The 60,948-nt window shown below is 35.8% G+C and overlaps 1 protein-coding gene across 1 annotated transcript; it reads right to left on the reverse strand.

Annotated features, from left to right (window-relative positions):
- Positions 1-20,732: 20,732 nt before the first annotated feature.
- On the reverse strand, positions 20,733-59,746 carry LOC106141057 (rho GTPase-activating protein 100F). Its single transcript, XM_060945190.1, has 23 exons — positions 59,578-59,746; positions 35,204-35,323; positions 34,323-34,406; positions 33,735-33,833; positions 31,818-31,909; positions 31,448-31,632; positions 30,824-30,953; positions 30,089-30,253; positions 29,662-29,802; positions 29,247-29,377; positions 28,640-29,099; positions 28,456-28,541; positions 28,198-28,349; positions 27,766-28,009; positions 27,175-27,434; positions 26,662-26,847; positions 26,151-26,373; positions 25,534-25,734; positions 24,868-25,149; positions 23,715-23,795; positions 22,310-22,422; positions 21,054-21,351; positions 20,733-20,963 (listed from the first exon to the last, which is right to left on the reverse strand). Exons 1-23 carry the CDS (start codon positions 59,662-59,664, stop codon positions 20,797-20,799), a joined length of 3,987 nt encoding a protein of 1,328 aa, XP_060801173.1. The 5' UTR covers positions 59,665-59,746; the 3' UTR covers positions 20,733-20,796.
- Positions 59,747-60,948: the final 1,202 nt, after the last annotated feature.

Consider the following 60,948-nt stretch of genomic DNA (forward strand, 5'->3'; position numbering starts at 1 on the left):
GTAATTTGTCCCGTATATATTTATATTTTTTAATGATTTCCTGATCCTTCGTTGGTTAAGTTGTGGAGACCTAGTTCCCAGTCTGTAACCTGCCATTATCACCCACTGCCCTCCCTTATGATCACGTATCCTACCAAAATCACGGGAACTTGTTATGAATAATGTATTTAGGACGCATTTGCGCAGGTGATAGCACTCAAGAACAGAATTAAAAGTAGTTCATTAGACTGCTAGAAATACTAAACTTTTTAGTGCCACGAACTACTTTACGGTAAGGAAATGAATAGTTAAACTTTAACTAGGAACTAGGTTTTGCTTAAGTACTTCGAGCACTTAAAAAATAACTATAGATGATATCAAAGCCGCTTGAACATTTGATAAATGCGTAATTTTAACTAACTCTAATAATACAACTTTCAAAAAATGCAAAGCAATATTCTTCTTTTTTTTGGCTTAAAAACGTATTTGATTTTATATATCTACCTACTTATAGACAATACCATTTTTAGGGTTCCGTATCTAAAAGGTATAAACGGGAGCCTATTACTAACCCTCCGCTGTCTGTCTGTTACCAGACTGTATCTGTATCTCATAACCCGTGATAGCTAGAAAGCTGAGATATTTACAAATGATGTATTTCCGTTGCCGCTATAACAACAAATACCGAAAATAAAACAAAACAAAATATTAAACATTTAACTGAATATTACGTAGTATTTCCTTTCAAAATAAATAATATAATAAAATTGAAGATTTTTTTTGTATCAGTTGCTAGACTGTGCCGAGTGGTTCCCGGTATTAATAGAAAAAAAAATAAGACCACTCCATCTCTTTCAGCGGCTTATAAACTGGGTTTTCTCCTTTTAGGCGACGGGCTAGCAACCTGACACTATAACCTAACTATAACTAATCTGACACTGACATATTTGAAATAAGCAGGTAGTCCACACTCCACACTAATAATAAAGAGGAAAGATTTGTATTTTCGTATGTTTGTGTGGAATAAACTCAAAAACAACTGGTCCGATTTTGATAAAATTTGGCACAGATATAGAATAGACCTTCAAAAGTGACATAGGCATAAATTTGTTTTGAAATAAATTTATTTCAAAATATAAAACACAAAAATATGTCCACCCGTGCGAAGCCGGGGCAGGCCGCTAGTCTTTAATAAAGAGGTTTTACAACGATCGTGATAGGTGATGATATCCTTTATTCGCGAATCCAACTCGCTCTTGGCCAGTTCTTTTTTTCACTTCGAGTTTCCACACAATTTCACATTCCAAGTTTTAAGTAACTTCACTCCTTTGGGAGTTTCATAAGAATTACTTTCTTAGCGTTGTAACGGAATTTCAATTGCATTTTTGTTTTCTCCCGTACTCAAATGTTTGAAAAAAGAACAAAGAATATAATAATCTATACGCAATAAATACATACATACAATCATGCTTCTTTCCCTGCTGAGTAGGCAGACACATTTCCACTAGCCACGATCCCTGCATACATATTTTCACTTTATCCACATTCGGATGACCTGACCTTTCGCCAGGACGTCTCCGATTTCATCAAGGTAGAAGTATATAAATAATAATAAGTAATATAACTGTCATAGTTTTCAAAGTTAGCTTTATAATGTAGTACATATATAATATGAGTCATGTCTCGTATCTCTCACAAGTATTATGATTGGTACTAGTTACCAGATATAAACAATTAATTGGTTCGTCGTCTTCAAATCCGTTACATATTATATAACGTATATTTAAAAAACTATATAATTTATCTTATCGTTATCTATTGCTTCCATTGGTCTGGTAGTAAAAAAAATAAAGTATATATACTTTCCACACTGATTGTGAAACACAATCAGTAAATAGGCCTAGTTTAGCTGTTACTGGGTTTGGTAGATTTATGATCGAACTGAGAGTCAAAAATAGTGGAAGGTTGCAAAAAATAGTAATCCCATTATCCATAAGCCCTCCCTTTCACCTGCCCTTGTATGATTTGGCATATAACTATCTCTAAATCTCGGCTTCGAATCATATGACTGTTGGCTTTGTCTACCCTGTAAGGATAAATACGTTGGAAACTATTTACAAGGGTGATCCATCCAATGCGGGAAAGCAAATATTGAACCGAATGCAATTGTTTAATTAATGTGAGTTGTAACGTTATGCAGTGAAAGTTTTTATAGTTTTATATCTACAAAATTTTATAATAAAATATTACAGAGATCGGCCAGATAAAAATGCAGTGTTGATAAGGGATATGAGCAAATTCTATAAAAATGGGTATTTTGATTACCCAAGTGAAAAAAAAAAAAGATATATTTATCAATACAGGCTTCCATTATGGTATTGCAGTGAACAAAAACATAATAGATACGTGTAAGCAGCTTCTCTTTCCATACTAGATACGAAAAGCCAATCAAGGCAAAGGCTTAAAATAGTATCTAAATGTCACTTATATTAGTGACATTGAAATACTTTTTTTATTTTTCGTCAACCATATAGCATTTTCTTTATGAACATCTAGAAGATTCATGAAGAATATTTGAACCTTTATTCTGTTAACTTGCCATCACACCATTTTCCGAAAGGTAGGCAGGGACTACATATACATCATACATATTTTATTTATTACTTCTGTTAGCTCTCTTATATAAAAGCAGAACATGAATAAAACATATATTTCCTGAAAATATTACAGATTTTTTCTGTCGACATTATGCATTTTCCCACCTCTAACGGGTGTAGTGGCGTGTCAGAGCATAACGTCATACTCCACGTGAATTTTCAAACATGCATTATTCATTAGAAGCGACCTGCGGGATGGGTTGAATATGTTGGAAGTTTAAAAATGTAATTATTAAGGAAGTATGCCTGAACCGTGTGTGGAGAGTTGTGGTCTCTGCATAACCGTTCGAGAAAGAGGTGTGATAACATGTATTTCACACAACGTACAGCGTTTTGTAATTTGCATTGTAAAATGTGAATAAAGTACAGATATTTTTTTTACTTATATAGATGTCGTTAAAAAAAACGACAAAGGAAAAGGCTAATAAACTTGGGATTTTTCTTTTAGGCCTTGGCCTAATAACATGTCACTATTTATATATCAATTCCATCATTTAGCCATAAAGTTGAACGTAGCTGTTCAGTTTCTTCAAGACGGCTCTATCTACCCCACAAGGGATATTGACGTGACTATATATATAATTATTTATTTATTTGTGTGTTTACTCATCAAGCAGAAACTACAAGCAATTTTAATAATATCAAGGGCGGCGCGACATCTCTACGCCTCAAGTCACAACAGCCAGGCTTGACACTTAGGCTGGCGGAAGATCTTCCCTTCGGTGGCGATCGAGCCAAATCATCGCTCTCGCTACACAAGTATGTTATTGTTTGATTTTATTTGTTTATATATATCATTGAATAAAACTCGAAAATACTCCACACGTTTCAGTTTCCATGTAGTCATCTTTTCTAGTACATGAGAAGTCCGTTGCTACTTCTACATGATTCATTAACCAATACAAATTATTCGGATTAAAAAAAAATCGTTACAATCATTCCTCCCACCGGAATTACAATACTAAATGGGCCACAAGGTCGCTGAAAACTTGACGTAAAGTGAATTATCACACGCTGATTGCGAGGCGGAACCGTGACGGTGCCGTGACGATCATGAATTCCATGAATTATTCATATCTCATAGATCAAACTTCACACGGGCCAAATTGAATTTTGATCAATGAGTTTGCGTCGTGAACTCGCCCCGTTTTAACGCTCCCTTTTTCGCCGATTTTCCAATAGATTGCTTGTTTTCAAGTGATATTTATTAGGATGCATTTTATTTTTTTGACATATATTTTTTTTATGTTAGCAAAGCAAATATATATTTCGGCTAAACCTTCATTTATCTTCTGGAACTGCAGACGAAAAATATTATTATGTTGCAGAGGAATTGACACTGTGAGTCCATTTCTTTGGGTACTGAAATAAAGGTATTCATACTTTTACGTCTTTCATTGAAAACTACAAAATGTATGGTTACTTACCTACATTTCAATACCTAATCAGTACAAAAATAATGTTGGAGTATTAAGTGTAGGTACTTTTAATCTCAGGTTTTTTGACAGTCAAAAACCAGTGATAAGTACAAACATTAAAAATGAGCAGATTATCATACTAATAACTTTTTAGAGGCACTTTGCTTTGAGTATAAAGCGTTAAGTTTAAATTTTAGTTTATAGCATGGATTGTTACCTTGCTACGAGAACTCGTAGCATGCATACAGCATTGCTACGTAATTTTCGTAGCAGATTAGAGAAACATTTCAGTGGGCCCAAAATGTTTCCTACCAAAAATAATTCTATCTATAATTGTATTACGATTTATCAATATATGTTAAGCTCTTAGGGTACTAAGTGACTGACTGACAGAAAACGTTCAGTTCAAAACGACCAAGCGTAGTAATTGAAATTTGTCATGTAAGTTCTTCGGGAATAGTAGTAGGTGAGCACTACGAGAGATTTTCCCACAATTCCTGATATTATATAAGTTTCTTTTTCAATAAATAAACATAATTTACATTTATTCACATAACAGGTATAAATGAGAATGGACACGTCATTCAAAGTAAATTGTGAGAGACTGTGTTTTTCATTTCGTTCTTAATCTAATAGCGCCGTAATAATTCTGTCCAACCGTCATTTTTATTCCCTGCACCCAATGAGCGGTCCCTTAAAAAAAGTTAATTAAAATTTCTTGCAATTTGTTCTAAAATATTAGGTATCGTACAATACAAAAGTATAATAATTCAAATATTTTACAGTCATATTTTTACCTACTCGGACCTATCTACCAGTTTACCTTCAAATGTAAATAAACATTTGAAACATCATTTCGTATCATGAAAAATGTATGAACGTATTAAGAGAAAATATTGAATTTCGATGAGTAAGATTTTACACAGCCGTGAGGGTTGTGGAGCGGAAAATCCGATTTCTATACAGTGTGCATTTCCTCGCGTGCTATGACAATTTTAGAATCGAGAAAAACGGATTTTTACATACCTCAAATATAGTACACTAGATGCCGTGTGGTATAGGTAGGATCATTCCGTCTCTTTCCCTGGACTCCTCAGAGGTGATAATGTAACCTGGTTTTTGCCGTGATGAAGAAGATATAGTACTGCACCTTTACTTCTTAGCTATTTCAGGACCGTGATTATAATCAAATGTTGCCCAAAGCTTATCTCAAAGACAATGAGCACGTGACCTGGCTGAAGTGATGATGAAGTTTAAGACTACATTCCTATTAAGGATTTGTGAAACTTTCTGGTGAAAACAAGAAACTTTTTCAAGAGTTTAAGAAGGAATATCTTTTTTTTGGTTAAAGTTTAAGTAATTTACAATTCGAATGTAAATAGGAACTTTGAAAGACTTTTGAATACAAATCCAAGTAAATACAATCATGAACAGATTAATAGAAGATGCGGATAAAGCAAAATAAATTTGCAGGGGATAATGCTATTTCAATAATGTAGTCTCTGCCGATCCCTTGCAGGAAGGAGTCGTGATCATATGTATAAATGGAAAATTCCTGCTTTTGCAATTTTATGATTAATCTATAGACGTTAAGTTGTCACGATTAATAATATCCAAGCCGACTCTGCGCCTAAAATATTTTCGACCATATTTCGGGATCATGGCCCTTATTTATTCTAGTCAGGATTTGGCGACCCGACTGCTATTACGACAGGTTGACTCCATTGATTAATTTCTAGTCGTTATAAATAAATTGTTAAGGTCGGCAATAACACTTCGGAAAGGCAATATTATATTTTAGTTCACATAAATAATAACGAAATAAATAAATAATAGAGATTTCGATTTTGTTTTAGTTAGAAAGATTAGGAATTACCTAGATAAAGCTATTTCTGATAGCTTTTTACTATGTCCAATCTAATTTAAATTTATAATGTTTATAACCTTGTCACTATATGTTTAAATCTCAATTGCTATTCAGCCCAAAGTAGTTTGCGAGGCTTGGGACAATTGGCTCTGTCTACCCCATTAAAGATGAATACGAGTTATATCTATGTAACTTTCATCATATCTCATAATTATGAGACTCAAAGTTGTTCATCCGTGGCGATTATCACGTCTGAGGATTTACAAAGCACTTTCATACGAAGGAGAAATATGTTTCAAAGAGAAAGTGCGAAGTGTGCAATTTTTTTTATTTAAGTATATCAGTTTATATTAAAAATTCACAGTAAACCAAAAAAATATCGAAATATTTTACAGCATGTATCAGTTACATGCTCAGCAATAGAGTACAATCCGTAACGCATAATTTTGAGAGGGATCTTTTAAATTATCTCCTAAAGCGGCTTGAATTTATCTCAATTACTTTTTTATTTGGAAGTTTAACAAATCCACATAATCCTATCAAAAGAAATAGTTCCTAAAGACAAATTCAATCATTTTATCTGAATGGTTATTTTCACCGTATTAAATAGGGTTATACAGCAATCCTTTTATGCTCGGACTTAAATAATTCATGTTATACCTACAACCTCCAGGCGAAAAAGAAATTTAAAAAATGGTCCCCGGGTGAGCCTCGAAAATTGTGTGACACGGTGAGAGAGCAAAACGAATTGAGTTAATTAACCCACGACGCAAAAGTAGGCATTATAAATTGAATATTACAAATTCCATTATAAGAGGCTATCACAATTTTTACTTATTTACTTACATTATATAAAGTACCTGGGTGACCGAGCGGTGCTAGGTGGACGTCAGAAAAACCATAATCGATCGGATCGAACTGAGACACTTTCACTTGAAAACCGATCGCACGCCAACTGAGCCGCCGCTTCAAGGGATCATTGCGCCAAAATTATCGATCTCTATCGACTATTCTATATGAGAAAAGGTTTTTGGTGAAAATATGGGAAAAGCGAGTTTTCCTGGAAGTGAGACCCCGCTAGATCGTTTTTTACCTACATGTACACCTTTGTATGAAATTTCAACGAAATCGTAAGAGCCGTATACATATGTACAAATATTGCTCGTTTAATAATAAAAGATAAGCAGTATCTTCATTTCTTGTTTAAGCCATTCTCGGTCTCGAACTTCCCTCATTCAGCAATTTGGCTACATCGTCAGTCACAGCTTATCGTTTCAGCGGCGGAATTTCTACAATCCTACTACTATTATAAAGGCGAAAGTTTGCATGGTTGTTTGTTACTCTTTCACGCAAAAACTACTGAACCGATTACCATGAAATTTGGTATGTAGGTAGCTGAAGACCCAGAATAACACATAGGCTACTTTTTATCCCAGAGTTCCCGCGGGATTGATAGGGTTTCCATGCGGACGAAGTCGCGGGCGGCCTCTAGTATGTGTATAAGTTTGAAATTTGGAAGCTAGGTGTATTTAAGGAGGAGAAAAAAGAAACTGTATTTGAAGGAGAAAAAAGAAACTGTATTTGAAACTGATACAAAAAATCACGATTTTTTCTGCCACGAGCAATTTTCACTTCCATACATTGAGAGCCTATGCATCAGCAGACAGGCCTTTCTAGAAAATCTTTTATTTTTATCAGCTACCAATAACCTACTTAGAAGCTTTTCCTAAAAACTGATATAGCCTCAATTCAATAACGGAATCGGCATAATTTCGGATATACTGATTTTTTTTCTTAATAAGAACCGCAAATGAAAGGGGAGAAGCAGGACAAAAGGAACGATAAGAAAATTATTTGAAATTCTTTTATTTTTTAATCAAAGGCCGGCCAGTACGAAATGAAAATTGATTTCTTAAAAATCTGGTAAGGTACAAATTTAGTCTGAATGATTAGGGTGAGTTGAAATAAGAATGAAAATTGGTACTTATTTGAATTTTTCAGGAAATTCTTTCTGAATACTTGATAAATGTTTCGTTTGTGTAGCTGTGCATCCGCTAATTGCTGATGAATAGCATACGTTGAAACTTTGTCAAATCTTTTCATTAGGTAAGTTTATTATATAAGTACCTAACTGTTCTAAGATTTTCGTAAAAAGTTAACGTCTAGGGCAATGTTTCTATACAAATTAGCTAAATTTAAAAAAGATAATTGAGACGAACACGAGTAAATCCTGGTAGGGTTCTCCCATGTCCCCGATCTCCCCATCTGTCGATACCAACGGGGTATCTATTTCAATTTCCGACCGGCAATAACTCTGATGAAGCCGGTGGCGAATATTCGCGTTATTATTAAGGTAGACTTGTCATATAAAATATAATATATAGGTACACAAAATTATTATCTTTTACGATATAAGTCTAACATAATCGGTAGGTGTAATAAAAATATTGGTTTGAAAAATGAAGAGAAAATGATAGAGTGTAAGATTTTATGGTAAGGTAGCACGTAGATGTATAATACTCGTATTTTAGAATACAACTACCTAGATATTACATAATGTTTTCTTACATTCCTTTTTCGCAACTTGCAGTTATTTTTTACTCACAAAACGTCTTTAACAAACCATCAAACGAGTACCTTCAACAAAATCGTATACATTCCAATCACGCCAAAAACACGACATTCCCATACAATATAGTCGTCAATCACTGCGTAACGGGGAGCACTCAATAAAGCAAATTGGAAATTCAGTAGCAAAATAATATACAGTGATAAGAAAAACATTTCTACGACACGAAGGCTGGGACAAAGGGCTGGGGATAAAATTGAGCGGGGTTGCCCCGGGGCGATAGGGATAAAGCGGCGGGGCAATTCAGTGCGGTTTCTCGCCCCGTTATTTGCGGGTCCTGAAGGTATGTTCACCTTTACGTATTTAATTGGAATATAAAATGGAAGGTGAAATGCGTTTTAATATTGAGATGGGTTGTTTACGAAAGGTGGTGTTTATATGTTTGGATGAAGATTTTTTTTTCTTTATTACAAACATACATATAGTTTCATCTATATCCCTTTCAGGGTAGACAAAGCCCACAGTATTGAAAAAACCACTTTCAGTTGTTTTGCTTAATGATAGAGTTGAGATTCATAGTGTAAGGCTGCTTACCCGTCGCCTAAAAGAAGAATCTCAAGTTTCACCTCTTTTCTTTGTTAACTTACGAGTATTATGATAGGTGCACATATAGTTTAAATGTTTAAACACGTATTTATATAATTGAATGTAAAATTGAGTTCATAATTGTATTGCAAACTAAAAGAAATACTTTATCTCACTTACCATAGAGCCTGAATAAAGTTTATTAACACAAACAAGGTAGCATACTGCTTTTTACAGAACAGCTATCTTTACTCTGTTACCCAAAAAAAAAAAAAACAAAGCTTCGATTTGAACTTTCAATAAAAGAAAATTTATCATTTCTAAAAAAGAAAAAGAAGAATTCTGTGTGGTTCCCGGCACCAACACAAAAAAGAATAGGACCACTCCATCTCTTTCCCATGGACGTCGTAAAAGGCGACTAAGGGATAGGCTTACAAACTTGGGATTCTTTTTAGGCGATGGGCTAGCAACCTGTCACTATTTGAATCTCAATTCTATCATTAAGCCAAATAGCTTGACGGCCTCTGTGGCTCAGCGGTAGTACGCTTGTCTGTGACACCGCAGGTCCCGGGTTCGAATCCCGGCCAGGGCATGATGAGAAAATAATTTTTTCTGATTGTCCTGGGTCTTGGATGTTTATCTATGTAAGTATTTATTATCAAATATAGTATCGTTGAGTTAGTATCTCGTAACACAAGTTTCGAACTTACTGCGAGGCTAACTCAATCAGTGTAATTTGTCCCGTATATATTTATATATTTATTTATTTATAGCTGAACGTGGCCATTCAGTCCTTTCAAGACTATTGGCTCTGTCTACCCCGCAAGGGATATAGACGTGAACATATTTATGTATGTATGTAAAAAAGAATACTTGAATCTCAACAGCTGAACGAGGCCTTTTTGTCTTTTCGGGACTGTCGGCTCTATCTACCTCGCAAGGGATAAAGACGTATTTATATATATGTATGTAAATGTATTTACCAATACTTAACAAAAAGGGTAATTTCATTTAGATATAGACAAAAAAAATGTTCAAAAACATACAAACATGATAATAAAAAGATCGTTAGTTCTCAAACTCATACCGCCGACATGTCACAAGCAGATGTTACGTTATATTTAGAGACTTGCCGCCCTGTTAAATTGATCGAAAAATATCATAAACCGGCCTTCAATAGTTTGAACTATTGAACCGTTTCTCATGAAAAAGGGAAATATATTTATTAGATACAAATTCATAGATTATTCAGACATACAATATTGGGACATATTTTGGGAATAACTTTCCAATGTTTTCATATATTATCTGCATAAGCTAAACCTTGATTTCTCATTTTTAGGTTCAGGTGTTTCTTTATGATTTATATTGCACAAAAATATAAACTATAGACATTCGGCGTGAATTGACGGCCTCTGTGGCGCAGCGGTAGTGCGCGACACCGGAGGTCCCGGGTTCGAATCCCGGTCATGGCACGATGAGAAACGAACTTTCTCTGATTGGCCTGGGTCTTGGATGTTTATCTATATAAGTATTTATTATAAAATATAGTATCGTTGAGTTGGTATCTCGTAACACAAGTTTCGAATTTACTTCGAGGCTAACTCGATCTGTGTAATTTGTCCCGTATGTTTTATATTATATTATGTATTATATTATATTTAGAACTCAGGAACCAGCGGTTCGAAAGTTATAGCGTTACAAACATACATACGTAAATGTATTTGCGCCAAGTTAATTGGTAGACCTCCAGCCAATTAAAATCATGTATTGATTCTGTCTGGTATTTTCTTACCAGAATTTCGTTATTTCCTCTTTCAAGGTCAATTCTAATAAACCACCCATAAAATGATTGATTAAATGAATAGACTCGGTATTAAAATACCTTTGGAACTGTAATCATGGCTTCTACAGTTGCTGTAAAATAACGAGATGGAAAGATAAAGTCTTGTTTTTGTTTATACATGATAGCTAAGTCTGACAGCCAATAGCCAAAAGTGGTAGTAAATATATAACTTCCATTTAAGGAAAAATGCAAAGAAGAGAAACTATTATAAATTTCGTCTTTCAAATAAATGTTCTATCAGGATAGGTATACTGGTCATACAAACCAAAAATAAAAAAAAGAGTCAAGTTTCTCTGCAGGCTCTGTAGGTAAATACCTCTTTTCAGTTATCGTCCTTTATCATCAAAAATATCGTGAGGACACCTGCACTGCACATTCAGGCAACTGACATCCAGTAACCATGAATGAATTCCTATTTTGGTTCCCCAGTAAAGGGTTGCGAGGGTCAGATGGGACTCGCTTCGTTTAAATTCCTGCCCCATGGTCAAGGGCGTTCCCCGAGCATCTCTCCAGAGTGGTGGAGTGGTGACCATCACTAGGAGAAGTATGATCTGATACTCCTTGCGTCCTGTTTCAGTTCTCGCTTCTCTGCAGAAAATCTCCGAGCCCACTTAAATTTATTATTTAAATCTATTTTTAATTTATATATATTTTTAATATAACTCGTACATAAATTAATAACCAATACACTCTTTAGTTATGATCTAATAATACCTTTCAAATTAATATTCAAAACTGCAAACTTGCTAACTTTATTTCTGTACTGATAATGTTTTATCTTCGTGATGAATGATCAGTTTGCGACCTGAATACCTTCATTCCACGCCATTTGCTTGACTTTCTATTATATTAGTTAATTAATTCTGCGAGACATAACGACACTGGCTACCATTTACAGAATTCCTTTATAAATTACGTTCTTAATCATTATATTTCAAGTGTAAACTTGGTATTACTGTAGAATATTTTATACTTATAATTAGATATAAATGTAAAAATAAACATATAAAATTACATATATATATCATTTTATCCATTGCGGGGTAGACAGAGCCAACAGTCAGTCTTAAAAATATTGAAAAACCAAGTTCAGCTGTATTGCTTTACGATGGCCCATCTTCTACAAGAGGAATCATAAGTTTATAAGCCTATCACTTAGTCGCCTTTTACAGCATCTATGGAATACATAGTTATATTCTAAAGTGTCGAAAACTACACGAAACACACATATACATACAGATACCTACATACATTCATTCCTTGCAGGCTTTACACAGCCAATAGTTACGAGTATCGTAATAAAGGTTATTTCATTTTATGACAAACGAGGTGGATAACGTAATCAGAAAGGTATTCGATATGAAAATTGATGGATATAAGAAAGCAGGAAGGCCCAAGGAAAGGCAGATGTAATATCGACGATATTGATTTTCGGATTCTTTCAGAAGTAATATATGGAAAAGGTATATCTCTTAGTGCCTTAATAAGTATTTAGCTATAAGCTTATAGCTAAAAAGGCAACTCAAAACAATATTAAACATTTATTATTGACTAGCCTTTGCCCGCGGTTGAGCCCGCATACATTGAAGTTTTTCTCAAATCCAACAGAACTTTTAAATATACATACATATACTCACGTCTATATCCTCAGCGGGCTAGACAGAGCCAACAGTCCCGAAAAGACTGACAGGCCACGTTCAGCTTTTTGACTCGATGATAGAATTGAGATTCAAATAGTGTCAGGTTGCTAGCCTATCGCCTAAAAGAAGAATCCCAAGTTTATAAGCCTATCCCTCAGTCGCCTTTTACGATATCCATGGGAATGAGATGGAGTGGTCCTATTCTTTTTTTAATATTGGTGCCGGGAACCACACAGCACTTCGTATCAAAATTAACACTTTTTACCCACGAGTAGCATGACTGAAATGAAATACGGAAAAAACACGTTTATTGTTATATAGGAACCCTAAAATGGTAAAATAAATTCCAATATACAATACTTACACAATTTCAACTTGATTTTAAATTTGTTTCATGAAATAGTAGTCAAACTTTGAGTTTTCAGTTCATGATATCTCTTTACAATTTTTTACAGAGCCCTGATTAAAACTCTGTATACAAATGGCTCAGCGAGTGACGTGACCCAAATCGTGGATAAAAAAGTCGACGGAATAATAACTTAAGACACTGATTTCCTCGCGCTATTGCAAAAAGATTTGTGATTTATGAAAAGAGATATATCTTTTTTCAATCTATATCCTCGTTATTAGGAGCAAAGGTAAAGGTAAGATAAAAGTGGCGCTAAATTCGTAGCTTTTCGCAGGTGGCGCAAAATTCACGCGGGCGAAGCTGCGGGTAAAATGTAGATTGGAATAAAACTTTTATTCTGATGAATGTACATAAAAAGTGGGTAAATACATCGAAGAAGAACTAGACAAATAATAAGGATAATTTTTTGTAGTTTTAAATAAATAAGTTCTAACTACACCGATTCAGTAAGACTCCGGAAATCATAAACAATCAAACCTAAGCAAGTTGGCATCGCATTGGAACTCGGAAACTTCTCGAACTCAAAGTAAAAAACTTTAATACTTCTAACGGAATGAATCTGTATTGCAAACCAATGAAATACTTAATATCGAGTTTTCTATTGAATGTTCTCTTCACTGTTAGTTACGGATTTTATATTATTATCTAAATATTTTTCTATGCTACATACATATACGTATACATAACGTCTGTTTCCTATCTAAAAGATAAATTGGGACCCTATTAATAAACCTCCGCTGTCTGTCCGTCTGTCACATGATAGCTAGAAAAAAGAAATTTTCAGGAATTATGTATGGAAATAAAAATATTAGTGTCCGTATGGAGAACTGGCAAAAAACACATTTATTGTATAATACACGTGTTTTTTTGTTCAATTTATTAACGATAACACGCAAACGTTTAAAATTTGTACGAAGTACTTTACAAAGGGTCTTACATAAATACAACAAACGCAATTTTATTAAAAATAATGCTACGGAACCCTTCCTACTCGAATCTGACGCCTCTGGCCGGCTTTTTATCTTTTTAATACTAGCCTTGGAGTATAGATATAATACACTTTATATATCAAATAAGGTTCTCCATCAATTCTACCTGTCATCCCTTCATGCACACCTTGAAATGGGTCTCTGCTCTGAAAGAACTCTATTTGTACATTTATGATTCCTCATTCCTATCACAAAAGACCTATTCAAATATTGGTGTTACGAAAAAGGTGATATCATATTGGCTGGTATTCATCGTTTGTATTTCATTACATATATATAAACTATTCTTTCTTTATTCTTACGAGGTAGACAGAACCAGTGGTCAATCTCAGCGTGCCAATGATCTGAAAACTGAAGACGCCGCAACCCGGACAAAGGGGAAATATAAATGTAGGAAAGCGGACCCCGGGCCCCGAAGCACTGTGGTGGAGGGTGCAACTGGGAATGCGCATAGGTGAGAAAAAGGATAGATAGAGCCACTAGTTGCTAAAGTAATATTTTGCTGGATGACTTAAAAGGATTAGCTTAACATCGGGCAGATTGAGGTCAAACGCACTTAAATTCCCAATAAAATAGATTGAAAGTCAGACATAAGGCTTTTAAGCTTATTCTGGGTACCAAACGAGCATAGAGTTAGTTATTCTCCATTGCATGCGGGGACCGGTAAAGACAGGATGTAAATAATAATTAACATGAAATATTAGGCCAAATATTGACAGTCACCTCCTATTATATCTACACCTACTACTAAACATTGGTTTGTTTTGTATTTTAACTAAATTTCGTATCAGTTTCATTTCTTTTTTTTTTCAATATAATAAATAACTAAAGTGCAACCTTTCCATTATAGAGAATTTTTATTAGATTTGGCCAGATGACCTTTTAAAAATTAACTTTTTAAGTACATATAGATATGTAAATTATACTTGAATAAATAGATAAATTTAAAGATATCCAGATTAGAGCAATTTCGTACGTGCGCGTATTTTTCAATTACCTGCCTTTCGTTTGTACAACTCGGCATCGCCTCGCGTAATTCCGAAATACGAATTTCATTTCGATTTGGAAAATGTTCAGTGAAAACGTGCCGTTCCGGTGATTTCATGCTCGTGCCGATGAAAATAAAGACCCAATTCCACAGAAGATAAATAAATAAATATGTACTTAGTACCTACCGGCAAATCATAGGTACTATTGACTGAGAAAATTACAGATAATGTTCAAGATATGTGTAGCTCAATTTATGTCATTAAATCGTTATAAATAAACACAGAAACAATCAAGAAATAAGAAAATCTTGAAAAGTTAACTTTTCATCTTGTCCTCACTTCTGACACCCGGGCTCCAAAGGTAATAAGTATTTTCGTGAGTTTTCCATACGCACATTACATTTTTTTTTGCTTAGTATATGTCCTTACGTTTTTCTTTCAATATATGGCAATAGAGTATCTCCATTTTCCGATCGTCACAGTGGAAGCGGTGTCTGCAGCAGGCGTGCGGGTGCGTGGGCCTCCCAACCGGTTTAGCAGCCCGAATCCCGGCTTCTCCATCGTAGCCACTTCGGTTCCAGTACTACCTAAATATCGCACATATCGGTCTTAGTCTCATGTTACCAGTCCTACGAACACAAAAGGAAAGAGGAAACACTTAGTCAAGCTATTCAGAGATACACCGTACAACCGACGAATCTCAATTCTAGCAGTAAGCCTAACAACAGAACGTGGCCTTTCAGTCTTTCAAGACTGCTAGTTCTGTCGCAAGGGATATAGACGTGACTATATGTATGTAACCGACGACCTTGTCATTCAACCACTACCTGTATACCTTTATACATGGCTGTGCAGTAACCGACCGACTAGAAAATGAAAATTATTACTCTTTATTCTTATTATTCTTTTTTAGTGATATTTTATATCATAAAAAATTTAAATGATATGTTGTGCATAAAGCAAGTTGGTGGTCGGGTAGGCAATCTGCTTTAACACTTTTCACAGCATGGTATGTATTACTAGCATGCTTTTTTCAGCAGATTAAAAACATAGCTGAGAATGTCTCAGTCATTTACCTAAAATAAAAAAAATCCGGGATTGTGAGTCGTATTAGTCGTAGGTATCACTCAGATTATCATCTTGGTACTCGTCATCATATCATATAACAACATTAAGAAGGTTTGAATCTCTTAAGATAGAGCCAATTAGCTAAAAAGATTACCAGCCTTACCAAATTCCTTTTAAACAGTCATTTAGAAATACAAAAGTGCACAAGGGAAGGAATAAATAAATACAAAGTTAACGTCGTATTATTTATTTTCGTCTGTGTTCCAGTCGCTCGGTACAGATACGAGCGACGTTTACTGTATAGTACACGTAGTAACGCTACTTTTACCAAATTGTCGAAATACTGATATTATTTGAGGGCGAAGGCCCTGCAACGCAAACTGTCGGCGGCGTCGGGCACCAGAGGAACGCTTACCTTATTCAAACATTAATTTTTCACTAGAAATGTGCATTTTAATACTAATTTCGGAATCAATGTACAGGCAACAAAGCTGTACTGGCCGCTAATATAATATTCCTTTTTTAAACTTAAACCAAAAAAAAAAGTACAAAATATTTCCATAAAGTTGAAGTTCCAACTTTTTTGATTTGTGTCTCAGAAATATTATTTACCTAGTTACATTCTATTAAAAAATATACAACTTTTCGTTTACTATTTGACAAGTATAAGTAATAAAATAATTTGAATGTTAATTAATAAAAAAAAAGAAATATATTATCTTGGAAAAGCCCTATACATATAATCAAAAAGATTTGTTGACTGTACAGTACAATTCTATATACATTAAATATAATATTTATTCAACAACAAATTACATTCCTATAACAAGTTGAGATCTGTACAATCGTGAGACACACAACAGATTCACTCTTGACAATGTAACAAGTGTAAGAAATTGAAAACTGTATGTACAAGCTATAAAAATTAACTTGAAATTTCGTAAAACCATTACAAAAAAACTTGGTTACCCATGAAATTGTTAGTGTCAATGTCATACATAAAATTACGCCTTTTTACGAGAAGGGTAGGTAGAGTCTACATATTATCACTTCCCAAGATCCCTGCATACTTCTTCTGCTTCATCGTTTTAATGAAAAAGCATCAACAACATATTCCTGCTTTTTGGTAAAGTAGGGATACGGACCACTCTCTAGTTCATTATTTTATTTACATAATTCTGTATGTTTTTATATTTTGTTGCCGTTCGTCACTTTATAAATTGGACAAATAAAATATCAAGTTAACCTTTACAGTTGATAAATAACATCACAACAAGAAACATACTAACATACTATGTAGTTACAATATACATAAGTAGCGTGAAACAAAACAACTAAAACGTGTCGGAACATTCAGATTGTAATTATATTCATTCTATATACAAAATTGGCTAAAAAATATTCATTGAATATTTTGTTTATAAAATAATGTTACTGAAATAATATTCGAAACTGCAAAAGAAAATACCTCATAATTAATTTAATTAAATATGTTTTTAAATGTTACGGACACGTTCTGTACTGTGTACCTGTATTCCACATGTCTTCATTATACAGTTATTTGTTTCTCGCTACCTTTCGTATAATAAATAATATCTAAACATGGCTTTGATCGACTACTCACTTCGTTATTTCGGTCGTAAAAGATAGATCTATATTTAATATTTGTGTGTCGTAAATTGTTTTGGTGTCATTAACATTACATTCAATTCCTGATAATCTTAAAATAAAATTAGTTGAAAGAAATAAAGGTCGGCCATTTGATGTATTAAATTACATACATTGCTATTAAGTTACAAAAACTTGAAAAAAGTCGTTGTCTATTTTTATAAAAACAGACGTTATACAACTGTAACACCAAGTTAACCTCTACGAGATCGTAGCAATTTCGTAGCTCATCTACGCTTGCTACGGGGTTTCTCATTCGTAGACGCGCTACATCTGCGCGTCAAAATCCAAATGAACACAATTTTGTTCTGTGATCGCAATTCATACAAGCGTTTTCCTCTGGCTCCCGTTGCCGCTTCAAAGCCAACTGAAGCCGTGCGCCGTCACTACACACTACTACCGCTACCTGCGGTCGACTACTCACTGTCGAGCGACAATTCAAGCCACTTCACTCTATATTGTCTAACACACTGGCCGGAATACGGGGCAGAACCGATATACACCACAACTATATGACAGAGATAGAAAATTCTAGGGTAATATTCATAGGAAATATTAATACGATTTGTATTTATGTAGTTGTCTTAATAATATTTCAAATATATTTTAAATAAATTTATCAATATAATTAACTTCTATTTTTATAGATTATACTTTATTAAATACTTTTAGAATAAATTCTTTTATAGTGTCATAATTTAATTTCAAGCGTAGAAATTGTAGTTTTACTATATTAAAATCATTCGTTAATTTCTTTATTAAAATCAACAGTTAGTTACTAAGGTGAGCGGGACTTCTAGTCTTGATTAATTAAAATGTCATAATAGTTTGCGCGCATTGGTCGGTGCCCCGTACCACGGGCCGAGATCGCATAATCCCACAAGGCATCTTAGTCAATATCCACGATTAAGAAAACATCGCTAGGTATTGTCATAGAACGCCTTCAAGAGAAATGTGATAGTATTCGTTCAGGAATTCCATAATGTAATAGTGTTTAATAGTGTACAGGTGTTCCAAATATGTTTTATTCGATTCCGCGGACGAAATAACTAACAAGTCATTTAGTACTAATATATATGTGCCTAAAGATACTTTTTAAAGTGTAATTTCAGGCCATTCAGAAAGGTTAATTCTCAAATTTAATTTAAGAATATTTCAAAAACAGATTATAGAACTCCTGACGATTATAAAATTTATCAGTTAAAGAGGTATAGGCGAGGTTTTTCAACATAATTCCTAGTTTTATCGATAAAAACGAGACGAGTACAAAAGTAAAAGTATCAAAAACATTTTGTGTCCCATATCAGTCGTGTTATTTGTGCAAATCTATAAAAAGTAGATATTAAATAACAAAATAGTCTTGAATTGTCGCTCAAAAGTTTGCTGTAGCCACGTTGCCTCCGACAGACATATAAATAAGTGTATTATATAATATGAATCTATCATAAATGGACCAATAATGGCAGTGAATGGACAGTGCTGTCATTGGTCGATTTCCTCACCCTTATATGTCTAGCAGACGCTCAAAAAAGAACTGAGGATTTCTTTTCGGATTTTGATTGTAACTCAAGTAATTTATTATTTAAAATCGATAACTTAGAAATATCTTAGTATTTTATTATTACTGTATTTAAAACTTAACGTAAGAACTTTTTAGTAGGTAACAAATTTATTAAGTGAAGTTTTTTTTTATCATACGTCATACGCTGTCGTGTGTACCACAAGCACCCTGAGTACCATAGTTTAAAAGAAAATAGGTTATATATTTGTAAAGGTTGAGTTTTCATACCCAAGAAATCAAAATCCAAAAACAAGTCCTCCGATCTTGAGATTGCGACCGACCTTATCGGACAAAATACCTTTCCACAGAGCACTGAAGACCGCCCCCCGAAAGCCTGACGATGATCTTCCATGCGCTGTGTCCCCTTCCTTCATAGAATCAGCGACTCGTAAAAAGTTCTAACACTATTTATAATAGATAAATATCGTTAATGTATTACTTTAATGAACAAGGATTATTTAGAATATAACATTCATAACATTTGCCTAGTGTCCAATATGTGATCGGACTAAATAAAAAGCAAAGACCGGTTGACGTTATAACAATTCAATTGCAAGTCTTAGAAGTTATTGATAATTTAAACTGTTAGCGTATTAAATTGATAATAAAAATTTTTCGTCCAACCGTGAAGAAAATTCCACATTTATAAAGAAATTGTATGTATAGAAAAGTATACAACCTCGATTCGTACCTACGGTACAAAAGTAGGTGTAATTTTCTACATCGCTATGTACACAATATGTCTTAATATAATATGCATGAGTATAGAGTATATTCAAATGTGGACTTTACTTTTGTTAGTCATATTGGTCTTTGATTTTTACTTAATCTTGTTGTGAGACGCAATCGCTCGTTCTACGACGGATATCCTGCTTGCCTACAGCTACCTGATATGGTCTCAGTCTCAAGACAGTCCCACGCCTGAACTAATACATACACTCTCCCTATTCGAGCTACTGGCTTGAGGCCACGAACGATACCGCAATTCTTTTCAAGGTATAAAAGGACAGGTGAAAATATGCATTGAATTAGTTGATTTGTTACTTCATTTATATTGAGTTTTACACTAAGGAATTCAAATCGACCTGGTGATAGTATCAAATGAAGTCTAAAATATTACGAAGGACGCTAATACAATGAGATATTGTAGCCTGTTTTTGTAGTGTAGTTCTATATTTGAAAAAGTATGAATATCAGTATCATCCGCAGCCGCAAACCTCTGATATGTGGGATGATGTGTGTAGCGCCGCGGGCCGGCCGCCCGACGCCCGGCGGTACAAAACTGGAGCGTACCTACGTTACACGATATTATATACAATGTACAATACAATATTCATAAACACTATAGTGGCTACGGGGCGGAGCCCGGCGGCCGGCGAGGCGAGTCAGCAGGTATACATTCTCACAATAATATACATCGTAACTCGCTCTATATAACAATTACACGAGCGCGCAGCACGCTCGTCAAACAACATAATATACAGCGGAATCGTAGCACTCTTTCGATTCGATTAAAAAAATTGACTAGAAAATCTCAATTCGCTATGAGCACTATGTGTGCGTGGATGAGGAAAAAATATCGGCGGCGCGCCAGGCCTCCGCCTCCTCCTCGGCGTCGTACTGCTGCAGGAACGGGTTGGTGGAGCTGTAGCGGGGGCTCAGGGCTCCGCTGGCGTTCAGGGTCACCGCCAGGCCCGCCGATGTTCCCGGGATGGCGGAGCGGGGCGACTCGCGCGATGTGTCCCGCCCGCTCGATTCGCGGGGAGTCAAGTCCCGTGGCGTCAAATCTCTAGGCGTCATTTCTCTCGGAGTCATCTCTCTTGAGGAGTTCTCCCGCGGCGTGCTGGTCCGGGGGGAGTCTCGAGGGGATGCTCTTGGAGAATTCCGGGGAGACATTCGCGGCGAGCTGGCCCGTTCAGGCTGGCGGAGGATGGATGACACGGAGCCGCCATGTTTGATGGTGTCCGCCGGGCTGTGACTGCCGGAGCTACTGCTGGGCGAGCCGGGCGATGAGACCGTCACTTGACGGGAGCGAGGCGGAGCGGGCAGTGGGCCGCGAAGAGGCGACTGCGGACGATATTGGCCGACCCTGACTGATGAGAGAACCTGCAATGCGAAGTTTGGATATTTATAAACGAGTTTGGTGTTGGCGTTTGTTTCGTTTGCGTACTGGAGAGAGACCGTGTCTGAATAACGTATAGCACAATAGATTTTGGTGCTTTCAAAGAGAATATGGACAAATTTATTTTCTCGAGTTTTCTTTCATTTGTTCGATCACGTAATGTGACAAAGTGGCGTCTCTACGCTTTTAGATGTGACATACCCAAATACATTTTTGAAAGCAATAAGTATGGTATTTGCCAAAAAAGTGGTATGATAAAAAATATAATCACTTCAAAGCAGCATTTAAACAAAACCTTTGAACTGAAACTGCGGTTAACAAAGAAAAACAATTGAAATTGATCAATTGATTTTGATCGCAGTCAAAACATATTTCCTTGCCAGACTATGTTAAAACACATTATTTTCTTATATTATATATTTGCCATTAGGTTTATAGACAAAAAATTGTTTCAAAACGCTGCATTGAGATCATTCGCATGTATTCGTTACAAATGAAATCAGAATAAAAACGAAGCTTTCAAATATTTGTGGATTTACAGATCAGAATCCTCTTTAGGACTAGTGATCAAAATTATTCAATTTATTAACTAGCAACATTTGAAACGAATACTACATCGAGTTTAGTAAAAATACAAAAAGTGTAAATTTTAGCTTCATGGAGATGAAGTGTTAGGCTCTGAACTCACTTATCACACACATAAATCGTTTGGACCCTAGGCCGTATTCTATACCAAAGTATTAAGTTATTTAACGGCACCAACATTTCAACTTATATTTCAAAAGTTTACCATATATTTCAGTCTCTTACTGATTACACCAATCACAAAGAGACTGAAAGGTCTTCATCATATTTTTATTATTTCGATTAAGTTTACCATGTTGTTTATATCCTATAGCAGTGGTAGGTAAATGCGTTCAGAGCTAAGCAGTGCGTACGTACATGTGCGGGCGGCGAGCGGTCGGGCGCGGGCCGAGCCGAGAGAGCTGGCGGCTGAGATGCTGCTGATGCTCCCACTGGAGGCCGATATGGACTGGCTGAGGGCGGAACTCGGCCTGGAGGGGGGCGTTCGTTAGCATGTGATCGGGTGAAGGTTTGCGTTTGCACGACGTGTTCGGTTTTTGAATCTTTTATGAATTTCGAATGTATGGTGATGAAAATTTTTATTCTTCATTCAAATGATGATTCAGATTATTTTTTTTATTGAAGTCTTTTTTTTTAGTTCTTTTACCTTTTATTTTGTTCCAACGATTCAAGAAATGAATGGCATTCCGGGAATTTTTGTGTTAGTTAAACCATTGACATGATTATAATTAAGTTAATACTCTAACAGCTAAACTCAGGTCGTTTGCATTAAAATCTTATCGGTCAAATTTTTGTATATTTTCTTCAGTTCAATGACTTAGGACAAATTATATATCCAAGTGAAATAATAAAACTTCTTATTAACATTCTTGATTTTTTTTCTTTGTCGTACAAACGCAAACCATCTTTTACTGCAGTTTCTAGAGATATCATGCAAGTATCTTTATATTTTATTATATAAAAATGCTTCTAGTTTTATATTCGCATAATGCATGTAATTTCACTATATTTTCTATAGTTTCATGCTTTATTATTATGAAACAATCTTCAACTATATTTATCTACCATTTAATGCAATTCATCATTTGATATTTTCCTATATCTTCTATCATTCAATTCTTAATTTGCATCATATAAACTTCTATTTCATGTCAGACATTTGCCTTTTATTTCAAATATTGAAATTTGACTACATCACTAAAATCTTTTTATTTTTTGGTAAGTACCTAATGATGCAATATGATTTTGAATTCTAGTTCTGTCATGCAACTAACATGCAGAATATGAGATATGTTTAGTGTTCTATTGTTTTGTATTTAAAGTGATGTATTTTGTTAGTTCAAAATAATTACAATTTTCGTAGGAACTGCAAGAATAAGGTCTTCTTCGGACACCTTTTTGGAAATAGCAACAAATGAATTTAATAAATCTAAGAGACAATTTTGTAAGTGGCACCGATTTTGTTACGCCAAAACTCAATTCACAGAAATAGTTTAATCAATTTAAATAACTGTTTCATAAGCACTTTGCAAGTTAACTCATCATTCTTATGTTAACGTTATTTTACAAACTTTCCTTGCAACCCATGTATAATTTGAAACGAACAACGGAAATACATCTGCGTGACAAATTGAATCGGATAATCTCAATTTCTTTATCTTAACCAATACTCGATCGATCATCGTAGTCTATTCGTTCCCCAATACACTCTTACACATACTCGCGTAACAAAATCGGTTCATTGACCTCAATAGATCTTAACCTTGGGGGTGGATGAGTGAGCCCGCTGGCGACGCACTGGCTTTGCTTCCACGCAGCACGGGTGCTGGCTCGCCGCGCCGAACTGTCTACAAACATACATGCGTTAAGGTACCGTTTAGCTCTTGCTTGGCCTTGGCGGTGAGAGACTCTGGTTGTTTGATGAAGCTCCGGTTGTACTTCCAAAAAAAACTTTCTACATTTTTTTAGATTGCAAGAAACATCAAGCGCCCAATACACTGCACGCGAAGTTGACAAAAAATTGCGATATAACAATATTAACTCCAATATTATTTGATTTGATTACCGAATAAGATAGTGTGGTACAGATTTTTATTAGAAATCAATGTTTAAACGCAATAAAGATAACCGTTTAGCTGTTCTTGGCTTTGGAGGTGAGAGCCTCGGTTGTCAGCTGAAGCGTCGGTCGTACTTTCAAAAGTTTGGTCTAAATGAAGTAACCTTTTACAGAACAGTATGGTATGTTACTTGCTTGCGCAACACAACTATGGTATCTAAGATTTCTGCTCCCAAAATGCCAAAACTGCATTTTAAATAATCCTCACCTGATCGCAAAATAAACCGAACACGTCATCCTAAAAAATACATGATGATTCATACAAGGCACAGAAGTGAATAGTGATTTTTAAACGTCCATGGTTTAACTCAAGTGCAACCTCACTTCGCCTCGTTCACGTTCCTAAGTTGTCGTTATATTGCTTGTCAAAGATATTGCATTAGACACGAATCGACAAAAGTCTTACTGACTAACTTCCCTGAAGACTTCAACGGGTTGTCAAAGCGAGGAGTATATTGGGTAGCTGCAGAATGTATGAATCACTGGTGATCGTGAAAAATAAAAAAGCCAGTGATATTTCAGAAAAAAATTGAGCAAGCTGTTCAAAATTAACACTAACAATCAGTTTATCGCCCTTATTGAAGATATGAACACCACGTTTAGTAAACTTTACGCTCATGACATATAACCTTATTAACCATTACAACTATTATACAAGAAAGGGAGAAACTTTAAAAATTTCAGTTTTCTATGCTTCATAATGCCAAACATGTCGTTCATATCAAGGAAAAGTGTTAATTGGCGGCGTGTAGTGCTTGAACAGTATTGAAACTCAAATGAGACAGTCAGAAGACATTACCTGAACGCTTAGGAGGCGGCCAAATCTGGAGCAGTGCTTGCAAAACATGGATCGGTCTTTGGTACTCCAGTTCATTCGGGGTTTGAGAGTGAAGCATTAAAGGTGGGGCCAATGCCACTGCGAGGTGTTGTGGCGACATCTTGTTGCGGTCTTGGGCAGCTACGACCAAAGCCAAATGGTCCAGAAGGAAAACCAGAGTAGCTCGGGCTGCCCGCGGGAGACATTCCACTATAGACGCCATGAGGCGAGCGTTCCCTTCTCGGTCATCGGGGAGGCAAACGGCTGTGGTAAAATAAGGTTTTGTTTAGTAACGCTTATTGGAAGGTTTTGCCCGCCTTCAACTTATTTTTTCTTCCGGTAATATTTTCGATAAATTCTCTATTATTATTTTTTCATATTTCAGTCAGTAATGTAAAAATTAATTTAATATTGATTTATACTACAAATAATAGTTTATGTTATACATGGTATTACAAGTTCAGCAGTCACTTATTTCATAGGCATTTTGCTTTATCCTGCAGGATTAATGATATACCCATTTATATTAGAACTGAATTGTAAAAAGTTTATGCAATAAATAAATTTAATTGAAAAAGATCAACACCTAAACACGCATTTACTTTATTTCACCAAGAAGTATAAACGTTTCAAGAAAATATGATTTACCCAAAGCATCCACAGTCATCTGGAACAGGCAGCGGCTGAACAATGGCTGCGGGAGTTCCCTAAGGTAGTCCTTCAGGAGGCCTGTGATGACGTTGATGTCGGGAACCGAATCTGGGGCCAGCTCCACTCCACGGGCATTCCTCTCAAATGCTTCTCGAAGGATCCGCTTTTTACTAGCTGAACCGCATAACCTGTATAGGCCTGAGACAAATATTTTTAGGTTTTACTTAACTTAGTCGCCAAAATTGGAATCGAAGGATTAGTTTTTTAAATTTACTAAGAGGAGTAACATTGCTATCCAAAGTATGACAATGGCAGGTTTTTTTATCTTCGAACCATTTGCTGACAGAATGAATTCGTATTTCTCTGTTGACAAATTCTTAAAAAATGTAAAGCCATTTTGCCAATCAACAGATGACGAAATATTATATTGTTGAACATGATAGAATCACATGGTGGGCCAGAGGATCAAGATATAGAGTATATAAAGATTATAGAGTGTTCTATGTACCTTGCTAACAAAACTAGGTTTGTGGTGACTATGACAATCTATTCTCCAACCAGTTCTATCTGTAAAGAGACAACAACAACTGTCAAAATGCTTTTATTCAACTTACCGATGATATCAAGCCCCCGTCTCTCAATCTCCTCAACACATCGCCTCACTATGAGAGGTACGGGAGGCGCATGAGGAGGTCTGACCTCCCTCGCCACAACCGCTTCCAGTTCCGCCCCAAACAGTGGTGGTGGAGATAACCTTGATGGGGCGGGTCGTCGTTTGAACAGCTCGTGTGGTTCCGTGTGGCGGAAGCGGACGTATAAAGTGCCGCGAGGCTCCATCTGGTGGGAGAAATACATATTAAATTACCATGAATACTTCATCTTTTTAGCAGGTAGCAGTAAATATAAATATTTTGGCTTCACCTTTTCCAAAGCTGTTGATATCAAAGTTTGTAACGGTCTGAACAGATTTTGGATACATTAGCGTAAGGGGCTTTAAGAAAACGAGTACAACTGGGAACACTTACAGATGAGAAAGAGAGTTTGTGAATCTCTATCATTTAAATTCTGTGTGCAACTTCATACAATAATTTAAAATTATCATGAAACAATATCAGGAATTCTTACCTTGATAGCCAACTGGTGAGACGGTGATCGCGATAGGATATCAGGAAGTATGACCATGCCCCGGTAGCACAACTTGTGTCTATGCTGAGGGTCCCAGGAGTACACAAGGACGTCAAGCTGCCTGTTGTCAACCAGTTCCAGCTCAAACGATTCGTCCCAATCGAATTGGAGTTCTCCGGTCCTGACCTGGAAATTGGTATTTAATGGAGAAATCTGACAGAAATTGGTATACAATCTTTTTCAGCTACTTTATTTTTTCTTCAAAGTTAATCAAGAATATACTTATTGATTTTAACGAATCATCTAAATTGCTGAACCAAAGAAATCTAAATAATCTGAATTCTACATGGAATGCCGATTTGCTCATGCGTCCTTGAAATTACTATATGAACTCTATTTAACAGTGCACATCATTTGATTCAAAGTCTTATAATGTAATGAATCAAAGAATATAAGTAAAACATGAACTTTTGAAATTAAATCCAATATTTTAAGACAGCAACGGTAACTTACCACAGTTCTAGCCTTATGCACACGATCGCACTCCAGTACACAGTACAAATCCCTCGGAGCGACTGGTGGCTGCGCAGGAGCCAGTGGTCCCGAGGGCGGGGATCCAGGAGAAGATCCCGTTGGAGCGGGCCGGAGACCCCGCCCAGCTAACAGGTGAACCCATAACATCCCCGAAATACCACCAGATAAACGAGAGAGACCAGTCATGGAAGCTGAGAGACCTCCAGACCCTGGTTTCTCCACTTTGTATTTTAGGAACTCTGTAACAAAGGAACGATTTACGACTTATAATCTGGTAAAGTTACAAATGCGTTGTTTTTGTCATTATATAAATTCAGTCACCTTAATAAAATATTTTTGAGTCGATGCGACATAAAAAAGGACAAAATTAAGTTTTAATAAACTTTTGTTAAAAATGATGTTGAACAAATGTTATCTTAATCTTTAATATTTTAATTAATAAGCTTATAATACTGAAACTGTTACATTCTTCCACGTGAAATGTGTCATGATCATATAAATAACTAACTAACCTAATGTAACTAACCACGGAAAAACAGGTCTCAATAGAGATCCACTAAAGCTACATACCATTAGGATTGATGTCAAGATGTCGCTGATGTCTCGATCCCGGCGTAGGTACTGGACTTGGATTAGGGCAGTTGAACCTTGAGCCAAGTTCCAACAGCTGTCTCACTCGACGGGCAGAAGGAGATCCTCCGGCTGTCGGTCCAAGTTGTTGGGACGATAACGATCGAGCTGGGAGATGCCGAGGCCTTTCCATTCGGCGGCTTGCGAGGCCGAGTGATGATCCGAAACGACTGCCGCTTTCCATCTACAAATAAATATCACGACGAATTGAGAATTTGATGTCGTCATAAATATTGATAGATTTTCATTCGAATCTTACAATCTTGATATGAGATAATTTCATGACATTTTCTTATAATTGTAAACCCAAAGAAACAGTTAGATACAAATTTACTAATATAAAATCATTTTTGAAGAGGTACCAGAACGTACATTTTTGAGCGCATCATGTATATTCTCGGCAGAATAATGTGTAGGTAAACGGGGACGCAACGTCTCATATAAGGCGCTGGTGGAGGGCGCGCGAGACAGCCATGCTCGGTACTCGTCCGAAGTGAACACTGATGGCGAAGATGGTAGACGACCTGCAAAGCAACAGAGTTAAAAAATACCAAGCTATCCTTTTAGATATTAATTTGTATAGATGGAACTTCAGCAATGGAATCAAAAATATACAAATTTTTCGGTTACCTCTGGAAGAACGAAGATCTAGTCGAGAAGATAATGGTTCTGGCTCATCCTGAAGAACGCTGCCTGCGCGTCTACTTAAGCCCAATCTGTTGAAAATGATTCATGAGTTACTGAGTTCATTCACTTATTAGTACTTATATCAAAAGTATAGTTAAGTGTAAAGTATTTTATGACTAGTTCTTACCTTTGCCCTGTCCCTCTTACGTCTCTTGGCAAAGAATTAAACTTCGATCCAATGTCTCTGCCAAGCGTGCTACTCCTGTAACCACTTAGACCAGAATAATATGGAGTCCTTGTTGGAGCTGTTGCTTCTGTGTCTGAAGAATAATCCAAGCTTCTATTCCGCCTACTTGTTCCATATTTGGAACTATATGACGGTAATCCCAATCCCGTAGTGCCATATCCTCCTCCGAGAGTTGATCCTAATCCAGTTCCAGATAATCCTGTTCCAAGTCCAGAACTCGTCAGCCCAGATCCAACTAAGCTTGATCCTGTGAGTCCACTTAGGCCGGTAGTAGATAATCCTGAAGGAAGACCAGGTCCCAAGCCAGAAGATAAACCTGAGCTGGTTAATCCGCTGCCCGTCAGACCTGTTCCTGTCATTCCTACGCCACCATATCGCTGATTATATCTCAAACTTGTTGCTGTAAAGAATGAAAATGTTATCGACAATTACATTTTAGAGAATAACACCAAGTAGTTACTATGTGGTGGACTCAATGCCGGCTAAAACTTTGCATGCTTCTACAAAATTATGAATAGTTCTTGTAAAGCTTTTATTTAAGACTTACCCCCAGGACCAGCGGCGGAAGCTTTCAAACTCGATCTCAGCAAGGAGTGGCGACCAAAGTCCGAGTGCGTCTCTGCTCTTGGAAGCTGTTGTTCTGAACCAGAACGAGGTACACGACCACCATATCTTGAGCTGTAAAATATGTTAGTAGATAATTATTTTAACGAAGATGTCCACATGGACAGATGGTTTTTCTCTTTTATTCAACAATGCGACATGAATGGTGAGATAAAAAAGTATTTCAAGAACTGATTTGTGTAACGACAACTTAAGAATATCTGGACCGAAACAAATTACTTTTTATCAAAAACAAAAAAAAATACATAGCGATAGCAGACCTATAGCTTTGAAACATAGAGGTGTAGTATGCAAAAGTAGTCAATTTAACATAAGAAAGATATTAAAACTGTACTAACCTTCCAGTATCACCTGGGTACAACGAATGCACCTTCTCCGCTAAACTCTCCAGGGTGTTCGGATATGATCGCTCGTATGGTACAAAATGAGTTGTCGAAGATTTTGGTTGCTCAGTGATCACGGGCGGTGGTGGCCTGTAACTGAAGACATAAGTTAGAAAGATAATTTAGTGTCTGCTATAGTGCAGATATGATATAGTGCAGATGAATGACTCTTGAAATTTATTACATTGGATCACTTGATGAAAGTTTTTTTTTTTTAATTGTATGTAATCACCTGACCGGATTCAGGTAAATATTTTTCATAGAATTCCTGATTAACTTAAACTTATATTATATATATTCATACAGACATCTTTCAATTAATTGAATTCCTCAATATGAACAACAATTATCTTGATTACTTTTAATATTAATTCCAACTTACCTCCACGTGGAATGGTCAGACGGAGGTCTGGGATTATAATACAAATCAAGAGCCGTGGAGTCAGGTGACAAGGCTCCCAGCTGAAGACGACTTCTTTCTTCCCGGCCGTCTCCTACGGGACGCACACTGCTCCCAGGGCCTCCCGTAGAACGGAGTGTACCATGTCTAGAGAATTATGGCAATTTATAAATAATACCGGTATTAAACGCGCACGTAACGTACCTTTATTTTATTTCCGACTTTTTCCGAAGTTTTCAGATGATCCGTGATCACCACCTATCACGATCATTGCAACATGTTTCGAAGCGTTCGAGATAAAATTAAGTTATGTACATGCGTGTTTAATACCTACATTATTTATTAAAAGAATACACAATGCAATGCGCGAATTTTAAATAAATTTTGAAGATGATAATATAAGTACAATTTAGAATACATTTTATAAGTGACTATGATTAAATACAGCGATGCTATAGAAGAGAATACAGCATGATTTTATTTCCAATCAAATGTCAGTGAATCAATAATGATTGTAATTGTTTTTCTTAAATATGATTTTAATACAGATTGTGTGGCGATAAATGAGTATTTAATAAATTTGATAGTGGTAAACAACAGCAAAACGGAGGAAGTTTACTTATTACGAATATTCTAAAAGCGTTGATGCAGTTCTCAATGAAAACTTTTACTCTAAATTGATTGGGGTTTGAAACACTGGAGTCAAATAACACTTACTGTGAGTAGAGACCATCGACCCGATCCCTGTCACGGTCATCGTCATCACGGCAGTCCCTCTTCAGCACCACGACTGGGGGAGGCTTGTGTTCCGAACGCGGCAGCGAAGGGGACCCTGGGCCTGATTTACCTGAACAAATTGAATTGTACTTCTTAATTTTCTGCTGTCATAAGAACATTACCTTAACATATTGTTGTGTGTATGTATGCCCAAAAGTAAGCCGTAGCCTTGTGGTATGGAATAATAGGACATAAAGCAGCCTTCGATCTTTCTTTTAATATTTCTATTAATAATGATGTTGAAGATCATTTAATAGGTTAATAATATTTGAGGAACTTGAAATGCACCTGAAAACGTTTAGCAGTCTAAATATGAAATTAGTGAAGTAGCGCAATAAGTATGTCCAGTTACCTCATATTTATTTTGCGAACATACTTATTATGATGAAACTTGGATCTTTATTGAAACTTCTAAACTTCATTTAGAAGGTTTTCCACATTATGCATCGAACAGCAATTTAGTAACTTATTAAGATGATAACTCAGATCTTTTGCAAAACCGAATTTCTTTTTAAATTTAAACCCTAGAACCCGAAACAAAGATCGAATTCAAAGTATTTCTACCTTTCCTCTGCCTCGTGCAAAGCAGCAACCGCCTTGGTATCGACATGATAATCACCACGTCGTCCAGAGACATCCTCCTCACATCCACCAGGTTCACTGCCAGGATTTCATCACCAACTTTCAGACACCCACTGTTGTACACAGCCGACTCTAATGCTATCCTGGATATGAAGACACCGTCGGTCCTGAAAGGAAGTAAGAAAGTATTTAAAAAAAAATTATGCGGGACAAATCACACAGATTGAGCTAATACTACAAATTAACTTCGAGACTTATGATTATACTAACTCAACGATATAAAATCATTCGTTTTACAGCGAAAGAAGTCGCAGGCAAAATCTAGTATGTAAAAAACACAATGCATAAATACCTGGCACCGCCGTCTCCTTCCCGAATGTATAAGCCCAGGGTTTGTCCAGGACGCTTCACGATCTCCACTAGTTGGACTATGTGGCGGGAGTCCTGGGCGAGAAAGTTTGGTGTTATTAAATTAATAATGATTTGTACCACGGTCAACCACCATTTAAGAAGCATACTAGGTACAATTATTACCTTTGCAAGGGTTTTTTATTGTACTTTAATTTTTTCTATAGAAAGCATACTAGGTACAATAATTACCTTTGCGAGAGTTTCTTTATTTTATTTTAATTTTTTCCATAGATAAGCCAATCAATCCGTTATACTCGGAACCAGGTGAATACATTTCTAAATACATATTATATGAAGTTTTAAAAATATCTTAATTATACTGCCTAACAAAACCTATATATGCCGTGTGGTTCTCGGCACCAATACAAAAAAGAATAGGACCACTCCATCTCTTTCCCATGGATGTCGTAAAAGGCGACTAAGGGATAGGCTTACAAACTTGGGATTATTTTTTAGGCGATGGGCCAGCAACCTGTCACTTTTTGAATCTCAATTCTATCATTAAGCCAAATAGCTGAAAGTGGCCATTTAGAAGACTAAATGGCCACTTTCGGCTATTGAAAGATCAAGACTGTTGGCTCTGTCTACCCCGCGAAAGAAATAGACGTGACCATATGTATGTATGTATGTAACAAAACCTAGGATGTTTTGTTAGGCAATTTCACAATTCACTCTTCACATTTATTCAAAAACATTAATATTCAATTTCGCGAATTCCTAGTAAATAAACATTCCCATCCCGCATAACCAGAATTCACGCAATATTGGATCAGACCGCAGGCTGTCATCCTGCGGCGTATAACATAGCTTCCCAACAATACCAGACTAGATTGCATTCACATTCCACGCGATGTAGGCCAGCCCGAACAATAAAACCGTGGAGTAGACTCGTTTCTTTCACGGGAGGTTACGAGTTTAGAATTCGGGTCAATGGAGCGCGGAAAATTGCCTATTTCGAGAACAACTGCATGGTATATGGAACGGTTATTCTGATATGTCGTCGAATCAGTAATCCGTAATTGGCTCGATTATTTGGAAAGTGAAGCTTGACGCATTGCAAATTAAACCGGGTGTCATTCAGCGGTAAATTACGCTTAGCTGTTGCCTTGCTTGTTGAATGTTCCGTCGTTGTTGAAGTATTATGTTTATTCACTAAAGCGGTACTACTAACTTTAATTATGCTTTATCTATTTCTAAGACAAACTTTATAGAAGGACTTGGTTCAAAAATTGACTTGTTTCTTGCAAATAATAACGTGCGGAATCTTTAAACCTCTGTTAGTCTCAATGGTTGACTGGGAGATAATACTTCTAGCATTAAGTCCGTCTATCGTGCTATACATTACTGATTTGTTCAATGAAGTTGAAATAAAGAAATAAATATCTTAAGGTGACACCTTAACTTGACGTCTGCCTAGAATCACAATCCTGAAGTGGTAATAACACCATGCGACTCCCGTCTGATAGTTAAATGCACGGTGTAAAGTACACGACCGTGCATGGAAACCTAACTAAGCTTGGAGCTTGCTAACATACGAGTATCTAATCGTATGCATATGAGATTGGCTCACGATGTTAAATCATCCTAAGTGACTAGTCGATGTGCATTCGACCACGATTTAGATTTAAGAGATCTATATTTGTAAATTGACGTCCGTGAAAATGCTGCAGTGTAGTTTGTTCCGCCGCTTTTTTTTTCACATGTGATTTGTAAGCGGTAGTAGATATAATTAGATTTAACTGATGTGATGACAATAAGTGATACCTCGTATCCAATTTTGAAAATAAATCTATTCTGACCTACATCTGTTATACGTCCTGTTATGAATGTGCAAGTTTCCCGACGATGTGTAACTCACCTGTAATGAGAAGAATTTCTTGGCGGCTTCAATATTGTTCCGTCCCACTTGCCTCAGCTCTAGAATTCGCACGATCATCTCGCCCCGGCGCTCCACCGCCTGGACATAATTTCACTGATAACTACAGAATTGGAAACTGAGTGGTGGTCAACACAATTTCTTGTCTAACGTCTTAATTTGGATCTCAAAGAATAATGGCATATCAAGACTACCATAGTCATGTTTAAAACTCAATAATCTGTCATGGTTTCTCAAGAATCTATCTAGTTTTCTAATTGTAAATCTTTTCATTAGAGTGATAGACTTTAAAAAGGGACAGAATTCAAGAACGAAACACAACAAAAAGGAATCTTCATTCTTACCCGAGTTTCAAAGTTTTTGAGTTTAGAGTAATCCAAATAATATTTTGAATGCGACTACTAATTACATTTGTTTGTACCTTACGAGTATCTTCAGACTGAAGACTGAAAAGAGCTTATTGTGATTTTCGTTTCGTAAAAATACATTACTTCATACGACAGCGAAAGCAAGCGCAACCGTGTAAGAAATAAATCTATACAATGAAATATAATAAATGCAATAACTCACCTCGAGCGCCGCGGCCGTGGTCGAGTCGTGGTCATTTTCTACCATTTCAATTTGCCTGAAGATTTCATTGCTAACACCCGATACCTGAAACATATAACAATGTAACTATTTAGTGATGTTTAAGTCTTTAAGCGAGGTTTGTCCGTAGTTCCTGTGCTAGTCCCTGGAAGATACCACGGGAATTATTTTAATTGTGGTCCCTAAAATTAGTTTAAGCCATAAAACTTACAAAATAAAGATTTCTTAGTGTTTACGTCATATGAACTTAATCTTCCTGGCAGTCCTTGTTACGACACACCTCTTAGGAGCGGAGCCCAGGATGCGCCTTTGACAAATATCCTGGCTTGGCTTAGTCAAGTTTATATTTTTATACACGTAGCAACTTCCGTCTGACCTCCGCAAAAAATATACACCTCCTAACAACAACCCCATAAGGTTCCAACAGTAAACGCAAAGTGGCAAGTGGTCCCTGGGACCAGTTCCTTGTAGATGATTAGCCACCCAACCAAAAACTTTCACAACTTGCGTTACTAATAAATTAAAACTCAGAACAGTTTTGACTGTATAGATTTTTTACATACATACATACATATGGTCACGTCTATATCCCTTGCGGGGTAGACAGAGCCAACAGTCTTGAAAAGACTGTTGGCTCTGTTCAGACATTCAGCTATTTGGCTTAATGATAGAATTGAGATTCAAATAGTGACAGGTTGCTAGCCCATCGCCTAAAAAAGAATCCCAAGTTTGTAAGCCTTTTACGACATCCATGGGAAAGAGATGGAGTGGTGCTATTCTTTTTTGTATTGGTGCCGGGGACCACACGGCACATTGATTTTTTTAAAGATTTACATAAATAAAATAAAAAATAATAGAATTACCTTCCGGAAGTCAGGCTGTAGAACGCACGGCGGCGCGTGGTTAGCGCGCGGCGGCTGCGGCGGGCCGGGCGGCGCGCGGCCCGGCGACGCCGTCAGGTCCGGCGCCGCGCGGCCATTTTCCTGCAACAATTATTTGTTCTAATGTTAATTATAAGCATTTTTAAAGCTATACTTAGCAATTACAGCATGACTTAGTACGAATAGATTGCAGTCTATGTGAGTCTGAATCAGTTCTTTGACTGACTTTTCATCGACAACAGAATGGACTCCTACTTTTCCTAGTCGACGAAACGTTCAAAGATAAAAAGAAGATGAGTCGTTCAAGGTCCCGGTTATGAAAATTCGTTAAACCGATTGTATCAATCAATCATAGGCCAAACGATGGTCGTAGAACAATTTCAGCGCATGTTTAGCCTGCGTGCCCTCAACTCCATTCCAAGTTTAATATAAAAATTGGTTCAGCAAGGCGTGAAAGGACAAACAAACAGTCATTTGGATTTATGATTATAGAATAAGAATTTTTGGGTGACTTGTTGGGGAATTGATACAAGTAACTAACTAAACTTGTATAACTAGTTTATTAAATCTATATAATGAGTGATATATGTCTTGAAAACTAACTGAAACTTTATGCAGGCCATTTTGTCAAACACTTTTTATTCTTTAATGTAATATCAATGAAGTAACTTTTAAAATACTGCATGTTTGAACAAATAAAGAAGGAAAAACAAAATAAAACTAAATACAGCTACCGCAAAAGTAAAAATAATGAAAATTTCCATCCAACCCTTTTCATTCAGGAATTATTACTTAACAAACAAACGGGGGGCGTTCTCCATTTCCGCCTCTTTGCAATATCGTCACATCCTTTTCCAGCACAAATCAAAAATGTAGCAGAAATATAATGAAGATTTTAATCTTTTTTTTTACTGGAAATTAAAAATTGTCCTCAATCAACCTGATGGCAAACCCTATGAGATCTAACACGCTCCTATCTCAAATAATGCCTAAACCTAGTATATCTTTCCATACAATACTTACTGTCTTCTTTATATATATACATTCAGTCAGAAAAGTATCGGGAATGGATTATTTATTTATGGTTCCAAATTCAAATTTTTGTTTTTTTTGTTGTTGTTAGATTGGCACAACTGTTTTCCATTTTGGCGCGGAGTTTGAGTTGCATCTGTTGTTTACATTAAATACAGTGCTATTTTTAGTTATATCATATCTAGTGTGTATTGCTAATTTCATAATGGATAAAAACATCGAACAAAGAGTTTGTCTTAAATTTTGCATTGCCAATGGAATATCGTGTTCGGAGTCACTGAAAATGTTACAGAAGGCTTACGGTGAATCGACTTTATCAAAAACTCGTGCTTATGAGTGGTACAAAGCGTTCAAAAGCGGTCGAGATGTGATGGAAGATTTGCCTCGCTCTGGTAGGCCATCAACGTCTGCAACTGAATTTAACATCGCAAAAGTGAAGGAAATAGTGACTGAAAATCCTCATTCAACTTTGAAAGAGATAGCCACCGAACTTTCTGTATCTCACGAGTCGATCCGTACCATTTTAACTAATAATTTGGGTATGAAACATGTTGCCGCTCGGCTAGTCCCAAAAGACCTGAATTTTTTTCAAAAACTCAATTGCATGAGAGTCGCTGAGGACATGCTAGAACGAGTCAATTCCGACCCAACATTCATGAAACGCATTGTTACTGGTGACGAGACGTGGGTTTACGAGTTTGACATGCAAACTAGTCAACAAGCTTCGGAGTGGCGCCTTCCAACTGAACCTAAACCGAAAAAACCACGCCAAAGTCGTTCAAAAGTCAAAGTCATGTTGACTGTTTTCTTTGACTATCGCGGTGTTGTGCACTCGGAATTCTTGCCGGAAGGTCAAACGGTAAATAAGGAATATTATTTGAGAGTTATGCGGCGTTTAAGAGAGCAAATCCGACGAAAAAGGCCAGATTTGTGGAAAGAAAATTCTTGGATTTTGCACCATGATAATGCACCTTCGCACAAGGCCATCATTGTGAACGAATTTTTAACCAAACACTCAACAAATACCATCGAGCAACCACCATATTCACCAGATATGGCTCCAGCCGACTTTTTTCTTTTTCCTAAACTCAAATTACCACTTCGTGGCACCCGTTTTCAATCGGTAGAAGACATAAAAGAGAATTCGCGGCGAGAACTGACCTCAATTCCGGAAACAGCGTTTAAAAAATGTTTTGATGATTGGATTATTCGTTGGCGTAAGTGTATCGTTTCTAAAGGAGCATATTTTGAAGGTGATAAAATAAATTTGGATGAATAACAAACAGTTTGTGTATTATTGATCTTTTCCTGCTACTTTCTTGACAGAGTAGTATAATATCTACGGTCCAAAACAAAGAGATTCGCTTAGAGATTTTTTCAAAACCTAAATATTTTAACATTGCCCTCCCAATACACAACATTATGCATGTTAGGAAAAACTATCTCTTTTAAAAAATTAGGTGAATGTACTAGTAGATTACTGCGGAACAATTATAAGTTGTCGATCCCGGCGCATGGGCTGGCAAATTTTTCAATCTTTTCACTTATTCTCTGATTGAAAAGATAGAAAAGGCTGCACGGGGAAATATTTTAGGAAGTGACTTTTCTGAACCCTCTTTAATTTGTGTGCTATTCTAGCTTCAATCGGAGATCGGCAATCGAGCGAGAGGTAATTCAAACTGGGGTTGAAATATGGGCTTCATAATTAAATCCTATCCCAATTTTTCTCTTTGAAGTTTTGGAGGTACGCTGTCGAAATTAGGCAGTAACGCCATTTTGATATTGTACTTGTAAAAACACTTTAATCGACTTACGTGGGATAATTCTTTCAGCGTGTGGTTTAAAGCCCAATTTTCAAATTCGCTTTTCTTTTCGAGTTTATAAAACCAAATTTTTTATTTAAATTACCATCGTGGCGAGTGAAATTTTGGAATCAAGCTCAGGCTTTAACCGCTATATGGAAAACAAAAATACAAGTTATTAATAATTCCTTACTGTTAGGCAATAGCAGAGATAGATAACGTAGCTCATTCAAAAAAATTTTGAAAAGAATTGAAAAAAAAATATGCGGAACTCTATCACTCATCGACCCACCCAAACTATGAGCAACTAAAACATATTTTACGACTGGGTATTTGCTGTGAAAGTAGCTATTTCCTTCCTTAATTTTCCGCCTAAGCAGCTTACTAAAACTTAAGGGACTTTTTACAACTGTGACCCACTTAGAATCGTGAGTTAAGATTTTTGTTTCTGTGCGAATGCGTTAAAATTTGGCGGTCGATCGGCCGGGGTGGGGCGGAGAGGAGCCCTGACCTACTTTTACATTCTCCCCCCTCTCCCCTCACCCCTCTCGCGTACGCACGAGGTCAGTGTACTGCAGTTGCAAGCCCCGAATACCCGCAGAGGTGATTGTACTTGTGCAGTGCAATGTGCCCCGAAATTTGCATTCAGTCTGCTTTCGTAGAACCTTTAAATGAATTCTTGAAGAAAATAAAATTTTTAAAGTCGACATATTAACATTTTGAGAAGAAAATGTTTTAAAATAAGACATTTTTACGTCCCGCTGACCAAGGGTCTGGTCCAGAGGAAGTATCTTAAACCAATCTCCCTCTCATCTTAGCGTGTTCCCAGTTGCATCCTCTGCCATCAGCCTGAGGTTTCTTAACAAAGTAAAGAAAAGTCGAGCGAAATAAATATGTATGGATTATTCCTGGTAAATGAAATCGTGTAGTTACTGCCTACCTCTCCGGAAAAGAGGTGTAAATTATGTATGAGAAAGAGTAGGTATATCCCATAGTCAACAAACTAATATAACTTTTAAAATCGGTACGTTTGCCACCATAATTCTCCTGAACTTTGTTCCGGCTACGACTTTTCTAGGATTCCGTCTTTGGTCACGGTCTAAGTCCAGATCTGATAAAGTATCAAGAAATGGGTAGAGATGAATGTAGTTTAAAGCAAACCAACCAAGCCTTTTATTACAAACTCATTATTCATCGCAAATTAACTAAAACTGACCAGAAAATCTTGTTTAATAAATACTAATTACCGTTACCACCCCATTTCGGTTTATTCACGTTCCATCATAACACCGGCATCATAATTAAAGTGATTATCGGCTTCATAAAGAAAATTAATCTGTTGCAAATTCAAAGTAGGCAATTTATCTCGAAAGGCCTTATCACACTAGCGATTTTTGCACCCCGTTTCATGCATTTTTTTCACACAACGCACTTTTGTATTCAATTTCAGGTATCAAACATTTTTTTCAGTCAAATAAAGATACAGGCTTTTACAGTAAATATACATTATTACTTACATATAATTACGTCTTTATCCCTTACGGGTAGACAGAGCCAACAATCTCGCAATAACTGATTGGCCACGCGTTCAGCTGTAAGGCTGTACAGTAAACATGCTCAAAAATAAGTGGAAACTATGTTTATTATTTCCTGGAATAATGCGACTATATAAAATAATTTGATTACAGCATTTTGGTAAAATGCCATCAAAATCCAATGTCTTTCATCAATGTCCAATAGAAATGAAATCGAAAATGGGTATCTGCGTTGAATGAAAACTTTAGCGTAATGGGAGTCTTAATCTTAAGGAACACGCTCCGTGAAAACTCTAAGAGAAAGCTCGTTAATTTATTTCCTCCTTTTAAACTTGCTAGTAACTCGCCAGTATGATAAGACCCTAAGCATCCGCCGCTGATAAACGCTTGCTTAATTAAATCTGGTTAACCACTACAGTTTCCGTAGTTTCCATGATTTTTTGTTGAAGAATTGGTGTGTATTTTGTTGTAGACGTTATGTTTATATACTTACTAGAAAAATCACAGCACTTAATTGTTACTGATAACACAAAAGACATTTCCATAAAAAAGAAAACAAAAAATACGATTGTTATAATAATATATGGCTCTATGTAAAGTACACATATTGCGCGCCAAAATCAAACAATGTTCTCCACATTCTTTTTTTATTTTATTTTTTTTTTCTTTTTAGCCAGTATAAATTAGAATGTGTTCAAGTTTGAAGACGGGATCAATAGAAAATATATAACTAGTTTATGTACGTAGTATTTTTACATATAGTATATATAGGTACTTATAATCTTAATCCCTTACGAGGCAGACATAGCCAACAGTTTCGAAAATCCTCCAAGGCCACGTTTAGTCGAAGGGCTTTATAATGTAATTGACTTTCAGACAGTGACAGGCTGCCCATTGCAAAAAAATCTTAATTTATAGGCATTTCACTTGATTGACAAAAAATAATTGCACAGGAGCTCTGTGCTTTTGGTTTTAAAGCTAGAGTAAGTACACTAAAACATATAAAAACAAACATAAATCACGCCTCTTTGACGCAATGGAATAAGTATATAAGCACGTACATAACCGTAGTAACATGCAATAATTACTAAATGTGCATCTATTTTTTATTGTATCTATGTAGCCCACCGCAAAAACATTTTTCAGAAATATGTTAAGTTGATTTATTCACTCCGCAGTATAACAGCGCATGAAACAAAACGCCAAAAACCGTTTATAATCCCGCATCGCATCGGACGTGATCCCGCCTTTTTTCATTCGCAAAGCAATTACATGACTTTCCATAACTTTACCAACAGCGACTTTGATTCATTGTAACAACGTATTCACAGACGTGACTACACTGCAAAATGTAATCTTGTTGCAACTGATGTAAAATCTATTTTCAATCGACTGACATATTTAATATCCAGCCGGCGCCGACGGGGCAGACAGACAGATAATAGAGTTCTGCTGGCTGTCATGCTATCGGCACTTATTGCCTTTGGAATTAAACTTGAATGAGAAAAAGTGGAATGATGTGACATTCATTTGATTGAGGTACGAACGAGTATTTTCTTTTCTTGCGGCAAATCTCTTTTAGTTTTCTTTTCAGTTACAATTTACTTTTCAATTTCACACATTTATTGTACTTGTTTGTTCGTTCGTTCGTTGCTGAAATTTCGTTCACGTTTTGTATTGATAAGAAAGTAATTTGTTTATACAACTATTTGTTTGTTGTTTATTTATATATACATACACATAATCACGTCTTTAAACATTATGCGGTAGGCAGAGCCAACAGTCTCGCAAAGACTTAAGTGATACTTTGATACTTATCACTAATAATTTAACACTTAAGTGATATTTACGTACTAATATAAACGCATGACTCATAATTTTGTAGGTGATCGTTTACAACAACACAATAGTTGAAACTAAAGTAAAGATCACACTTTTTAATAAGTGTAGTAGACTAGTACTCAAAGGTAGCCCGGTCTATTCATTACCTTCGTTGCTCGTCAAATTATTTATTCAGAAGGCAATCTTTTCAATGCTCGAAATAACTCGAAAGGTTGGTAGAACCCTTCTTGAAAGCAGAACACAAATCACACATGTGACTGCTATGACAGCTGACTGATAACTGGTAGAAATAATGAAAAAATCTAAATAATTAATTTATATCGATTGTATAATTAAAATATAAATAATATAAATATTAATTTATATTGATGTTTCGACTTTGCTACTTCCGAAATCTTCGTGAGCATTGTCGTCCATGCTCTATTTTTTAATTGGTTATCAGCTATTTATAATTTTACATACCTATATGCGGAAAATTTAAAATTCCTTAGATATTAAATTCAACCTCTTGAAGCCTTTTACTAATTATTATTAATAATAGAATAGTTTTTTAGTTTGTCTGTTTTTATACTAAACATCAGATTCCAAATATCCCTCATATTTGAGGATTCATAAGTCATTTATCTAATATATATTCAAAAATTAAAAAAGATTAGAAAAATTGGCATGCCTTGAAATAGTGTACAGTCTCAGTATTTAAATGGAAAACAATTCAGAGTTTGAAGAAATTATTCTTAAAAGCCTTGGTTTTCTCTATATTTATCTGTAAAGTATAGTATATAATAAAGGTATTTATATATTTTTTAATATTATTTTTAATTGCAAATCAAACATTGTTTAAAAAATTACTTTTACGTTGCATATTAACCAAAAATCTCTTTTTTAAAAAGTAGCATAATTTCTCCCCGACGGCCAGCCAATCAGCTTGCAATTAACAGTCGTGACTGTTTAAAAATACAAGATACAACGATTGTCGGTGAAACTTAGCGCAGCATACACTGCCTCGTCGGATCGATGGACGGTCGTACACTCAATCGATATCCCGTACAACCGCCTCAATGGCGTGCGCGCGCCGTTTTTCTTACGTAACGCCCAGTAAGAACACCTGTTGCTTAATACTACCACCCAGTTATAACCCTACTGTTTTCAAAAGGCGTCCCTACTCTCACGATGAAAGCTAGGCGACGGATTTTGAACTCGGCTGGGTAGCTGGTGTCAATGCACCGCGGCAACCTTCGCCAATGCACTCAAGGGTGCATAGTAGCGGGCAGCGCAGGGATGATAATGATCTTCGTTAGGGTTATTGGAAAACCTAATTAGAGTTTACAACTTATAAACCTTTATTATTTAGTATATTTTTTTTTTATTTTTTACGGTAGTTGAATATATTTCTTTAATTATAATTGTTCTTTGTAAAAGTTACAAAATTAAATTAGGACTGTGTTTCTAATTGGACACACTGGCCACTCTTTCCCGCAGGGGTAGGGACTACATTCTTCCACTTGCCACGATCTCTGCATATTTCCTTCGCTTCATTCACATTCATAACTCTCTTCATGCAAGCTCGGCGGTTTCGGGTACTAAACTGCAGTACAAACTGAAAATTTCCATATGCACAAAACGTACTGCAGCAGTCAAAAAATAATTTGAAAATTTCTTTTATAAAAATTTGCATACCTCAAAAAAAACTACGCTGCAATCGGCTGACTAGAATTGGACCATATTTTTCTATGAACAAATAAGAAAAGCCCTAATATTTACATACATACATACATAATACATAAACTCACGCCTCTTTCCGGAGGGGTAGGCAGAGACTACCTCTTTCCACTTGCCACGATCCCTGCATACTTCCTTTGCTTCATCCACATTCATAACTCTCTTCATGCAAGCTCGGCGGTTTCGGGCACTTTTGACCTGACCCTTCACCAGGACGTCCTTAATTTGATCAAGATATGTTCGTCTAGGTCTTCCCACCCCGACCTTTCCCTCCACACTCTCCTTGTATATCTGCTTAGTCAACCTGTTTTCATTCATCCTCTCCACATGACCGAACCATCTCAACATACCCTTTTCTATTCCTGTAACTACATCTTCTTTCACATCACAACATTCCCTTATCACGCTGTTCCTTATCCGGTCACTCAATTTCACACCCAACATACTCCTTAACGCTCTCATTTCCACTGCATTTATTCTGCTTTCGTGCTTCTTTTGCCATACCCAACTTTCACTCCCATACATTAATGTCGGGACCAACACGCCCCTGTGCACAGCCAGTCGAGCCTTTTTGGATAGTTTCTGACTGCTCATAAAGGCATGCAAAGCTCCATTCACCATGTTCCCCGCGTTCACTCTCCTTTCAATATCACTATCACACTTGCCATCTGATGTAAACTTTGATCCTAGATATACAAACTCTTTCACTTGCTCAACTTTTTCTCCTCCAATCAAAATATTACATGCTGTCATTTCTTTCTCCATTTCAAAAACCAGTGTTTTAGTTTTACTTACGTTCACTTTCATTCCTTTCTCTTTTAAAGCTTCATGCATACAGTTTACCATCTCCTGTAACTCCTCCGCTGATGACGCCAGTATAACCTGATCGTCGGCATAGAGCAGACATTTGACGAGTAATTCATTCATCCTTAATCCACTTTCAGACTCTTTCAAATCTGTCAAACAACTATCCATAAATAGGTTGAACAGCCACGGTGACGCAACACATCCCTGCCTAACACCTTTCTCAATCTTAAACCACTCAGTGTGCGCTCCGTTTATCCTGACACAAGCACTCGAATCCTCATATAAGGATTTCAGTGCTCGTATCAAGAGACTGCTCACCCCATGCATAGAAAGTGCTGACCATAATTCATTCCTCTCAACTCTGTCATAGGCCTTTTCCAAATCCACTAATCCCTAATATTTAATGTTTCAAAATATTTGCTTGTTGATAGCAAGTTCACCGTCGACCGTAATAATTAAATAAAAGTGTCATTTACTTCTTACATGCCGTTTTTATAAGGCCCAATGTTTCAATTGAGAATAAATCAGGACGCTATATAAAATAAAAAAAATTTAAGCTTAGCTTTTTCATTTAGACTATCTCTGCCCGTTTTACGATAGACTAGTATGCAAAATACGGTTCAATTTAGACCCGAGGCAAACCAAAGCATAGAGCAATATACTTTCAAGAATAATATAAAACGAGCAATGCTTTCGGAATAATTTATATTAAGTATATCATTTGAATTGAGAGTGTGAATGGAACGGTTAGAATGGGAAGGTACAAACGTACCTTGATCAAATTAAGGACGTCCTGGTGAAAGGTCAGGTCAAGAATACTGAAACGGCCGAGCTTTCATGAAGGGAGTTATGAATGTGAATAAACCGAAAGAAGTGTAGGTACAGGGATCGTGGCAAGTGGAAAGATGTAGTCTCTGTCTCCGGGAAAGAGGCGTGATTTTTTGTATGCAAGCATTTATGTATGTATATATTTGCATTTTTAATTCGACGGTAACAACCTATGCTCCTGTCAACTAAGGCTTTAAATGACATGGACGATATCACTTCTAAAAAGAGTTATTCATAGATCGAATGTGAAAATTTAACTATTATCATTTGACGGCATTTTCCATCAGTTTCCATTATTTTACAGCGAGAATGAAAACGCATGACATAAAATTGCACCATGGACATAATCATTTTAGGCTACAAAGGAATATAGTCGATAACCTGATTAATCATAAAGAGCTTACGCTTGTGATATGAACAAATGGTCGTCTGGTTTTCAAAGATAGACATTTTCTTTTTTGATCATAATCAAAAGGCCGGGCTCCTCTCCAGAGAGGTAAATATGTAACTGGAATTAATACCAAGAGAAGCTGACTGATTCGTTATGAAATACGAAACCTTAAATGTTTTTTTTTAATCCAATTCTCAAATATAAGTAACTCTTAAATGATTATAGTCGCTAGCGTAATTTAACAAGTTCAGCTTAATCAATTATCGATGTAAATGAGCCCTTTTCTTCTATTACAAGGTTACACTGTCTAGACAGGCGCCGCTGTGAACTGAGAGCATCGGGCAGTGACGTCACTAAACCTTCAATTGAAGGACTAATGGAGAGCAGACCCTGTGCTAGCCACATGACCCACTTTAGTTTTACTCTTGGATAACGTTTCATTTGCGATGGTATACACTTATCAATGTGTTCTATTGACATATATAAGATCGATACTGTATATATGAGAAACCAAAATTCAGAAAGATTAAAACAATTTTTTTTTAATTGGCCACCGTAGGCATTTTTTCACACACTTTTAAAAGACAGAACGGAACGTTCCTTGTTATGGACATAGAATCCCTGATAAAACCAATCACCTCTCCATGTAATTTATATGGGAAAGAGATAAGATATTTTTGCCCCGACCAAATAGCGACGTTCATTACGAGTAGACGAGTATATATATAAAATTATACTGTGTATCTCCCAGATAAATAAAAAAATAAATATTTCATTCACGGACAAAGAAAGATGGGGTTTCTTTTCTAGTATATCTGTCCAATTTACGCTAATAATAAGTATATGAATTCTTACGCGTCTCTACGTCGTCTCTCTACAAAATATGTATATAATTATCTATTATAATAAAACGCATACTAAGTAATGCTTTCCTAAAGATCTGAAATCGACATACGTACAAATATCACGTCTATATCCCTTGCGGTGTAGACAGACATCAGTCTTGAAAGTCTAAAAGGCATCGTTCAACTGTATGGCTTTATGATGGAATTGAAATTCAATAGTGACAGGTTGCTAGCTAATCGCCTACAAGAGGAAACCCAAGTATATAAGCCTATCTTTTTGTCGCTTTTTACGACACTCATGGGAAGGATATGTACCTAGTGGTTCTATTCTAAATTGCCAGAAACCACACGATGCTCGAGATAATAATATATTTTCTATCAATTGAATAACACAAATAAATCTTCACAGGCTAAAGGTAGCGTTCTTAAAGACCTAACTTTAATCTCAATTCAATAATACTTAGCGCAAACAATTCTCATAGTCTGCAACTAATAGGCAAGCAAATAACTTTTTAAGTTATTTGCTTGCCTATTGTTGCGTAGACCAGTTAAAGTGATTTCTCTCATTGTTGTAAATTGACCCATTTGACAATTCGTCTGTGTAAAATAATCAAGAGCTAAGTAAGATTAACTTCTAACTATAAAATTTCTAATTAATCTTCACTACAAGACAATAACACTTCACGTGGTCCTTATAAAGGTCCTTGTAAAACTTTATATTTTATTTCTTTATTTTAGTCATTATTTGAGATTCAAGCAATTGTGTAACTTTTTACTAATGTTTAATTTCCCTCTTCTCACTAACACAAACTTTACAATGATTATGAAACATTACTAGATATACTTACTTTCCTATCGTGTCGGAATTTCAATTATTTTTTTATATAAACCTATTTTTTTTTAATCCTTGTTGTACTGAAGATAATCGACTTACTTTTCACCACAAAATAAATGATGTTCATATTAAGATTTAAAAGAAGTCGCAAGCTAAGCTAGTTAAGAATTAAGGAAGCTACTGATGTAGCCCCATTGTTCTGGAGTATTATTTAGCAAGACAAACACAAATGGCCCACTCGGGATCGGATTAAAGGAGTAAGCAAACATTTTGTATGAAAAAGGGGATCAGTTTAATAATAATAAATAATAAATATATACGGGACAAATGACACATATTGAGTTAGCCTCGAAGTAAGTTCGAGACTTGTGTTACGAGATACTAACTCAACGATACTATATTTTATAATAAATACTTAGATAGATAAACATCCAAGACCCAGACCAATCAGAGAAAGTTCGTTTCTCATCATGCCCTGACCGGGATTCGAACCCGGGACCTCCGGTGTCACAGACAAGCGTATTACCGCTGCGCCACAGAGGCCGTCTTGAAGCTTAAATTATTCCATAGGCTGTTTCCGAGTTCCAAACTTGGTGCTAACAATAAGAACGATCTTGTGTAAATGACAATAGACCCTCAATTCTTCGTTATGGCACAGTATAATTATACGATTTACAGAATTCTGTGCCTTATTATAGAAGAAAGTTATTTTTGGACAATCTATGTATGAGAATAATTCTGTAAAGAGGTATTGAAATCAGACATTATTCAAAATTGAATGCGTAAAAATGTTCTGCAAAAAAGGCTTAAGTCATTTAAAATGTCAAATTGATCTTTTTCGTTTAATTTTTTACATTGCAATAACTATATCCTCGTATGTGGAATTCACTTTTAACAGATATTCGGGTTTTGATATTGAACTATTATTATAAAAAGTATAGATAGTGCCGCGTAGTTCTGAACCGATACAAAAAGAATAGTAGGTACTTTCCCATGGATGTCGTCAAAGGCGACTAAGGGCTTATAAACTTGGGATTCTTCTTTTAGGCGATTGGTTAGAAACCTGTCACGGACGGGTTGTTAGCTAGAAAGTTAATTCCATCATCAAGCCAAAAACCTGAACGGGGACTGTCAGTCTTTTCAAGACTGTTGGCCCTGTCTACCCCGCAAGGGATATAGACGTGACTATACGTGTGTATGTATGATTTAGTATGCTTTGCATCGTGTAAGTTATTTCCCCCAACATTTGCAATGAAACCTTAGACAATATTGGGATTACCAGTTGACGCCATCCATGAGTCATCGCTAACCTGTTTTGTTTCTACTTTAGTGCCTCCAACCCTTCGTAAGCCAGTCCTTTGTGGGGTGAGTTTTGATATATTGTAAACGTCTTATTTCAGAAATCGCTATTTGCTGAAGTAAAGCAACTATAAACATAATTTTCTTTTAAGTTTAATTTGATTTCGGAAACTGTAATGTTGCAATCTGGTTTCCAGGTGCAACTGGAAAATAACGATAGGAGGGGAGAGTGTGTGTGTATGAGACATTTTCAGTAATATAAAGATTGTAGAACATAACAACACTAATAGAAGTCGTAATTACAAAACTCATTTTGATGATTGAGATCCGAAATCTTATTTTTTCTTAAGTTAACGAATTAAGTAATGAGCCTTTGATTTTAAGATGCAATGAGAAAAATGATAAGAGAATAATAACAATTCATACTAATATTATGAATGTGAAATTATGTTTGTTGATACGTCTTTAACGTCAAAACATCTGAATTTTACAGAAATAGTATGAAGTACGGAGAGAGACATATGGGGTGACAGAAGAACATTTTTACGCGGGTGGAGTCGCTGACGATAGCTTGTACTAAATACAAGGACAGGTACATAAGAATTTAACTCATTTTACCGTGAGAGAACGCGCCCGTGATCATGTTATAAAAGGCATTATAAGCCCGGCGCCGTGGGTCTTAAGAAGCAATTTTCAAAATTTGATGTCACCATTAAGAGTACTTGGGCCCCGCGACACGTCGCCACCATTAAGAACTTTTTGCTCGAAGCTTTCGCAACTTTTCTCTTCAAAGCGATGTGTGACTTTGATGGATATTCCTTGAATGTTTAAATTTTATTTCCATTTAGAATACGTGTAACTATATTCACTCTATTATGAACAACTTGAAGACCTAAATTGCATCTGACCAATATTGTCACATTAACCATAAATGAAAAACATTGAACATTTTATTTGTAATATCTGTACATACCAACAAAAATTTTTTATTGCAATGCAAAATTCTGACGAACCATCACACCCAAACCAAACTTTTGACAGCCACTTCTGATTTCTAAATAAGTTTTCCATTAAACCTATTATAAGACCTGTAAATGTCGAGTTTAACTGAATCCAAAATAACTCCAGACTTTAAAGCATCCGAGGATCCTAAAATAACAGGGACCTCTATAAAAAGCCTGCTGTCAATCTTGCTACGCTTTGATGTAAATTAAGTTAAAGCATAATCGTCCTTATGGTTTTAAAATTAAGAGTGACGTGGGTATGACGTCACAGTTCATTAAGGCGGGTACACGTGTCGGCTGCAGACGACCCGCCCATTGCCCGACGCGGCTAGACGCGCTTAATGACGTGAAAATTGTCTTTGAGTGTTTTTAAGTGCTACTTATGACAAATCATGGAGCGAAATTTTTAAGATATTGTAACCTTTGACTTTGAAAAATAATTTATGCGTGTAAACTTGTTAGCAGTTTCATCATTGAAACTTGCCACCTATTTGTACAAAGTCAGTCAATATTTTAACGATATCGAAAGCTAACTTAGAAAGAACTACAGGTCGAAACTGTATTTACACAAAATGTTATCAAAATTAGTCAGATTTATTACAAGCTTAATTTAGCTTTATCCGCACTAATATTAGTCTATTCTGTTGTCAATTTAAAGTAAGGTCCCCATATGAAACCTACATGACAAATTGAAAAATCTAGACCTAGTGGGTTGGGACGTGATCTATAATTCCAAGGGGCAATTCAATAGTGCAAGCAATACAGCAAATCGATGACATTAATACGGAGCATATGATCAAATGATCTTTATTTTTGATTTTCTTTAGGAAATTACTTTACCCAGTAGTTTCGGCTGTGCGTTGATAAGTGAGTCAATCAGTCAGTCAATATCCTCTTTTATACATATTTATTTTGTAAATACCTTCATGGTTCTCAATTTTGTCTCAAGCTTTTAGTTCTCGAAGATTACGGCCCTACTTTGAATTAAGTGGTACATAAATATGCAGAATGCACGCTATCAGAAAAGCTTGGTCATGTAAAAATTTGCATACAAATAGATAAAGTCTGGAAGAATAACCTTTGTATCTTATATGCGATGTGATAGCGTGCATAGTTTTATTTTTATTCAAGTATAAATTTTTTCCTTTAATCCATGTTCGTAGCCGTTGTATGCAGCATGTTAGTAACATGGAATTTTTTTTGTCTGATGACCAGCTGTGAATTAGATTTTTCTCCTCTGTTCATAACTTTTAGCGAGAAATATTCTTTTGATTTATTAAAGATTTAGGCACTTTTAGGTTTGAATCACCTTAAAGGAATTATCACTATTGTAATGAACTCGTATAAAAAGACTAATGAATGTAGAAAACAGACGATGTAAAGGTCTGTAGATAATTTCAATTATAACAAGTGAAAACCAATATTTCTTGCATGCCGTTTGAAACAGTATTTTACCTGATCATCCGCAAAACCAATGAATTATTTTGTGCCTCGTAAAGAACGTTAAGCCAGATAATAATTCTATAGATAACATCAGAAGTTCTAATTTTGTTAAGGTTAGAAACTACAACACCAAGATATTATTTGCTCTAACACTCACTCAATAGTCTTCTCATCGGTCTAATGGTAAGCATATCACGTAAACCTACTGAATTTGCTTCAAACATGCAAATTAAATAATTAGTCAAAGTAGTAAATTTCTAGGTAAAAATCCTAATTTCCAGAACAATAAATTTCCACCTGGAATAATTAGCGAATCTAGGCATAACTCACGGTGTCTTTAATTTCCGCAAATTGAAAGATAAGTGAAGCGGCCACCGACGCTGTAATGAATTTTAGAGACCTCTTAAGTGATAAAGGAATGTATATTAACTTAATTATATATGAGAAAATGAAGAGAATTCTTGGAATTTCACGCTGTCCGACCAATTTTCATTTTATTTTAATAAAGACTTTCATCTACTGGTTGACTGTAACAAAGCTTTTCCCTGATGAAATTCCCAGGTAATGTATGTATGTAATGTAATGTATTTTTTTATAATTGTCAAAAATAAAACTTTGGACTTGATACACACAGAAATTGACAAATCAATATTTATTACTACTTTCTCTCAGAAACAAATCCTGTCTGATTTGCTACAAAATTTTCCACGTAAATATACAGTCAAAAATTCTAAAGCCAAACAAAATTTAGAAAAAATATGATATTCTCACGAAAAACAAACTCCAAGCACAGCAGAGAGCGTTAATATCAGTGAGTGACATTCATGTATCACTCCATAAACCGAGGCACATACTCCGAACATAAAGAGCTGTGAGACAAAACGTTCCGTCTTAAGGCACAATGGCCTGCCTCAGTCTGACGCCTTATATCTCCCCCTCTTCCCACTCTCAAGCAACTAGTGTAGCCAACCCCTCAGTTTTAACAGATTAGTTTTTTCAATGCCAAATCAGCTTTTAGTTTTGATATCCAAATTTTCACTTTCACGTGCTTAAAAGTAAAAAACACTTTCCTTGTTAATTTTTTAGGTAAAAACTTTTGGCAAAAAATAATAATTTTATTGATAACCAACAAGAAAATTAATCTCGTTCCGTTCAAGAAGTTACCATAACAATGTACGTCGAGGTCTCGAAAAACGTAGGTATATTATCAGGTATATGTAGTCTATAGTTAGTAGGTATAGTTTGCAACACTGAGACCAGCCCACCCCCTCTATCGTAGGTTTCAGCGAGCGACGTCTAATGCGTTGAAACCTAAAATTTGGTGCCAACTCGAACTCTCAAGCGCCAAGCAGAAAATATAATGAAAATCTCGACAAACGAAATTGACTCTTATTCTTTGAGTAAAAAGTGTGCGAAAGATAAATAAGATTGTCCCAGTTAAGTACCATTGGCGGTATTGATAGAATTTTTACGAGTTCATTTTTAAAGACATTTGATTTTTCAGTCGCAAAGCAAAAAAAGATTAAAGTTGTTCAAGAATTTAAAGTATCGTTTCTTTTTTTTGTTAATAATGAATAATTTTTGGGGGAATATTAATTAATCGAACGCCTACCACACCTAACTTTGTATTACTTATATCATATTACATTATCTTAATTATATTTTTTTTAATAAATATAAATACATCTATATTTTTCAACTTAAACTTATTTCACTCTAAAAACCACAGGCTCCGAAAAGCTGCTACTATGTGTGTTCTTAACAGTTCCCTGTGACCTACATCGCAATGCGAGGTCCTTACCCTAACGCAGATGGCGGATTGCCAAATCATAGGCGGTGGGAATTGTTCGATATAGCAATACGCTTTTTTGTACGAGTATACTGGTATTAAAACATGTCAATCGTGACTATGTACCTTAAAATAATAATGAATTCTTTAAATATACATAATTAATAAAATAAAATTTCTATCTCAATGGCAACACAGGTCGGTATGGCCTCCCATTCTAACTATTAGCTCTGTCTGCCCCGTAAAGGATACAGGTGTGGTGTTATTCGAGTATTTGCATCAAATCTTTAACTATAAAAATCGTTTAGTCATAAATTTTCGTAGAGGGTACTACGAACATCGTATGTATTGCTACAAGAATCGTAGAGCTTGTTACGAAAATCGTAGAGCTTGCTACGATGGTCGTAGAGGCTGTCGAAACTTTATCTCTTTATATAGTTTACTAGCGACCCGCCCCGGTTTCGCACGGATGCACTCTATTAGAACTAACTAAAGGACCGCCCGCAAAGCGGCTAAGTCTTGCTCACTTCGCAACGGGCCGTGCAGCAGAAATCGTAATATATTAATTTCACCACAACTTTAAAACCAAACGTCCAATTTTAATCATTCAAAGACCAAATATTATTTACATAAACTGTACTTATTGATGAAATTATTTATTTTGATAGGGATTAATAGCATGAGTAAAAAAACGCGTTTAAATGTAGACCAAAAAAAATTCAAGATTTTTTTAATAAAAATGTGGTTGTTGTGCCTCACTCGACATAGATAGGTATAGTGTGTCACGGACTTTTTTGTAGATATTTATAAGATCTACAATTAATTAAAACATTTTATGGTTCTATCTTTTGTAGTTTAGGCAACGTACGCAAAATAAGTAACTTTTTGGTTGATTTTTTTCAGTTTGTGTCCGAAAAATTCATATATATTACGGAACCCTATTTTTGTCCAAAATAAAATATAGTCTATGTTACTCGTGGATAATATAGCTTTCGAATGGTGAAAGAATTTTTAAAATCGGTCCAGTAGTTTTTGAGCCTATTCATTACAACCAAACAAACAAACAAAGTTTTCCTCTTTATAATATTAGTGTAGATTACTAGCTGTCCCGGCAAACGTTATTTTTCTATATAATATTTATTAAGCAATTTCTAGTTAAAAAAATGTTAAAGGTGGTATATTTACCCTTATCACTACGGGGTATGAAAAATAGATATTGGCCGATTCTCAGTCCTACTCAATATGCTCACAAAATTTCATGAGAATCGGTCCAGCCGTTTCTGAGGAGTACGGGAACGAACATTGTGACACGAGAATTTTATACATAAGATTTTATCTATTTTGCAGGGCTTTTAAAGTTCTTTTTGTTTCTTTTAAACACATATAACACGTTTTCATTCTGTTGATTAAAAACCCCTTTTCTCTTTTATCCTTATATTTATATTCATGATGAGAGAAATCTGCATTTTATTAGCTTTAGAAAATGCATGCACTACGGCCTTGCTTCGGTTAAATATATATATATACATGTAATCATACCGTTATACCTTTCGGGTTTGACAGAAACATAAGTAGTATTAACTTGATAAAAATGATTTCTCCAGTAATAGAGTTGACTGGACTAAATCTAAAATCTCTTTGATACGACCCCAATTTAACGTAGGTACCTATTGTTTATTATTTACTTTTCTTGTATGTTATTTTTCAATTCACATAAGTCTGTTTAATTTTTTTTTCAAAACTTTTCAAAATTACCTTACTAAACCACTAAATGGATTACGTTGCCAACAATAATACTATACAAGTCTTCCATCGTAATAATATTATTCGTATTTAGTATGGAATAGTGCCGAATCATGCCGTGTGGTCCTCTGCACTTTAAACCATATCTTAGTCATGGATATCGAATAAGGCGACTACGGGAAAAGCTTCTTAACATAGAACTCTTCTTGTATGCGATGGGCTAGCAACCCGTCACTATTTGAATCTCAATTCCGTCTTAAGCCAAACAGTTGAACGTTTCGGTGTTTTCAAGACTGTTGGCTCTGTCTACCCTGTATGGATAAAGTAAAGTAGTCTCTTGAAACACTTAACTTATACGTGGTACATTGTAATTGTAATAATTCCATTTGGAATATCGATTATGTTCTAATCGCACTGTGAAATCGTTCCAATATTGTTTTACTGGGGATTATGGTAATCCTATGCAATTATAAAGCCATTAGGTGTAAAGTCTATAGTCAATATCACAAGAGTATTGCCATATTCATTTCTAGGAATTTAATATTATGTTCTCATGTTTTACCTTTTAAATTATGGCATCTTGTTATTCAAAGGAACAGATTATTTTCAACCAATTAGTCCTTCATCAAAGCGGAGCGTCCTGTATAGAGATCAGGTCAAGAGTTGCCAAAATCGACGAGGGATTACGCTCTAAAATGAAAAAGTATTCAATCCCATCAATTTGTAGCATTTTATTTCAGTATAAGTTGAATCCCAGTAGTTCTACTGGTAAGGCTACTAGGATAAGGAGGAAAAAGTGATGTTATATATATGTAGACTTCGATACCAGTCGTAAAAATAATAAATGCATTAATGTTTTCACCACCGTAAAAAATTAAACCATATCGCCTTAAAATCAGATTCTGTTGAAAAAAAAATCAAATAACACTTCATTCAAGCGTACAGAAGTAGTATATTCAAAACCCACGTAGTCTCAAGTAGACAAAGCCCGTGTCGTCAAGCCATTCATGGATATTTGTCCTGAAACATGGCGGAAGGCTGTCCACCCACGCGTGACGTCATCGCTGCATGACTGTGTTATATGAATTGGAGTAAAAACACAGAGCAAGGTAGGCGTGACCATCTGTGGCCTGTGCTCTAGATAAGCTATCTGTGAATCTAGAAGCAGAAATTTTACTATTCCACATTCAAACTGAGAAAAATAAACTTAAATTCGACGCGTACGTGGTTTTCGTTATATTTTTTTTTTATTTGCAGCCAGTTTCCTTAAATAATTAATATTGACTCTTTTAAAAGTGACATCAAGGTAATCATGGACAATCTGTGCCGAGACATGAAGGAGGTGAAGCGAAGAACAAGGTACGCGTGACCGTCTTTTTTACTTTAGAAATAATATGCATAATGAGATATCTATGGTTTTAGGAGCAGGAATTTCGAATAACTATATTACAATAATCAACAGTTATTTTAAGTATTATCTACCAATCAATCTGATTAAAACAGATTGATTGATAGATAATAATTTGCCGCCAATTGTGTTATACAACATTTAATTTTGTGTATAATGAAATAAAGATTAAATAAACAAATAAACAATCCAAATTCCCATAACAATAAGTTCCTGAAGAAAAATGGGCTGTCATTACATTGTAGACAGCAAATAAACACGTACGGAACAAATTAGTTTGTTTAACGTGTTATTCAAACAAAATTAATGTTTTCGTCGCGCACGGTGTCGCTTCCAGTATATCAAACAAGTAAGCTTAAGGACTTTAATAGCCTTGGGTAGTTAGTAAATAGATAAATTAGACTTTAGAATTTTTTATTCATTTAATTTAAAACATCAATACTCATTAATTGATTGTACAGCTGAGCGTCGCCTTTCAGTCTTTCAAGACTATTGGCTCTGTCTAATCCGTAAAAGATAAAAACGTGATATCTATTAATTATTTGATTATATTATCAATTGTTTGATTAACTCAAGGTTTTTTTAGTGAAAAACTAACTTAAATAAAATTGTTTTAAACTGATGTTTTACTTTTACATTATAAAAATTATAAGTAAAGGTAAGATAAGTTATATGCTTTCTTAAAGCAAATCTTCTCATGTACTACTCTCTCATCAACATTACAATATCATTTATTTTGGCAATTTTCTGAGAAATCAATGCTTTTATAATTGTATTGTGACGGGTTCTCAAAATTTAATAACCCCGGAATTCGGGGAAACGATGCTTAATACTGTACTCAATCAGAGTACTCTTCACTAAAACACCCAAGTCATAGATATCAAGCTTTATACTCTGTGATTATGAAATTATTTCGAATGTACCGATCTATCAATTCATTATTAGGCCTGTTATTTCGTACGGCATCGAAACAAGGCCACGACGAGATTGGCGTAAGCCGCGTATTATGCAAATAGAAATGTTGTTTAGAAGTGACAGAATGAAAAACTCCCACATTGGCTGCAATCTTCATATTCATGTTATAACAGTCAAAGAAGCTTATCTTGTATTTATATAGCTGGGGAACAAATTTCTAATTGCACACTTAGAAACGGCAGGTCGAAAACAACCAAGATTGACATTGCTAAAGATACTTTGTGTAACACATAGTCGTATTTGAGTGGCGTTGTAGACCAGCTAACGTGGTTCTACAAATTTGGCCTTCTATCGGAGGACTACAACACTAAAAAAATATTATTTTTTGTTCCACTCCTGACATATTATATTATGGAAAAATTGTTCGAAATAAAAGTGTAAGTTAGTATAATAGACCTAATGTCATCCTTTATTATTAACTAGGGTTATGTGATACATCATAGCTATGTTAATATACGTAGCTTTATTTTCTTACATTCAGTGTTTCGTTCTGTGGTTACTGTTGAAAACCAGCACGTGTTTGAATAATGGAATTCAGTGGAAGTATCATGGATATTAATTTCATTACAATGTAGCTCCCAAGAAATTTACTTATGTATTTTGCACTTGCGCTTTGAAAACTGGTATAATATGCTTTATTGAAATGAATAGAAATATTTGCCTGATCAAATGAAGGCCAAGACGAACAGTTTTTTAAATACATGAAAAGATTAATGAATATGGAGGAGTAATGTATGTTAATAGGTATTTATACATCAGAGAACCATCATATACAACTTTATATCTAAAATAGACACCAAACTCCGTGTACATATATTAATTATACGTTACTGTACTTATCAAATTGTTCAAAAACTACTGGACAGCTGAAATTAAACAAAGAAACTTAAAAATGAATCGGCAGAACACCAATAGGAGAAACCAATAAACGATTAAAATAAGTTTTTTCCATTATTAATAAATACAAATTTATGCGTTGATGGAGATCAGGAGGGGTGAAAAGGGCAATAGTTTGTTTATAAATAAATCTACTTGGCGTGAATCAATCTTTCACCCTACATATCAGGAATGACCTATATAACGACGCGTGTATGAATATCGGGGCAACATTATATCATATTTTCGATTCTCGGCTGCTGGCTTTGTAGCCTGGGGTCAAAGGAAATAGAAGCATTGGTGATACTTCAAGTTGTTAATTCGCATGCCGTGTGGTTCCCTGCTTTTTAAAATAAGACCACTCTATCTCTTTTCCATGGATGCTAGAATTGGAGTCTAATGGACCTAGTGCAGCTTTTACCATGATCAAACATGGGTTAGATTCCCCTGCGAAGGTTAAGAAGGTCAGACGGAAATCGCTTTGTGAAAAATGGTGACCCCAAACCAAGATAATTGTCAAAAAGCTCCTTTCCAGAGAGCTGAGTATATTACATGAACTTTGGGGGACTAACACTAGGAAGAAGAAGAAGGCTTAGTAATCGCTATCGCAAAATGTTAGGTATAATAGGATCGACGATACCTACCTATCGCACCGCAATTTGCTTCAAAGTTTCAAATATTCTGATTACCAACATATATTTTACATACTGTGAATGGCTCTGGGAAACTTTTACCTTACCATCAATGAAATAATAAAATAAAATATTTCTAACCATAACATTAAAGTGAGTTATTTTTTTAAAATCTGCAGATAACCGTGGTGATCTAACTTAGCTACTTCGCTGGAGATAAATAACTGATTATGTAAATTGTTTCCAGGCTTCGTTCCAGTGGGAGCTAAAAATCCTGGATATGGCATTCAGGATTTTTTACCCTTTCCTTTCATATACTTAATGAATAAACATGTACAGAAAATAATAGCATGTCTGTGTCAAAAATTACAACAATAACACAAACACAATTACAACATTAACAGAACAGGTAAACTCGACAATAAAAATCAAATAAAAACTTTTATTCAAAAAAGTACAGTCATGTCTAAAACTGAATAAAGCTACGTACTGACTTTTATTACCGAATGTACCATCTCGAGATAAAGTAGAACACGTAGATAAAGAGGTCTTAAAGTATAAGAAGTCACGGAAAAGGCTTTACCGAACTCTGCGCCAAAAGAGGATCTTAAGACGAATGGGCGTAAATGAGATAAGCAATGATAAATGTCTTCTGAATGATGATTGGTGAACTCGCGGTTTTGAATAAAGAACCGAAATTCCATAAAGGCGATAAAATCTATGATTTATGAGATTTAAACTATAATAGTAGTAGTATTTTCTTATTACCTACTACAATAAGAAAATATTGCGCTTCTGATATCCGGTAGAAGTGGCAGCATATATAAAATTTATGAATGTACTTTTACATGAGTTTATATATCATTTCTTTAGTGTGGATAGTGTATATGTAATTTTTTTAAAAACATGTTTATTTTAATAATTGTGTAGTGTACTATTAATAATTTTGTGCCTTTATCACGATTCGCGCTTAGTAAGTATTAGGCAAGATGGCGATCTCTCTTAGTAACTCAAAGTTAATGAATTAATTTTTAACAAGTCTTACATGTTTACATATTGAGTAGCTTTAACTCAAATTTCAACATTATTCGAGATCAGATACTTAAATAGGCATTAAAATTTTTAATCGAAACTAGGACAAGGATAATTCGTTTCTAGGGCGGCAGGACACTACTCCTTTGAATAGGGACACCGTAATGAAACTTAAAAATCCTATAGGAAACTGTATTTGTATGACTTACCCAAGCTATATGTAAAATATATAGTAATATTATATAACTATTCAGTAACGGTGCTACAAATTTGTAGAGGCTGTAAGCCCGTAGCAGCTACGACGGCCATAGAGTATCGAAATTCCAGGAGTAACAAACAATCGGCTACAAAGATTCAAATCGGGCATATTACAAACACTTTGGAAACAAAAAGTCAAATCATCAGTTGCAAGGCAGACATGGGGTTTAAATCCACGAGGACCGAGCCGGGGTCGTCGAACGCCGTCGGCGTCCGGGAGGGGCGACGGTTTCGGCGCGCGCTATCGATCGTGACGCCTACCTTCCTGCGGCCGCAGCAGAGCATCCTCCGAGCACGCGAGTGTCCGCCCGGCGAAGACTTCAACCTGGTAAGTTTCCGCCACTGCATGGGTAAGGTTAACGCGGCGCCTGTGGGAGCGGCCGCGGGGCCGGGTGCTCGCGCATCGCGACGCTCGGCGTCGGGAGCGGCTGGCGCGTGTGAGCCTTCCTCGCGAAGTGCCCGCCGCCCGCCCGGCAGTGTTGCCAACTTTTGACGAAAATTTACAATTTTTTTTCTGAATTTCCCTGAATTAGAATATTTATTTTATTAATGATTTATATTCTTTTAATTCTTTATTATTTTAAATTATCTAAATATGAAATACACCAGCGGACGGGTGAGTAAAAAAAAACTTTCTAAAAGTACAGTCTGACTGCGAAAGTAGTCCATAAATTTCAATTGACAACCAGAGAGGAGCTCTTCTCAGCTTCAGGAAAATTCCCTATAAAAATCCCCGACACATATTAATTTTTCAAATTGCAACTCCCTAAACTCCGGGAACGATTACCTAAGCTGGGGACCTTGCCGCCCGCGCATGCGCCTACCTACCCTAACCCTCCCCCCTTACTCCGCGCGATTAATAATTCCGGCTACGCTGCCAGTGCGTATGTGGGTTAGTTTTTTGGCGATCGATGCGATTATTCGGTCTATGTGGGCACTGGCATTTCCGACAGACAGCCGCGTTGCACTGGCGGGCAGACGACCTATTAATCGCCCTTTGACATCCTCCGATAAGGCTCAGTTAAAAGCGGAGGTTTCACGGTACTTTATGTATAACCCTGCCCGATGGTATTTATCATACAATCGCGGTCTGGGAATTATTTTGTGATGGGGCCTTAATTGTTTTTGATCCTTATAACAATTTACATCAGAAATACAGTATAATTATAAAATGTTATCTTCCCACTTCCCTCTATTTAAACTTTCTCAAAATTCATAATTTTCATTTCAATTCATTATTTTTGGACACTTCATTTCACTTAATAATTGTCATATATTTTGGTTTCACAACATTGGTTGACGTCGAATTACTTATAGTATCTATCGACATTTAGTAGATAATTTTATTCTCAACTATGGTGCCGTGTGGTTCCCGGTACCAATAAAAAAAAGAATAGGACCACTCCATCTCGTTCCCATGGATGTCGTAAAAGGCGACAAAGGGGTAGGCTTATAAACTTGGGATTCTTCTTTTAGGCGATGGGCTAGCAACCCGTCACTATTTGAATCTCAATTCTATCATTAAGCCAAACAGCTGAACGTGGCCTATCAGTCTCAGACTGTTGGCTCTGTCTACCCCGTAAGGGATAAAGACGTGATCATATGTATGTATGTATGTTTATTCTCAACTAC

The sequence above is a fragment of the Amyelois transitella genome, chromosome 7 (assembly GCF_032362555.1).
Source record: "Amyelois transitella isolate CPQ chromosome 7, ilAmyTran1.1, whole genome shotgun sequence".
Taxonomy (NCBI): domain Eukaryota; kingdom Metazoa; phylum Arthropoda; class Insecta; order Lepidoptera; family Pyralidae; genus Amyelois; species Amyelois transitella.

Bases quoted from the DNA above. Each gene is read 5' to 3' on its own strand.
- LOC106141057 (XM_060945190.1), bottom strand. From the start codon at position 59,664: ATGCAGTGGCGGAAACTTACCAGGTTGAAGTCTTCGCCGGGCGGACAC. The intron at 28,542-28,639 runs GTAAGAACTAGT...CATTTTCAACAG, and splicing joins GTAAGAGGGACAGGGCAAAG to ATTGGGCTTAAGTAGACGCG. The intron at 28,350-28,455 runs GTAACCGAAAAA...GTTGCTTTGCAG, and splicing joins AGATCTTCGTTCTTCCAGAG to GTCGTCTACCATCTTCGCCA.